Source organism: Lissotriton vulgaris, chromosome 4_1 (genome assembly GCF_964263255.1).
Source record: "Lissotriton vulgaris chromosome 4_1, aLisVul1.2, whole genome shotgun sequence".
Classification (NCBI taxonomy): Eukaryota; Metazoa; Chordata; class Amphibia; order Caudata; family Salamandridae; genus Lissotriton; species Lissotriton vulgaris.
In genome coordinates this window covers 491,002,654-491,074,742 of record NC_141691.1, presented here as the reverse complement: position 1 = coordinate 491,074,742, position 72,089 = coordinate 491,002,654, and positions in this window count along the sequence as shown.

Below are 72,089 nucleotides of genomic sequence, written 5' to 3'. Positions count from 1 at the left end.
GTAGTTCCCCCTTTGGTGTTCCCGTCCTAGCGCTATACCCTGTATCTGGGCTATCATTACCCTTTCCTTCAAATCTTTCTTCTTTTTCTCGGACGCCCTATCATTCTCATTCTTTTGGTGCTCGTAATACTGAGCCATCTGAAGGATAGCTGCGGGTTTGGAGGCCCCCCAACTACTCTCACTCGTCTGTAGTTTTTGGGAGACCTCCTGTGTTAGTCCCTTTACGTAATTTTGCACAAACAGGTGCTGTCCGGTTGCGGTGGTCATGTCTTGGCCACTGTAGTCGGAGAACACGGTCTCGAATCGGGAGAAGTATTCTGACACATCCTCCTGGGGTTTCTGTCGACAGGCCGTGACTATCGACCAGTCGACTTTTCTTTCCGGGACCAGGGTTTTTAACTTCTGGACCAGTTTGTCTGGGAGTTCCAGTATGTCCTTCACTGGTTTACTCCCCGGCTCTCGCTGTCTATCTAGTTTACCGAGTTGGTCCCAGGTATGTCCAAACAGATCCGTGTGGTCGACTTTCCGGATTTGCTTCCACACATCAGCTGGCAGGCATAACCCAAAGAACAAGTCAATATCTGCTAAAGTCATTATTGTCGAACCCAAGGCTGTGCCTAATTCGGTATAGAATGCCGTCGGGTTCTTTCTTAAGTCGGGCAAGGTTTGCTTGAAGGTTAGGATGTCTTGTCGGTCCCATGGTTGGTAAACCCAATTGTACACAACCCTACCCTTTGCATTTTCACTATTAACATCATCGCTCGTTCCCTGGCCCCGTGGCGGGATCCAGTAAGGAGCCGCTTCTCTGATAGGCATCATAGTATTGGCTACCTCTGCCGAGGTTGTTTCAGGGGCCGTAACCTTGGTTTCTGGTTTCCGTTCCGCGAGGTGGCGGAAGACCTCAAGCATTTGCATGAAGAGCTCCGTCGCCTCACGTTCAGTCCCATCTCCAACATCAATCTTTCTATACAGTGTTGTGAGTTTAGCGGGACCCTTACTCTGATACCTATCTTCATACGCGTTCAGGGTGTGGTAGCTGAACCGCAAAATGAAATGCCGTCTATGGCTGTCGGCATGTGAATTATATACGCTCATTGTGTATTCTTCGCTCTCCCTTCGTTCTACCAATGTCTTTGCTATTTCATTGATCCCATCCCGCTCATCTTTGCTTAACCTACTTAACTTGGCGGATGATTGTTTGCTAGCCTCGGGGTCGTCTAACGAAGTTGTTAATGTGGCTGGTGCGGAGGCCGCGAGGGCCGGTGCACTAGCACTAGGGCCACTTTCACTCACACTCGGGGCTTGCAAGTTTTGTTGGCTGGGAGCATATGGAGGGGGCATGTAGATGATCGGTGGACCTAGCAATAGCTCATCGTTTGCCCGTTGTTTGGAGGGTAGTTCAGGGTAGAGCGCAGAGGGGGTCCTAACAGGACATTGGCCTGTTGACCCTGATTCTTGGTTTTGTGTAGCTTCTTTTCTTTATTTTATTTCTTCTTCTAGTTGTTTTGCGGCTAGGTGGGCTGCCTTTCGTAATTCTTTCCCTATTTTTGCTTCTTCTCTTTTCTTTCGTTGTTCCGTTTCTTTGCGCCACATGCCGATACTGTCGAGCATAGTGGGCGTGGTCTTATTCTTTTGGAGCGCTATTTCTAATGTTTTTATTTTATTTTCACTAAAGGACCCTATCAGTGGCCACTGACTTTCAGGGTTCTTTTTCGTGTATTTATGCCATAGTCTAGTGTAAGCTATAGCGACTAGTCCATACTTAGTGAACATGTCCTTATTAGGGGTGCCCTCCAGTGGAGCTGGATGGTTCATCTCTAATAAGCGGTCCGGGCTAAACAGGCTACCAACCAGTGGGGAGAAGATAGGCATGACGGTTTACACCGGGGACAAAAATCTGCACTACCTATCTTATCACGGCGGGCAAAGACTAGACAGAATATTTCTATTCTCCGTTGTTTGCCGGCGGTGAATACCTCAAACGAACCAATACCGAACAATCGGCCAATCAAACAATTCAGTGGGGAGAATAAGTGGGCACGAAAAGTTATCGCTACCCACTCTTTCTCTACCTGCAAAGAGAGACCTTGTTCTTCCTTGTTTGCAGACAAAGAATCTTCAGACAATAATCCACGAACGATAGTTCGGGAAACAGTGGGGGAGGAAAATAGGCACGACGGATTACAACAGGTACAAAAGTCCGCGTTACCTATCCTTCACTGTTTGCAAAGAGAGAGCCTGTTTGTTTTTCCCCGTTTGCAGACAGCGAATCTCCAGAGGTTTCAACAAAGCGTAATACTAGTATTATCCAAACAAAAACAATTTTTCTCAATTCGTCGTGCTTACACGACCTTACCCGGACCGCATGGACGGTTTCCTGTCCTCTGGATCCGGCGCCCGATCGTCCTCTCTCCTTCGTGATGTTCGCGGCACTCCTGATGGTTCCCAGTCAGGACCGTAGATCACTCGAGAGAGGTCTGTTCAGAACTAGTGAAGGTCGGATGATCGGCTGTCAGACGAGGGTCTATCGGACATGAGCTCTTCCCGATCGTTGCAGTCGTTCACTCTGTCATCGGGACCTCTCCCACTGGATCCACGTGTCGCTGATGGGCCCCACGCTTTGGGACGCCAATTTGTAGAAAAAGGTAGGGCTAGGACCTTTCTCAAGATTTGCCCGGCGCTAACCGCCCTTGTACCATTCAAATTACCAAGCAATGAGGCAGGCGCCGGAGACCAGAAGGCAGGAAACAGAAGTTTATTCCGACGGAGCAGAACACATCAGATCAGACAACAAGGTATCGTCTCGAGGTGCTCTAACAGCCTCTCGGAGGCCTGGCCTCTTATACACTGGTTTATGGCATGTGACATTCCGTTAATACAATCAGATCTTTGTATAGCACGAAAAAGTCATCCCCGTAATCCACGTGTTAATCCCACCCCCATATATCCTCACAATAGGGGTCCTCAATCTGCTGATAAGAGGAGGGGGTCATCACGCAGTGGAGTGTGTTGTCGAGTCTTAGGATGTGTGCGCCTGATCATGTCACAGGGGTGGGGAGGTCTGGATCAATAGAGGGACCTTTGAAGGAGAGCGACCTCATACAAAAAGAGCAGTAAATGATATCTCCCGGCTTAGGCAATGGCCTCGGACCTGTGTGGACAGTCGGACACGGGGTGAGGGGCCATCAATGGAGAGGTATTCATGCTGCGTGGACAATCCAGTGCAGGAGGGAGGTTTATCAACAGAGGGGCATTCATGGCAGGGGAGGAGGTGTTGGTCAGGCGCTGGCGTGACTCCCAAGGACAGGGTCATGCAGAAGGGTCGTGCTCAGAAGGAGGAGGGAGGGGGAGCCAGGGTGCGCGGAGGATGCCTGCTGGGTCAGAGGGGACGTGCTGGCGATTGATCGTGGACAGGGAGACCATGATGCTAAAAATGGCGATCGTGCACGTTGTACATGGGTGACAAGCTGGCGCAGATAATGTTCAGTTCACAAACTAAATTTCCACACCAGGGCATAGACAACCCAGAGACCTACCATAGGCCGAAGCATGTATTATGCCACCCATGAGAGGCTATGCAAAATGGAACTACATGCTAGCCATTGCAACCTGTGGAAGATGGTGCATGCACCTCTTACTTTAGATATGGGTGCTCTCAAAACCCATAAGTCAAACCTATAGTAGGCCTTATCAATCCTGAAGGCAGGGTGCTTGGTTCTAAGTGAATGGGTGCCCCTTCATGAGCAGGACACCCCTGTAGCCTACAGAGTCCATTCTCCCGGGTTGTCAGTGTATCAGCAGTTTACAACATATAGAGTGGCATAAAAACCCACCGCGTCATGGGCAACTCTAAAACGGCTGAAAGTAACCCTAATGTGTTTGGTATCAAACATTGTGGAATAATACCCCCACATCGGTAACAGGCGTGGGAGGTATGATTCCACTCCTCAGAACTTTGCTTTGTGAGGTCCCTGGTGTTCCAGGTACCAGCCTTCTAGTCCCAGGAAGCCCAAAATTGTTGCTGCCGACCAGAGACACATTTCTGCCCTCCTGCAGCAGAGCCAAGCTCAAGCAGGGGAATGCAGAACAATAGGCACCCTGTCACAGGGAGGTGTGACTACCTCCCAGGCAGGATTTAGTATATTAGGCCTGGGTGTGTGAGTTAGCCAGTGACCGAAAGTCCGCATGAGGGGCACATTTGGTGTCCCTGTGCATAGTTCAGTTCAAACCAGTCCTGGGAGCTGTTGGCTCATGCTTTGGCATGAAACTGGACAGGGGACATGAGAGTAAATTCCCCACTGTCCTGACCCTTTCCTGGGAGTGTCCTCTGAATCTGTCCAACCCTCTCCCATGGGTACATAAGGCTTTACCTGGCTGTAGGACCCTTGATTCAACTTGGACAAGATTCTGGGCCAGAAAGCACTGAACTTTGACTATCTGAACACTCTGGACACTCTGGACTTCATTTGGACCCAACTTCGTCTCCCTCTCAGTTTGAAGCATCGCCTGTGCCTGTGCCCCATACAGGCTTTGTGCAGGACCTGTGGAGCATCAAGGACAACTGAGGACACTTCCCTTGGAGTGAAGGAGTCACTCCCCTGCAACCTCAGGCACCACATCACAATTGAACGGTCTGCTGCTCCTGAGCTCCTATGTGGAGGCTGCAATGCAGTACCTCTGTGCGCTACCTACATTTGCATATGCTTGTTGGCGTTCCGAAACAAGTGCACTAGATACAAGTAGTCCCAACTGCTAGAAGCATTTCCACCAAAGAACTTCGGCCTCCCTGCATCGAGTGCTCTGTGGACTGCTGCTTTACGTAACTTCTCAAAGTCCCCTTGCAACTCCTGTGCCTCCAGCCTGAGGGTCCTTTCGAGGGTCAACACTGCTTTTCTTGGACTCTCCTGCTTCCGCCAGGCCTGACCTGACTTCCCTGTATTTGGTGAGTCTCCTGGACCTTGCTGGTCAGAACCATGACCTTTCTTGACCTTTCTCGTGGGTTGCTGCTGCTAAGGCTTGTTGGTGCTCCTGCCAGACACCAAACCCTCAGCACTCGACATCCTTTGTGGGGCAGCTCACATTTGGCTCCTGGTTGTCCTCAACATCTCCTGGTCCATGGGTCTGCAGAGTCCAGAACCCCCTCAATGCACCTGAAGCACCCAACATCGGTGGGCCTTCATCTATTGAGCCCCTGGTTACTCCTGAGTGGCCCAGATTCTGTCCCCTCTGCTTTCAGGTACTCTTCATCCAGAATCCACCTTTGGATTCCAAAAGACTCTTTTCTTCTTTCCCAGCAGTGGCTCTTCTTCAAAGTCCTCCATAGAGATCGACAGTGGTTTCCAACACCAGTTCAGACCTATGCACCGGGCTTCCTTGGGATAGGTAACTCTGGTACTACAGTATCCACAGATGGGCTGGCTTTCTAACCTCCTAACTTCTACTGGGTTTCTTCATGGTCCACTTAGAAGAGTCCTTAAACTTTAAAACTGCAACCACGTCCCTCCCATACGGCGCCCGTAGTCATGTTCCCACACAGCACCAGTCCTCCATGGGGTCCCTACTTACTCACCTTGGGTGGTTCCTCGGGGTCCCAGCGATTCTTCATGCTCTAGACACTGTCTTGACTTGAGTCGTGGTTCTTATACCACTATTTTACTATATGGTTTGGTCTCCCCATGGAGCCCACTTTGTTTTTGTGCTACTTACAATTGTTTATGTGCTATAGAATTGTGTGTGTTGTGTTTATCTACATGTAGCAGGTACAGTGAAGTATGTAGAGTGTGTTATAATATTAAATACATGTTTGTATAACTACTTTGGAGTTCTTCTTTCATTTAACCAATACAATAAGGTTGCATTCTGGTAAAACAAGCTGCTTAAAATTCCTTCAAGACTAAGCCTGAAGGCTGCTTTCCACATCTACCTCTTGGATAGCTCCAAGTGCAATTGTTCGCCACTGTGACCAAATATTTTTGTAGCAGCATATACCAGGCCAACTTCTCATAACCATGTTTTAAGGAGAGACTCCAAGCACTTTAGCATTGGTTAGCAGTGGTAACTTGTGCAGAGTCCTAAATGCCAACAAAAATGGGTTCAGAAAACAGGTGGATGTAGTCCAACACTCACCAACTGCAAACAGAATTTTCTTAACGGGTATTGAGTGGGCCAAGTGATCAATTCTGTTAATATATGTGTTAAATGTTGCTCAATGTCACCCACTTCATCCAATATACATGACATATTGTTGTAATTATGTCCCTCTAGAAGGGTAAAAACTTACAATAACCAAGGCTCAGAATAATTAAAATATTTGAAAGGTGTTTTGCCGAATAAGTCAAGGAAGCCAAATCTGAGGACATTGAATGGGCTAGTCCTCCCTCATTTTAAAAGATTGTCAAATCAAGGGTTGAGCCTCTTGTTTAAGCATGATCCTACAAGTATCTGTACCAAACATTTTCAGTAATTGCTATCTGAGATCAAAATAATTAGTTACAATGTTGTGTTTGAAATTATGCTGGCCACAGCCCCAGATTCAGGTTTCTGTTGGAGCTGAGAACATGTTTAAGCTGGTCAGCAAAAAATTAAAGGATCTTTATTAAATCCCTTACTAAACCTGATCAAGGTCTACATATGAAGGCCCTCATGTTGTTTTGATAGTTGGACTGTTGACTTGTGACCTCTACTGTTTTGGTGTGAGGCTCTGAAATGTAGTGCACCATGTAAAAAGGTGTCTGAGCTGCAATGTTCAGTAGTCACCCTTTAGAATAAAGTGGGCACTAGGGTGAAGGGCTCTCAACACATTATGTCAGATATATGTAACAAGTGCACACCTTAAGGTTCAGCCACTATGAACTTGATCTGACTCAGCCTGTATTTTAAACACATGAAGGCCTGTTGGCAGATGACACCCAGTCTAGGCTTCTTGTGGACTGATGCTAAGGCGTTATAATTCATTTGAATTCTAAAAGGAACATATTGCTTTTTGCTAAAGTGTCTGAGTAGCAGATTTTGCAGCATTACTTTACAAACAGTTACTTTTGGTTAAAGGGTATGAGCTGCAGATTTTACAGGATCACTTTATTTCGAAAATCACAGGGGGGTGGCGCCCACTGCCTCACACTCCAGCACACAGTTTGCCCCGATGCATCATAATAAATGCAGTGCATGATAACACTTTTCTTCCGTGTCAGGCTTTAGTTTTTCACCCTTGTTGGTGCAGCCCATGATGTGTATCTCTAGACACGTGTTCCAGGATAATTTTCCTTCTTCAGTAGAGAGCAACACTTTTTTGGGGGTGCTGGAGGCAAACTGAGTGCTGGAGTGTGAGGTAGTGTGCGCCCAACCCCACTTACTTCGAACATCTGTTAAAGTGTAACCCATGATTTGTATGTGATACAGAGGTCCATAACATCTAATATTACCTATTCTGAAGGGCCCATGCTCATATTTAGGCTTGCATTTACCTTAAATTCGTTATTTTATGTAGCTGTGAATGAGTTATGCTTTTCTGACTGGCCCAGGTAAGTGAAGTTTGCTCTTGAGTATCTAAGGCTGGGTGGGGATGTTTAAAGTTCTCCTAGCTGGCAGATCAAAGATTCTGTAGATAACATGCTCCAGGAGAGATGACCATTTGCTGATGGAGGAAGGGTGGAGTTTCACATGCTGATTGCTGCTTGTATTTTATTTTATTTAGGTCAGGGCAAGTTCCCAACCTAGACAAAGGAGAGAAGGGAGACTTGTGTTTCCAGTGCACCTCAAGGGGCCCTGTTAAGTCTTGATTGGGAAGGTGAATCCCTGGAGGGTAGAGAGGGTCACAGCAGAGCTGCTTTGAGCTTAATTTGGTGATTATTACTATTTCAACACACACCCTGAATGCTCTGTTGGGTTAGAACAGTCAGGATGCTAACCAATGTTAGTGTACATTATGTATGGAGGTTGGATAAAGCAATATTAGCAACACCAACAATCAATCAATCAACAAGGGATTTGTAGAGCACACTACTCTCCTGTGAGGGTCTAAAGGCATTGGGGGGATGTGGGGAATTTAGGCTGCTCCGTCTCATCCAAAGAGCTTGGTCTTGAGTCTCTTCCTGAATGCTTGCAGTGTAGGGGTTCGTCTGATGCTGAGGGGGAGTTTGTTCCAGGTCTTGACTGTGACGTAGAAGAAGGATCTACCTCCCACTCTGGTTCTGCGGATGCATGGGATTTTGGCCTGGGCTATGTGGGGGGAGGATGTTCCTCTTGGGGGTGTAGGAGGAGATTCTTTATTTGCGGTATTGGGGTCCAGTGTTGTGGAGTGCTTTGTAGGCATGTGTGAGCATCTTGAAAGTCACTTTTTTGACGGGGAGTCAGTGGAGGTCTTGTGGTGCTGGGTGATGTGGTTTTGTCGTGGTTGGCTGAAGACGAGTCTGGCTGCGGCGTTCTAGATGGTCTGGAGTTTTTGGAGTAGAGATTTGCTGATTTTGGAGTAGAGTACTTTCCAATAGTTCAGTCTGCTGGTTGTGAGTGTGTGGGTGAAGGTTTTTCTGGATTCGGGGGGGGATCCATTTGAAAGTATGCGGTCGGTGTTGAAGCACATGGAAGATAGGGTGTTGATGTGTCAGTTCCTGGTGAGGGAGAAGTCTAATATGATGCTGAGGTTGGGAGCGTGGTCTGTGGGAGGGTTACCGAGGGCGGCGGCCGCCAGGTGTTGTCCCATGCGGAGGGGGTGGATCCTAGCATGAGGCCTTCTTGAGGGGAGTTTGACTTCTGCGCGTTTCCAGTTGTCGAGGAAAATGCCTGTTTCGATGATGCAGCTGATTGTGTGTCACAGTACAGATGCTATGGTTTCGGCGGCCCTGTGGAAGATGTGTGGTGGGCAGGGGTCAGTGGGAGCTCCAGAGTGTATGCTCCTCATGGTGTTTGCGGTGTCTTCTGAGGTGACAGGGGTCCAGGTGGTGGCTTTGCTGGTGGCAGATGTTGTGTTGGTGCCTTGGTTCTGTTTGTCGAAGTTGTTGTTCAGAATCTTGATCGTGTGACGGAAGAAGGAGCCAAGTTTGTTGTAAAGGTCCTGGGAGGGGGAGAATTCAGTGTTTCGCTGGGGGGCTTGGTGAATTCTTGAATGATGTTGACGAGTTCCTTTGAGTTGCAGGAGTTGGAGAGGATTCTGTCCTGGATGAAGTTCCGCTTCGCGGATCTGATGATTTGGTTCTGTTCTGTCATGGAGCTCCTGTAGGCGGTTCATGCTTCTGAGTTTTTGCTTGTCCTCCATGCATTCTCGAGTCATTCATTCAAATAACTTTATTTCGAATCCACAAAGGAGTCATAAAAGTATACACTGTCATAAAAATCCACAATACATATTTACCTATTTAGGATTTACAATACATTAAAAATAACCTCAATCATATATGGACAGGACATAAAATGCTAAATTAATTTCATCAACAGGCCAACAGGAAAAACATATATGGGAATTTCCACTCACAGCTTATTTCAATATCGCTCTCTAATAGCAAAGGCCGATCTAATAAAACTAAGAACAGCATTACAAATGTTCGAAGTTGACAAGGGCAATAAATGTTCATAGCCCTCTTTGTAATAGAATGATCCAAAGGATAATAAGGCAGGTCTAATGAATGTATTTCTTGGGACCTTATAAAAAGCACAGAAAAGGATAAGGTGCAATGTACTTTGCGAAACCTTATCATTACAAGGGCAAGGAGGTAGTCTCTCACACCACCCCCCTTGCATTGGAAAGGCAAAAAGGAAGTGTAGAGTACTGAGGCGAAACCTTGTCCCACATTAGAACAGTAGGCATTTTTAATAATTAACTTAGCATCCTTGTTAATCATATCAGGCTTTTCAAACATATTACTTAACCCAATCTTGTAAAAGGTACCCCTAACATATAGGAGCCATGGGATCTCCCTATAGTGGTCAAGTTTAAGGCAATCTTGTAAAATATCCTTTGTCAGTTTCAATTCTTCGGATTGCCAGACTTTAGACCATAGCAGTAATGGAGCTACATGTATAATGTAATTCTCGAGTCCTCGGCACATGCGCTTGGATTCTGAGTGGTCTGTTGTGAACCAGGTAGCTTTCATGGTGCATAGTCTGTCGAAGTTCTGGAGGGGGTCGAACGTGTTTGCGTAGTCGGCGATCCAGCTGATAAGTTTGTTGGCTGAAGAGTTGGCGTCGGTCGTGGTGGGTGGAGGAGTGTGGCTGAGGGTGGAGTTGAGTTGTTCTTCTGTGATCTTGCTACAGTTTTTGCATTGGGGCGTGATGTTGTCTTATGTACGGTGGGTTTCAAGCAGGAGAAGTGGACGCAGTGATGGTCTATCCAGAGGGGCTGCATGGTTTGACTGAAGCCAATTTGGTTTCCTCCTGCGAAGATAGAGTTGAGGGTGTGTCCTGATTTTTGGGGGCAAGGTGACAAGCTGCTTCAGTCTGATGTTGGCAAGGTTGTCGAGGAGGGCGGTGGAGTTAGGGTCGCTGGGGTTATTGAGGTGGAAGTTCAGGTCTCCGAGCAGTGAGTAGTGTGTGAAGGCTACGGTGTGGGGCACAATGAGATCTGCAATGGTGTTGGTAAACAGGGCACGGTGTCCGGGAGGTCTGTAGGCAAGAGTTCTGCATAGCATTGTTCTGGGGTTGATCTGGATCTGGAAGCAGAGGTATTCCATGGGGGTAAGGCGATGGTAAGGCCACCTCCATGGTGGTTGGGGCCGTCCTTCCTTTGGATCTTGTACCTGTCATGGATGGTGGATGCAATGTCGGGTGCAGAGCTGGCATTGGTCCAGGTTTCTGTGAGGAAGGCAACGTCAGGGGAGAGGAGGTTCCAGATTTCAACTGCATGTCTGTATAGGAAGCATACATTGAGGAGGATGCAGCTTAGGGGTTTGTGTGTGCTGGCATCCGGTGGGCTGGTGGTAGCAGTAGGGGTCCGTAGGTGGGTAAGGGTGCGTCAGCAGGGTTGGCAGGAGAAATGGCCTTGGGTGGCATTCGGCATAGCCAGCTGGCAGTTGTTGTTTCTTCCGGGGTTCAGTGTGTGGAGGCTTGCTGAGTTGTAGCAGTGGGTGTTTTTGAGGACCAGGGTCCCTGGCACTGGTTGCTGTCGAGTCACAGATGGGCACAGAGGGGCTTGACCTTTGTGTGCCTTTAGGAAGGAAGAGCAGCTGGGAGGTGGGAGCTGGAACAAGCAGTGGGGAGGGGCCGTGGGGGCAGCAGCGGCGGGAAAAGGAGTGAAGAACGGCAAACAGTGAAGAACAGTGAAAATAGGCACAAACAAACAAATAAAAAAGAAGGCACAAAAAAGGCACAGACTTCAGAAACAAGGCACAAAAAAGGTGCAAACAGACAAAGGCAGATAGACAAAGGCAGAAGACTACAGAGGGGCTGGCAGAGTGGACCAGCAGAAGAACAAGGCTCTCCCACTGGACCACTTATTGATGAAGGGCAGGCAGGAGCCTGTGGGTGGAACCGGAGAGCTGCTTGGGGCAGCAGTACAATGACGGAGCTGAGTGAGGGGAGAGCAGTTTCTCTGACCAAGAAGTCAGAGATCTGCTCACCCTGTCGGGCAGCGGTCACGTTTCAGTAGGGGGAGGGAGAGCAACTGGTAGGCGGGAGCAGGAACATGCGGGGGAGGGGCCACAGTAGCAGCAGAAAGGGATTGAAAAATGGCAAACAGGAAAGTGAACAGTGAAAAAAGGCACAAATAGATAGTAAGGTACAAACTGCACAAATGAGAAACAAAAAAAAACAGACAGACAAAGGCAGACCGACAAAGGAAGACTACAGAGGGGCTGGTAGAGTGGACCAGCAGAAGAGCAAGGCTCTCCCACTGGACCTCCAGGGATGAAGCACAGGCAGGAGCCTGCGGGTCGAGAAGGGCCTCAAACATCTATATAGAACTGGAGAGGTACTGGGGGAAGTGGTGTAACGACGGAGCTGCATGGGTAGAGCAGTTTCCCTGACCAAGAGGTCAGAGGTCTTGCTCCCAACAAGACTATTCTCCACCTACCCTCCTATGCAGGGGGGTTGAATTAGGAGGTACTGATAATGTCAGGTGGCACTTCCTGTGTGGACCCACACTTTTGTGTGGTGCTCTCCATAGTGGAGAAGTTCATATAGATTGAATGCAGCTCCATTTGCTACTGCACATCTTTTTCTCCGTGGTGATTTTTTTTTCTTTGTGAGTAAATCCCATCTTGCATACCCCCACAAATATTGGGGTGATCAACTACCTTTCCCAGCCTGGGAGGGCAGTTACTGCAGCCCTTGGATACAATCTCAGATCATTTGCCAAACGGATCAAGATTTTTGAATGCCAACAAAACTCAATGTTTGTGGGCATTGTTAAAATTCCAAGAAAAAAATTGCCTTGGAACATCCATTTCTCATTCTTAGTGGGATTGAATACCGTGCACCTACTAGGAGAAATCCTAAATAATAAATGCATTAAGCCTGCCACACGATCCTTCGTGAATTCCTTCCAGGTGTGAAATAGGTGATTTTGGTCTTAAACTTATTTTGGCGACTGGATTTACCTTTCTGAATAGGGGCCTACATTTCCTGCCCACTTCTCAAGTAAAAAGAATGTGGAAAAGTAAAATATGTTACTTGATAAAAACTTATTTTCTGGAAGAGAATCAAAGCACGCATTAATATAATACTTTTTTATCAGATACTTCCACACCCTAAAAGCGATTACATAAATATGAATATTTACCAAACAAGTCAGAAAAAACATTTGATGTCTGTGTGCTAGATGTGACAGAAAGAGAACAGGACAAGCCAGTTGAGAAAAGCGATAATAAATTGCCATTATCATACGATCCATGTTGAAAGTTGTGCAGTGTCTGGCATTATATATATATATGAGTAAATCCTGTGTATTCGAATTTAGATGGCCCAAGCCTTTTCGGGCAAGTCACACCCAATTTACCAATGTGGTCGGAACTACAACATAGGTGTAGCCAATTGAACCAGACATGCATTAGGGCTAACAGGAAAACATTAGCTTCAGTCCTCATGTAAGTATAACCTAGAGGTGTAGGCAAAGCAAGTAGAATATTCAAGAATCATTATCATCCTTACTACTGTGATGACATAATGACTTTTGCAGTATTTTAGATCGATGCAGCATTGTGGGCTGATCACAGCAATAGTACTGACAACAATAAAGCAACTATCATGTTGTCTCAGTGAATGAGCAAGAGTGTTAAGGTCCCGCAGCGCCAGGAGAGAAGGACGCCAGGAGGCAGCTCCCGCTCCCGGAGGAGCATAGCACTACCGCCAGAGCACCGCACAGGGACTCCATTGCCCAGGAGCCCGTGCGTGTCCAGCTCGGAGCGAAGCCACACCCACCCGCCCTCCGGTGTTCAAAACACCTCGCCGGACCCGCTGACGCGGGTCCCGCAGCGAGGGTCCCGCAGCGCCAGGAGAGAAGGACGCCAGGAGGCAGCTCCCGCTCCCGGAGGAGCATAGCACTACCGCCAGAGCACCGCACGGGGACTCCATTGCCCAGGAGCCCGTGCGTGTCCAGCTCGGAGCGAAGCCACGCCCACCCGCCCTCCGGTGTTCAAAACACCTCGCCGGACCAGCTGGCGCGGGTCCCGCAGCGCCAGGAGAGAAGGACGCCAGGAGGCAGCTCCCGCTCCCGGAGGAGCATAGCACTACCGCCAGACCACCGCACGGCGACTCCATTGCCCAGGAGCCCGTGCGTGTCCAGCTCGGAGCGAAGCCACGCCCACCCGCCCTCCGGTGTTCAAAACACCTCGCCGGACCCGCTGGCGCGGGTCCCGCAGCGCCAGGAGAGAAGGATGCCAGGAGGCAGCTCCCGCTCCCGGAGGAGCATAGCACTACCGCCAGAGCACCGCACGGGGACTCCATTGCCCAGGAGCCCGTGCGTGTTTAGCTCGGAGCGAAGCCACGCCCACCCGCCCTCCGGTGTTCAAAACACCTCGCCGGACCCGCTGACGCGGGTCCCGCAGCGAGGGTCCCGCAGCGCCAGGAGAGAAGGACGCCAGGAGGCAGCTCCCGCTCCCGGAGGAGCATAGCACTACCGCCAGAGCACCGCACGGGGACTCCATTGCCCAGGAGCCCGTGCGTGTCCAGCTCGGAGCGAAGCCACGCCCACCCGCCCTCCGGTGTTCAAAACACCTCGCCGGACCAGCTGGCGCGGGTCCCGCAGCGCCAGGAGAGAAGGACGCCAGGAGGCAGCTCCCGCTCCCGGAGGAGCATAGCACTACCGCCAGACCACCGCACGGCGACTCCATTGCCCAGGAGCCCGTGCGTGTCCAGCTCGGAGTGAAGCCACGCCCACCCGCCCTCCGGTGTTCAAAACACCTCGCCGGACCCGCTGGCGCGGGTCCCGCAGCGCCAGGAGAGAAGGACGCCAGGAGGCAGCTCCCGCTCCCGGAGGAGCATAGCACTACCGCCAGAGCACCGCACGGGGACTCCATTGCCCAGGAGCCCGTGCGTGTCCAGCTCGGAGCGAAGCCACGCCCACCCGTCCTCCGGTGTTCAAAACACCTCGCCGGACCCGCTGGCGCGGGTCCCGCAGCGCCAGGAGAGAAGGACGCCACGAGGCAGCTCCCGCTCCCGGAGGAGTATAGCACTACCGCCAGACCACCGCACGGGGACTCCATTGCCCAGGAGCCCGTGCGTGTTTAGCTGGGAGCGAAGCCACGCCCACCCGCCCTCCGGTGTTCAAAACACCTCGCCGGACCCGCTGGCGCGGGTCCCGCAGCGCCAGGAGAGAAGGACGCCACGAGGCAGCTCCCGCTCCCGGAGGAGCATAGCACTACCGCCAGAGCACTGCACGGGGACTCCATTGCCCAGGAGCCCGAGCGTGTCCAGCTCTGAGCGAAGCCACGCCCACCCGCCCTCCGGTGTTCAAAACAACGTCAGGTTGATGCAGCACGGGACGCAGCGCGGGATCAACGCCGGACGAAGCCCGGACAAAGGGCGGGCAGTCTGTGGCAGTCAGGGGCTGTCAGAGGCTGGGCTGGGCCATGTCTCTTTTCATCCAGCCCTGGGCCCTGGTGGGTTGCGTGTCATCTCCTAAAGGCGTATCTCCTACCATGTCAACCCGTTCTGGTAAATTACTTAGGAGTGAGGGCGAAAGGGGAGGTGCTGTTGGGAGCCCAGTGATTGGAACTATGGACCGTTTCATAACCAGAGTGGCGGCGGTCATTGAAAAGGAGATCACCATGTCCGAACGCCGTCTCTTCGAGGTCTATCTCCCTTCTAGACGCTCCTCACTGGGGCTGTAGCCCAGGCCTTGTCACCGGCCCGTGAGCGGGTCCAATCTGTTCCCCCTGACGTCCCGGATGGCCCTGTAGATCTTCCCCAGATGGTAGAAATTGGGAAACATATAGATAGGTTGGAACATCTGGCTGCGCTTCTACCTAGTGGCGTAGTGGAAGAGGGTGGCGCAAGTACATCACATTCACCTGCACCCCCAAACATAGGCAAAACTCAAACATTATCACCAACTCCACCGGTTCCCAACAAAGTAAACCTAGCTGGGGCGCCATCTGTGTATGACTCGAGTGGGCAGAGTAAAAGGGCCAAAAATAAAAGGGCAGCCAGCTCTAGTAAGGGTAGGCTGGTGAGACAAGCCGCGCTTTACAAGCGACCGAGGAAGCCTCTTGGGCTCAGTGGGAAGGACGTAAAGGGGTCGGACCCAGTTGATAAGGGGGTGGTGGAGGGGCGTTCTGTGGACACACCCACGGGTAATAATAATTGTTCGTCCCCTAGTAGTAGTGCTGTTAATGTCTCCGCATTTATTGACCCCAAGATCATTGACAGCATTATGGAGAGGGTAAACAGTCTCTTGATGCCCCTGTTGACCCAGGTTAAGGGTTTGGGGGCTAGAATAGACAAACTAGAGCAATCTACCCTCGACGGCTTTTTCTCACTTAAATCTACAATTAAACAGCATAAAAGAGTGAGTGAGAACCAGGCCATGGGACTAAAGGGGAGTGTGCCCCCAGTAGCTTCCTTGCCACTACAAACGGATTCTAATCCTCCAACTAGGGCAAATAAGGTAGATACTAGCAAAGCGCAAGCACCAGTACCTGTAATTCCTCCCCCGCCAAAAGTAGGGCCCCAACACAAGGGAACGGTAACATCCTCTGAGGTTGCCAAAAGTACACCAAAACTAACACCCCAATTCCAGCCCCCGATAAGTAGAGGGGCGGTAAAGGTTAGCCAAACCTCTGGTACACAAGACAAAGGAAAGGGAGCAGCGACAGAGATGGTCGCCAAAACTGCCCCTCAACCTATAATCCCAGTTGCTACCACAGTGGCCCCCCGCAAATTTCCACGGCGGAGCCCCCCCATAAATCTCCCACCAGATTGTCACCCTTTTGTTGCCGTACTAGTAAACGTTCCCCCACTGAAGGAAGACCAGTTGGATGATCACCAGGCCCTCAAGAATAAGTGTATCCACTGGCTAAAGTTAAACAAGCCAATCCCGAGTGGTGTGGATGGGCTAATTCTAAGTGTTTGCAGAGTAGGGTGGGTAGGCCGAGGAAAAAAAACACAGGAGGGGAATTGTATAATAATAAACTTTCAAGATCCCAGAGTGGTGAGCTCCATCTGTGGCCCTATAAAAAACATGGATGCGGTATGGGTCAAAGTAGTGGATCTAACCATTTTTTACCCCAGGCCAATTGTTATGTCGCCCTGGGTGGGCCTTAGCACATTTGGCTTAGGCCAAAACTGGGACCCATGTTGGGTTGGGGGTCTTGGGTACAACGGGTTGAACCCCCTGTGGGGGCCAGGGAGATGTTGACTGGAGGGGGGTGATACGAGGGAAATAGCCGTTTCTGATATGGTAACTGGCAATAAAATAGGGTTAATGACAGCACCACCACCCCGAATAGCTTCACCGATAAGTACAGGCGACAGTGGGTTGGTAGACTCTCTGCCCATTGCTTTGGACTGTAATTTGCCTGTTCCCTCTGTGAGGCCTGCGGACAGTAGTGTTCTCGCGGCCAGCGACACATCAGCTGTGACGGACCGTGTTTTCAAGGTTTTCAGCTGGAATGTCGCAGGGATCGCGAGAAAGTTGGCCCTCCCAGACTGGAATGCCTTGGTTGATGAGCACGCTATTTGCATCTTTCAGGAGACCTGGAGTTTGGAGCCGGTACATAGGGTGGGATTCTCCTCCTACTTCGTGCCTGCACTAATCTCGGAATCAGGGAGGGGTCGCCCTTCGGGTGGTCTGCTCATATGGGTGGCAGCTTCCCTAGACTGTAGAATAGAGGAGTCTCAGACAGGCTGTCCAGACATTCAAAATATTATTCTAAGAGATTCCAGGGGCCGAACAATATTGAATATTTATAACGTGTACGCCAGAGGGACTAAGGGCGGGAGGAAGTCCACTGTAGTATCTCTTCTGGAGAGCCTTCTGAGCACAAATTCACACAAGATGTGTACCCTGGTCGCGGGAGACATGAACTGTACGTTCGAGCATTTGGGCTCGGATTTTGCCTTAGACCAGGATGAGGAGGACGCCAAGATAGGGATCCCAGCCCTGGAAATTCCACCCATAAGGAGATGGTCAGAGGTGGCGTTGCAGTTATACACCCTGAGTATCAAACTAAATCTAAGGGCAGTGAATGGGAGGACAAATTCAGATAGGGGGGGGGCTCATACTTATAATAGACCAGGACACACTTCTAGAATTGACTATATCTTATTAGATATATATCTGTGGAGCCAGGTGAGGGACATGGTTGTGGTCCCGACGGTCGAAAGCGATCACAACCCACTTTCCTTGACCATGGCCCAGTGGTGGAGTTTTTCTAAGAAGGGTCCCATTAACCCCACATTAGCTCTCCCTGACGAGTCGGTACTCTCACTCTGTGGAAGGCGTCTAAAATGGGCAAAATTGGTCCTCTCGGAGGAAAAAATTGGGGAAATATCAACCCTTTTAGATCACGCACTGTTAAACCTGGGGTCCCTCCCGGAAGGGGTGGGTAGGGATTGCGGGGTCTTTGTCTCCTTAACAGAGGCTCTAACAAATGTGTTTACCATCCCCCCGAGTAAGGTAGGGAAGAAAGGAGGTGTAAAGCAAGGTAACGTATGGTACACACAAATATGTAGGGTATACAAATCAAGACTTGTAGAGGCAGTGAAACTCAAATCCCACCCTGATATATTGGAAGCAAGGAAGGCTTATAATAGATCTCTTAAATTTGCTAAGAAGGAGTGGGAGGACCTACTTCTTGCCAGCAGAAGTAAAGACTCAAGGGGTTTTTGGAACCTTGTAGGCTCCCGGAACAGGCCCGACGAAGCTATGAGACCCTGTAATATCCCCCCACAAAGCTGGGTAAAACACTTTGGGGCTTTATACCTCCCGGCGGATGGGGCACTAAATGTCAGGGTGCTCCCCCCACTAGTATCTGAACCTCACGGCTACAATCTCTTTACAGCTCTAGAGATTGAAAAGGTAATTGGGTGGGTAGCCCCCCGGAAGGCAGCAGGCCCAGATGGCTTACCGGGGGATCTCATGCGGGCATATCCAGTGGCATGGGGAAGGGTTATTGCAGCACTCCTAAATGATATTATGAAGGGGGGGCCAGTGCCCGATTCCTGGAAAGGGGCGGTGGTGGTCCCAATTTATAAAAAAGGATGTAGAGAAATTCCGGGGAACTATGGGCCCATAAGTCTTATTGACTCCACCCAAAAGATAGCAGGCAAAGCTATACTTGGTAGGATTCTTCATTGGGTGGAGGAAAATAAAATACTATCAGACTTCCAGGCAGGGTTCCGGGCAGGAACAGGGATGATAGAGCAGGTGTTTTTGCTAGCACTCCTTGGCTGGAAGGTGGTGGAGCTAGGCAAGGGCAGTCTATACTTGGCTTTTATAGATCTGAGGACTGCCTTTGACCTAGTTCCTCTGGAGGAGTTATGGAGGGTGCTTTATGGGTTGGGACTGCCACCTTACATCTTGTCCCTCCTTATTAGCATTCATGCCCATACCTTTGCTCAGGTTCGCTGGGGGAGAAACGGAGAGTTAACTGAGAAAATCCCAGTGTCTAGGGGTGTGAGACAGGGATGCGTCCTAGCGCCCACCCTCTTTTCACTATACGTTAATGGGGTGGTGGAATATCTCCAGCAAGAACCAGCCAGCGCTCCTTGTCTCGGGGGAGTGCGGATTCCAACCCTACTTTTTGCGGACGATACGCTCTTGATTTCCAAGACTCCGCAAGGCCTTCAGAAGTTGCTAACCCGTTTCCAGAACTTTTGCGCTTCAAGGGGCTTGGTAATCAACGTGGATAAAACCAAGTTTTTAATTCTAAACCCTCCAAGGAAACTGGGCCGCCCACCTATTCTCAACTCTGTTCCCTTGGAGAAAGTATCCGAATTTGATTACCTTGGAATATGGATTACGGATAGCATGAACTGGTCACCTCACATTGCCAAGATGGTCTTGAACCACAAGAGAGTAGGAGGTGCCCTGCTGAGGGAATTCCGGGCATCACCGAGGAGGTCGCTTGCCCCAGCAATTGACATTTACAAGGCTAAGGGAGTAACATCAGCCTTGTATGGGGCAAGGGCTGTGGGGGCATTGCTGCCTAGATTCCCTGGCAACAGCAGAGAGCAAGCTTTTGAAATCTTTAATCGCCCTCCCTCCGAGCACTCCAACAGTGCCTGTGCTGTTGGGCACAGGCTGTAAGAGTATCAAAGACCAAGCCCGGCTTCGTCCGCTCCTTCTATGGGCACGTATCTGGAGGGGTGAAGAGCTAAAATCATATGCTGAAGGGTTGGCTGAGATAATGAGCCTGGGCGGTTGGGCGAAGATTAAGTGGTTGAGAGACATCAAAAAGCTTTTGGAGGAACTTGGGCTGGGGGACTGTTGGTCATCAAGAACGGCTCCACCAAAAGATGTTCCTGAAAAGATTATACTGGAACTGGTTGCGGATCAGCTAGTTATAAATTCTAGTCATTGTAAATCTACAGTTGCCTTTTTAACAATAAAAGATGTAGTAGTTTACGAACCTTACCTGGACCTAATTACCCTTTCAGCTGATCGAGCACTGTATTTCAAATTCGGAGTGGGCTCCCTTCTGAGGTTCCGTGACGATTTGAACCCGTGTTTTCAATATTGTCGGAAATACATAATTTTGGTATCAATGAACCGCAAATGATCCATTTAGCATATCCTGGTGTTTTCGCTATGCTACAAGCAAGAGTACTCCTGTTACAAACACATTTCCGATCTACCCATGGCATCCATCTTAGATCATGGCAGCCATTTTGTGTTTCTTGCCCTCACATACGCAATGACCTCTGATTACTTCATTTCGATTAAGGACACGTAGGCTTAGCCGGCGATTCACCTTTCCAGTGACACGTGCACCTTAGAACAGAACACGCTGTAGCTGCATGACTCGACAAAGGCTACCTCCTCTGCCCGAGGCCAGTCCTGCTATACTGGTTCTTGTGTTCGTTGGCCTGATCATGATTAGGCGGCCGAAGCCGGTAGCCTTGCCCATTTACAACCCACAAACATCCTTTATCCTGCTTTTCTATCTTCTGCACCTGGCTCTGCTCCTTCCCTTCTGGGCCTTTATTAGGGGGAGGTAACGAAATTTACGATGAGGCGGTCCGGGTCTTGAATGAAAAGTTGACATGAGATTATGATGGAAAAGTGGGAACCCCTCGTTCGTAATGTTTTGACATCAGATATTGTCGACGATTCCTTTGCAACGCCAAATATTTATTGTTTAGGACACAAAGGTTTGGGAATGTATTACATGTAAAGAATTTGCCTCAAGCTCAAATTTTAGTATATAAGGAGCAACCCTTTTTGTACAAATCGAACAGGCTCCTAGATTCTGCCCGTGTGTAGTTTCTGTGACTTCTGTGTCCCTGCAGTAATAAACCTTTGGTCTTTGACGCCACCATCGAGAAGCCCGTGTTTCTGTTTATTTGTGCACCGAGACAGGTGGAACTCCGGGGTCTTCGGGTGTTATCCCTGACACCTCTGACGGAACCAAAAAGTCCAGAACTCCAATTGGCGCCCAACTGGGGCGACGTCATTCGGTACCGGTCCAAAAGCCTGAAGAGTTCGAGAAGCTTCGTGTGAAGATTCCTGAGGGAGGCGCCCCACTTCATCGATCCCGGCATATCGCAAAAGTGGCCCGACGTTCTCTTCCACGAGGGTTCCCGTTCAGGACGGCTGCAGTGGTCCGTTGCCTTGACCGTCGCCCTGTCTTGGACCCGAGGTGCAGTCCTTAGTACGGCGAAACGTGACGGGTTTCTCCTTGGTGACGTCTTCAGTGCCTCAGTTAAGTATTTAGTGGTTGCTAGTTGGTTACTTCGTAAGGGTTGCTAAAATCCTTTTAGTTCTTGGTTTGGTTTGGTTTCGTAAGATTATCACTGGTTGTTCTGGTTACGATAATCTATTGGTTTAGTTTGGGTATCGATACATTTGTTCGCTTTTGGTAGGCCTAAGTTCTTGGTTCGAGTGCACATTCCTGTTTGTGTTTGTTTGTTCTGTGTTCCGGATTATAAAATGGTAAGTCGGAAAAATTGTATGTTTTCGTGCTTTGGTTGCAACAGTGATTCCCGGTTGGAGGACTCATGTCTGGTTCCTCCGATCGGAACTCCCCTATATGATCTTTATTGTAAGTTTGGAGTGGGTCCTATATCTTATAATGAGGTGTGGGTCCGATACACTGAAAAAGATGGTGTCCTTAGTTGGCCACTACATGGTAGTTTTGAACCTGAAGTTCTTGACAATTTAGAAGTAAAATTGTTTAAGAAGAAAGCCCTGCCGGCATTGTTTGATTCTTTCCGTTACTGGCGAAAAGAATCTAAACAGAGAGAAATTAAAAGGTTGAAAAAAGAACAGAAAGAGCAAGAGTAATTTAGAACAAGCGGCTAAGCAGCTGCAAGATAACGAGTCTGAGAAAGCAATGGAGATAGCTACTAGAGAGCGTAACTTAGCGATAGATAAGTGCTATCCTGCCTTGCCATCGAGTACAACTAAGATAGTAGAGGACCCCGAAAACGATCCTCTGTTGTCTTACTTGTTACGGTCACCCCCACCGTATGCACAGGGTGCTACGGCTCCACCTGTACCGAATGTTCAATTGCCGGTTGCTGGACAACATGGTATTCCTGCTCCTGCCCCTCAGAATCAAGCTCCTGTACCTCCTGTGGTTAATGTAAATGTTCCTACAGCACCCCCTCTTCCTGGGTTGCCGACTTCTTTACCTATACCTATATTGCTTACACCTACTGCTTCACAAGCTACCTTACTTGATACTCCTACTGTCCCTGTACTATCTGTTCCAACTACTACTGTGTTTTCTACATCTGCTAGTATTATGACTCCGCTTTCTGTTCGTCGAAGAATCACTGATTCTGTCTCTAACATTCTGTCTCCTTTCTATAAATCTTTAATTAAGACTCCTACTTCTGAGTCTGTGCAGAGACATAGTCAGCTCCCAAGTACTGAGGAACGGGGAATATTAGATTCCACGGCTCTCCGATGGATTTCGAAGAGTAGGAGATATAGTACAAGAGATGTACTAGATACATTTATGCAGTGGAACGAACCAACACAACGATATGTATTCGACGAGATGTGCTCTCTTTTACGTGAGGAACTAGAAGAAGATGACTCTGAATCGAATTTAGAAGACTTAATTAAGGTTCAGAAAGAGTTTGCTGCAGGTATGATAGTAGGTCAAAATATAAAAGAAGCGATGGAACTGATTTTAAGTTATAGGAATGATCCATCACTTCGTTCACCGAGGGACTTAGAGAAAAGTAGTACGAAGCAGAATCGCCAATATCCAATGAGAGAGGTTCCTCCAATTTGGCGCGAAGCTGTGCAAGCTAATGCAAACCTTGGTATTGCAGCCGCTCCGGCACAATTCCAGAGAGTGTGGATACACATTCCGTGGAAGCGAGCCGAAGTATTGGCAGTGAAACAGGCCTTGCCAGATCCGCGTAAAAATCCTGCCGGATATTATAAGGAGTTAGCACAAACAGTTGAGGCTTGTGTAATGAATCTAGCAGACATTGACATGTTATTTGGGAATGTAGTTCCGCAACCAATTTGGGCTAAAATTCGTAAAGAGAATCACCCAGTTGCTCTAGGTGGTGATTGGGCGGCTATCATTGCAGCAGATGGTCAGCAAATAGGTGGTTCCAAACCCGAACCTCTAATTGCTAATCTTCCAGGTAGGATAATCGACTTAATGAAGACTCTGATGCCAGCATTGCGTGTTAACTGGGACAAGTTGTCCGCATGCAGGCAAAAGAAAGACGAAAGTGTCTCCCACTTTTTCACGAGGTTCGAAGAGACTTTTGTAGATCACAGTGGTCAGGATATGAGCACAGAAGGAGGACAGAGATTGTTTGTCGATAAATTTGTACACAATTTGCTACCCGAGCTATGCAATAAATTAAAAGATTCCGAGAGTGCGTGGGCTGTCTCTACAACTGCGCAAATACTTGCAACTGCACAGTATTATGAAAATAGGGATAAAGAGGAGAAAGAGAAATCAGATAAGAAAACGAAAGACTTAAAAACTAAAGTTCTTCTGCAACAAGCATATCCGCCTCGCATGAATCAGACCAATACACAGCAAGGGTCGTATCAAAGGACAGATTATGGTTCTCAGAGACCACAATACCAGTGGAATCAGTGTGCGTATTATAAGAAAGAGGGTCATTATAAGAATGAGTGTCCAGTCTTAGCGCAAAATAACGCAGCAGCAGCTCAGAGAGGTCGTGGTGGTTTTGTGCTAAATTCTAGAGGTCGAGGACGAGGTGCTATGCCTCCACAAACAAATGATCGCCCTTCCAATCACTTTGATCAGCGAAATGGACAGTCTGCTCAACAGAATAGGTCGCAACAGTATCATGTTGAAGACTATTGTGAAAATGATGAGGGATTTCAACAAAATGAGTACTAGGACAGCCATGGACAGAGAGAGGGAGTAGTATCAGTTCCAGTGGATCAGAGTGGGCCTTATGTCGCAGTAGCAACATCAGGTGTAGTCGAACCGTTTCTGTTGGATACTGGTGCCGCAAAAAGTTCTATCATTCATGCGAAACTCCCTGGCGCACCTTTGTCCGGCTTAACAAATGTTTCTGTAGGTTTTTCAGGCGCCCCTGTTTACAACGCTGTATCTGGTCCTTTGTCTATTTCTGTTGGACTGTGTCAATTGAAAGCACCCCTGATTTTGACGACAGGTTGTAATGAAAATCTGCTTGGTTTAGACTTGTTAAAACGCCTACATGCGACATTGTACTGTTCTCCGGAAGGAGTACAGCTTACGTTGGGTAAACGAATCACCTCTCCAATGTACTTGTCAATGGATGCACTTCTGCCAGAGCTGCGTTCACTCCCTGATACTCTTTGGGCGACTGGTCCTAACGATGTAGGCCTTTTAGAAATACCACCATATGTAGTCACTTTGAAGGCAAATGTCAAATTTCCACGAATTCCTCAATACAGAATCTCTAGTGAAGGCGAACGTGCACTTTTATTGATCGTGCAAGATTTGATTAAGAAAGGGGTGGTTGAAGAAACTAGAGGAAATGTCTGTAATAGTCCTGTATTGCCAATTTTGAAACGTACTGATCCTTCAAAGCCTCCAGTATATAGATTTGTTATCGATCTCAGAGAGGTTAATAAAATTGTGGTTCCGCAGTTTCCTGTAGTTCCAGACATTACTGCATTGTTAACATTGATTCCTGAAACAGCTACATGGTTTTCAGTCATCGACTTGAAGAATGCCTTTTTCAGCATTCCGATAGCCGAGGAAAGCAGAGATATTTTCGGCTTCTGTCTAGGAGGTCGAAGCTTCAGGTTTAAACGCGCTCCACAAGGCTATTGTGAGAGCCCATCCATTTACAGTCAGGCATTAAAAAGTCAGTTAGATTCCTTTGTACTTCCTCCAGGTTCTGCTCTAGTGCAGTATGTAGATGACCTTCTAGTGGCTGCCGATGACAAGGAAACTTGCAAAGCAGCTACGATTTCGTTATTGCATCATTTGTCTAATTTGAATCACAAGGTGTCACCTTCGAAAATGCAATACTGCTGCCAAGAAGTGACCTACCTAGGTCATCTCTTGTCAAAGGAGGGAAGGAAGTTGACCCCAGAGAGAATAAAAGCAATTACGCAGATGAGTGTTCCTCGCACACAGAGAGAAGTACGTGCCTTTCTAGGTATTACCTCTTACTGTAGGCAGTGGATCCCAAATTTTTCTCTTTTAGCAAAACCGTTGGTAGCTTTGACTGGGAAAAATGTTCCGAGTCTGGTGCCATGGTCTGCTGAATGTCAGGAGAGTTTTTCTGAGTTACGAAATGCACTATGTTCAGCTCCTGTATTGGGTACACCCGATTACAACAAGCCATTCACGCTCTATGTTCACGAGAGAGAAGGTTGCGCGTTAAGTGTTCTGACACAGAGATTCGGTGATAAACAACGCCCGTGTGCGTAATTTTCATCAACATTAGATCCGGTAGCTAGAGCGTTACCTAGTTGTTTGAGAGCTACAGCGGCAGCTGCGGCTTCCATTCGACAATCTGCTGGTTTGGTGATGAATAACATGCTAGTGGTCATGGTTCCTCATGCTGTGGATACACTCATGAACAGAACCAAGACGCAACACCTTACCAATGCTAGATTATCTGGCTACGAGCTGACACTGCTAGCGAGTCATATTCAGATCAAAAGATGCAATGTATTGAATCCAGCAACACTGTTGCCAGCTAATCAAGAGTCGAGTGATTCCGAGCCCCATGATTGCTGTTTCAGAACCGAAGAGGAGACAAAAGGACGAATTGATTTAAAAGACACCCCATTGTCAGATCCAGATGGCACGTTGTATGTTGATGGGTCATGCTTTAAATTGGAAAATGGTGATGTGACTGCTGCCTATGCAGTAACGACTTTGAGTACGATTGTGGAGACTGCAAGAGTGAGTCAGAATTTTGCCCAAGCTGCAGAATTAATCGCTCTAACGAGAGCGTGTGTTTTAGCTAAGGGAAAGAGAGTGAATGTGTTCACAGATAGTCAGTACGCGTTCGGCATGGCCCATAATTTTGGCCGTTTGTGGAAAGAAAGAGGTTTCATTACGTCCCATGGGACTAAGATTCAACATGGTCAGCTAGTTAACGACTTGTTGGAATCTCTAACCTTGCCGACTGAAGTTGCGATTGTGAAATGCAGTGCGCATAAAGCAATCACGGATGATGTTGGTCGTGGGAATGCTTTTGCTGACGAGACCGCTAAACAGACAGCTAGAAATATGATGAGTAGAATGTATGTGGCTATGTCTGCGAGATGGATTTCTGAGTCTGGAATGTGTGAGGATACAGTGGAAAGTGTGAAAGAGATCCAGAAAGAGGCGACTGAGGAGGAAAAGCGTGCATGGAAAGAAAGTACGGGCAAGTTGGACTCGAGTGGGTGTTGGATTGACTTGTCGGAACAACAGCGTTGGATGTTGCCTGATGCGTATGTGCTTGCAGTGGTGACAATGGCACATGGAGTAGCGCATATAACTTCTAAAGGAATCTGTAAGATGTTGGCTCCAGTCTGGAAGAATGATGGGATTAGTAAATGTGCAGAGAGAGTGGTGAAAAATTGTATGGTATGCCTGATGCATAATCCTGGCAAGGGAATCCCTACTCCTGCTGGTCACTTCGCTCCTCCCTCTTGCCCCTTTGAAGTGTTTCAGTTAGACTTCATTCACATGGATCGGTGCAATAACTTAAAGTACGTCCTGGTGGTAGTTTGTGCTTTCTCCAGATGGATCGAAGCATATCCACTAAAGGACAATACTGCCCTATCAACTGCCAAAATTCTTCTCAAAGAATATTTCCCTAGGTACGGAATGCCACGGATTGTATGGTCAGATAACGGAAGTGAGTTTGTAGGGAAATTTATGCAGAGTGTGTGTGCCGGTTTAGGAATAAAGCAAAAGTTTCACAGTGCAAACCATCCCCAGTCTGCTGGTTTGGTTGAGGGTTGCAATGGCACCCTCAAACTAAAACTCGCTAAAATACAGGCATCCACGGGTTTATCCTGGCCAGACGCACTACCCTTGGCTTTGTTATCCACGAGAGCGACTGTACATTCTAGAGTAGGGCTTAGTCCGTATGAAATTGTCTTTGGCCGTCCCGCTAATATTTGGGGAGTGCCAAGGCCAAAGAAATTTCGTTCTCTGGAATATCCAATGTTGATTGATTACCTTTACGACTTGACTGCTAAATTGAGTCTTATTCATCAACAGGTTTTCGATGCATTGCCAAAGCCACCGGAGAGTCCAGGTCATCCGCTGAAACCAGGTGACCACGTTGTGGTGCGGAACTTCGCCAGGACGAAGAACCTTCAGCCCAGATTTGTTGGCCCCTATCAAGTACTACTAGCAACGAGAACTGCTGTTCGTGTGGCCGGACGCAAGCACTGGATCCATGCGACACACGTCAAACGTGTGCCCCTGCCACTTCCTTATGACAACTGGATTAAGAAGGGAATTGGTGCCTCTGAGTTCGAGCGAACACCCAAGTTTGTCCCTTTCAGCGATGCCGAAATAATAACTGACACTTCGAACTCTGACTCTCCTCCTGAAACTACTTCTTTGACTCCTGAACACTTGCCCTCTGCATCAGAAGGAACTTTGCCATCTGCGAACTTGAACATTGCAACCTCTGCTGATAACACACTGTTTCCTGATCAAACAGTTCCTGCAAAACTAAGATACAATTTACGATCTCGCAATATGTACAAATAAAGCAGGAAACTGCCTATTTTACACATTTGAAATTTTAACACTTTGCCTTCAGCCAGGAAGTTTGCTATTGTTTTATTTTTTTTAAAAAAAATTGCCTTGCCGTCTGGGTAGCCGTAGGGTCGTGGCTGTGTGCCTAGTTGAATCTGCGGGGGTCAGACACAAGGTCGATCTTTCTGTTGGTTCTGGGAACTCCCAGGGCTGATAGAGGCATTTTCATCTACGTACACATCATCAGTGGTCGCGAGCGGATTGTAGAAGATGGAGCTTCCTGCGCTGCAACGAGAAAATGTGATTTATGTTCGCAGAAACAGACTTTACAGAATTCTTCATAGCAAATGTTTTCTGATGCAATGTGCTATTACATTTTTAATTGTTTTAATAACGTTGGTGGGTGGAATCGTTTTTGGTATAAATTTAATTTTTGTGCCAGTAACTACAGTACCTCCCCTTGGTCCTGCCACCTCTACTGTTCCTTCTATACACTCTTTTCACTCGTTTCCTGAACATGAGCAAGCTCGACGCTCAGAATTTATCAATAACACTTTCGTACAACTCTTGCACCAACACCAACTGGTGGTCAACACTACAGACTGCTGGGTGTGTGGCTTGATACCCCACACTATGGATAAAGGTATTCCCTATCTGGTTTTGCCTTTTAGCTATAATGGATCATTTCAGGCCCTTCAGACCATTTTTGCCTATGCCCTTGAAACCTATCCTCCGCGTCCACCGCGTTCCACTAAATATAACTCTGCCAACAAAGCTTTAGTCCAGGGACTTATTGACATGATCAAGGACGTCAATAATACTCCATCTTACCCTAGAGACGAATTGCGAGTATACTTGAGTTGGAACTCTACAGAGTATCGCCTTAGTTTGGGAGAAAGCAAGCAAAAAAGCTCCACTCCAATCTGGGTCGTGCCTCACCGAGGTCAGGTCTGTTTGCAAGGTAATGGGAGAAATCCGAGAGCTCAGCTAGGGAGGAGTGAGTGCGTTGAGACTTACGTGTTTCCGTCTAACTCTTCCCCTGCTTTTCTTACTGCTAGGGGTACCTACTTCATCTGTCAAGACAGAGCGTATACATGGTTGCCTGCTTACTTTTCAGGTTCATGTTATATTGCTCGATTGTTGCCTCCAACATACACTGCTTCTTCTGATTATCACAAGACCAGAGTAGCAAGAGGTGTTTTCAGCAAGGAAGATACCGCTGGTCAGGAAGCTGGAGACTTCTTCAAAGGTTTCCTTCCGTTCTGGGGGCCTATGGCCAATAGTAGAAACATACGTCAGCTAACACGGGTAGTTGAATCTACTATTACCGAAAGTGCTGGTGCCCTTAGCAACTTGACAGCTGAGCTTCAGGCGGATAGACTCATGACGTTGCAGAACCGTATGGTTCTAGACGTAATACTTGCAGATCGAGGTGGGGTATGCAGAATGATCCAATCGAGCTGCTGTGTCTTTATTCCCAATAATGCTCCAACAGTCTATGAGGCGATCTCTAAGCTACACAAGATTTCCGACTCTATACATGTAGACAAGGGAAACTGGTCCTTCATGGAGTGGTTGTGGACTCTGATATCAGCGTGGGGATGGAAGGTTCTGATGGCCATTGGTGTGATCTTAGTATTCCTATTCTCATGCTGCCTGATTATCCAGTGTGGTCCTGCTTTGTGTAGTCTCTGTGCTGCAACCTGTTTTAGAAAACCACCTGCGTTTGGAGAAAAGGCACGAGAAAGGATGATGATACAACAGCATGTCACTGACCTGATGAGCATAGAGTTAGACTCTGACATAGACTGAGTAATTGCCTATGTAAGGGCAAAAGGAGGGTCTGAGGTTCCGTGACGATTTGAACCCGTGTTTTCAATATTGTCGGAAATACATAATTTTGGTATCAATGAACCGCAAATGATCCATTTAGCATATCCTGGTGTTTTCGCTATGCTACGAGCAAGAGTACTCCTGTTACAAACACATTTCCGATCTACCCATGGCATCCATCTTAGATCATGGCAGCCATTTTGTGTTTCTTGCCCTCACATACGCAATGACCTCTGATTACTTCATTTCGATTAAGGACACGTAGGCTTAGCCGGCGATTCACCTTTCCAGTGACACGTGCACCTTAGAACAGAACACGCTGTAGCTGCATGACTCGACAAAGGCTACCTCCTCTGCCCGAGGCCAGTCCTGCTATACTGGTTCTTGTGTTCGTTGGCCTGATCATGATTAGGCGGCCGAAGCCGGTAGCCTTGCCCATTTACAACCCACAAACATCCTTTATCCTGCTTTTCTATCTTCTGCACCTGGCTCTGCTCCTTTCCTTCTGGGCCTTTATTAGGGGGAGGTAACGAAATTTACGATGAGGCGGTCCGGGTCTTGAATGAAAAGTTGACATGAGATTATGATGGAAAAGTGGGAACCCCTCGTTCGTAATGTTTTGACATCAGATATTGTCGACGATTCCTTTGCAACGCCAAATATTTATTGTTTAGGACACAAAGGTTTGGGAATGTATTACATGTAAAGAATTTGCCTCAAGCTCAAATTTTAGTATATAAGGAGCAACCCTTTTTGTACAAATCGAACAGGCTCCTAGATTCTGCCCGTGTGTAGTTTCTGTGACTTCTGTGTCCCTGCAGTAATAAACCTTTGGTCTTTGACGCCACCATCGAGAAGCCCGTGTTTCTGTTTATTTGTGCACCGAGACAGGTGGAACTCCGGGGTCTTCGGGTGTTATCCCTGACACCTCTGGACGGAACCAAAAAGTCCAGAACTCCACTTCCAGTTGGGGCCCTGGTGTCAAAGTGGAAATCAGGTGCCCACATGTCACCCTTTTGTGCCCGTTGTACCACTAGGACAGATTATATACCGCATATCCTGTTCAAATGTCCAGACTATGCTAAACCCAGGAGTTTTTGGCTCAAACCCCTTTCTTGCAGTATGGGTACGCGTAGTTATCTGGTAGCCCTTCGCATCCTAATGACGGACACTTCCCCCCCCCATTGTTTGTGGTGTAGCCAAATTTTTAAAGCATTTCTGGTTGATTCGTTGCAAGAGATTGTCAATAGCGGTTTAATTCGTTTTTAGCTAATTTATTCTGGCATCATATGGCTTTTTATCTTTCTTAAATGTACATTCAATATTGCTTCTTAAAAATGTTTTTCCTAGTTTTGTAAATGCTGTATTCTGTGTACGCTTTCAAGATATCTTGCATATCGAATAAAAGCTTCAACCAACCATAAAGTATGTAAAACACGGAATAACAGGAAAAAGGTAGCAGGCATAAAGGGTCTGTAAAACAAGAACACTGGTAAGAAGAAGGGTTGATAGCTTACGTGAACAAATACCAGAATCATCGCTTGAATCATTTCTGTGTTTTCAATAAACAGTTTGCAGGCAAAAAGTCAGGGCCAGATGCCTAAACTGGAAAGCACTCCTATTGATCTTAAACATTTTTTTTTATTACCAGGACCAGTAGAAACACCTTTAGATAAATGTCAAAGATCTAGCCCACACAGAGAACAAACTGTGTTAGTGAAGCTAGCAGAGTTGGAAGGTCAGATCTAAGCAGCAAATCTTTGGTAGAGGTAAATAATGAGAAGACCGTCTTCCTGAGAGACTCCACAGGTGCAGAGACGTGCATATTAACACTCCTGCTAAGTACACTAGTAAACATTAGAGATGCCAGGGAACATGAGCATAGCAACCTAGCAGCTCTGAGCAGATGCCAGACGACACTTCCAGGTGGCAGACATTATCTCATACTGACTGAAACAACATTTACAAGTATTTTCAGTAAAGCAACTTCATGCGTAGGCTGCTTTCTCCACCACAGCCCAGTAAAAGAGGTCTCTGTGAAAAAAAGATGTACCTTTCAGGTGCTATAAAAACAGTAGCTTAGGTCGAGCTTCTGGTGCCCAAGGCTATCCCTCAGATTGCCGCCTATGGTCGTTAACGGGGGGAGGGGGTTTTCTGGGGAGAAAGGACGGTGAGCAGCGCAGGTGGATTGGCAGGGTTTAAGTTACAATGCCACTCTCTACTCCAATGCAGGAGAAAGAAAAGGTCAGAGCAGAGGTGCTGTGTGCCCAACACTAACCTATCCCAGCTCCCAGAGAACACGCGCTGCCAAGGTGCACACACTCAACTGAGTAACAACTCTTTTGCTCGAGTGGCCTGAAACCTCACACTTTAATATAAATGCAATTAAGGGAGACAAAAGCACACAGCTATTTATCTATTCACAGGTACTTCAGAGAGGCATGCTTTTGACATTGTTAGGTCCCTTTATGTAAGTGCATGAACTGTAAGAATGTCAGATGTGTTGGTTTGTCCCAGTTTTTACACACAATTTGAATAGCACTATTGTATTTATTTTAAGGCACTACACATCCCAATGTAGGGTGACAAACCGATTTACATAACATACAGATTGACAATAAATGCAAGTGTGTAAATCAGTGTATAAGATATGTTGCATGAGTCAGCGAAGGTTAAAAGGTGTAGCAGTCACATATCCTGCATGGCTCACTGTGCATTATTGAAAGGCTTACTATTTATGAACTGCAAGTAACTAAATGATCTGTGTTCAAAGCAGTAACCCACTCACCTAGCTACATTAAAAAAAAAAAATCTGTCACCTGCATATTACATGCTTTGTTGGCACATTAACTTTCTATACTACTTTGAGTCAGATCTGGGACTACACAAAATCGCTCTAAGAAATACTTTAACCTCCTGGGCTATCTCACCAATTATTATTCTCTGATATTTACTAGGCACCTCCACAGCACATGTCTTAACCCCACAAAAATATTAGAAAACTGAGACTTTGTAACCAATTAGGCATAACAGATCTACCAACATGCTCCTCCATGTTGGCAAGTTTTTTGTGGCAGGTTGTTAAAAAATGTGTAAAATTAGTTGAGGCCCAGATTTTACATCGGGATTGTGCCACTTTTTTAGCACAAACCCAAACGCAAAATCTAATTTGTTAAATTTCATAATGCGCTTAAATGCACTCATGATTTGTGATGTCACTTACTGTGATGCCACCCGGTTCCAACGGCGAAGGGTAGGTGCATACAGCGAAGCCCAGGCATTACCAACCTTATGGTGAAAGAACTCCCTGGAGCTTTACCCGCTGGACACTGTCATTGTCTGATTGTTTTTAACTTTAGGTACTAACAATCACAACTAGAAGAAGGGTAATAAAATATTGTTTCCCCTTCAACCAGAAATGTGGTAGCCATACAAGCACATAGACACCACATTCAAGTAGCGTAGACAGTCTGACAAGATTAGATATTTGCTAATAGTCAACTAGGTCCTGAAGAATCGCTAAGCAAATTTGACAGTAGCGAGAAACATGTTGACCGGACTATATAATTTCTAGACGATAGCTGGAAACATTAATTTCCACCACTCTCCTCTAGAATATATTGTTTTTAACCAAAGCAGTGGCCCTTATGAATAAAGTATTCCCGGTACCACTAGCTTTATTTTAATTTCCCACACTACATCACGTCTACCCTTAAGTTCTGGCCCCACACCCGCACTTCATCCATACGGCTGTTGGAAAAAGATCTCCGCCAAAGAGCCCCTCTAAGAGGTGTCGCCCGTTGGGTATTGCACCGCCGACCCAACGAGGAACAGGCCCAAATGATGAAGCATGACACCTGAAAGGGTGTGTGAGGGCATTAAATACAACAAAATGGATTCCCAGGGTTACCGCCTGGTTACCCTGCCATAATTCACCTGCATCCCAGACTGTAGCATTTCCTTCTCTCCCTCAGGAACAACACAATAACTTTTGTTTGTATGCCACGTGTGGTGTCATGCATTGTGACATCACAGGCTATGATGGCACACCCCATGATGTCACCTGCATACTGACTAACTAGGTTAGTCCCCTGCCTACCCCACGTGCTGGAGCTGCAAGAATTAAATGCACACTAAACAAACTCTCAAGAGAAATGCTACTGGAAGTTTATTTGAGGTGTGTTCACTTTATTAAAATCAGCATCCTACAAAACGAATTTCACATCCTGAATATTTAGGGCCTCATTAGGATGGCGGGCGGACTTTCCCCGCCCGCCATCCTCGTGGTAATAGGGACCACCCGCCTTAAGGGCAGGGGTCCCGTCGCCAGAATTAGGATGCACCACCACTGTGGCGGGCGCATCCCGCATTCCTACCATTGTGGAGGGCGGTGTACTCAGCACCGCCCGCCACAATGGCAGGAAAGCATGCAGTGCACTTCCATGCACAGCATGGCAAGCACAGCGCGGTGCCTGCTATGCTGTGCATGGAACTGCTGGGGGGTACCATAGGTACCCCCCATGTGCACCCCCCACCCCCCTGGAGTCCCTGGGGGCCCGCAACAGGCCCCCGCAGGGATTTTCTGCATGCATCCACAATTGGCCGTCCTAATATGGCTGGCGGTGTCTGATAGACACCGCCACCATATTATTCCAAGGTGACCGGGGTGGAAAAGCGGCGGACGGAGGTCCCCCCGCCATACCAATATGGCGGAGGGAAAACAAGTGTGGATGTCGGGCAGATTGCCCCCCCCCCCCTCCCGCGGTGGCTACCGCCAGCCTAGCGGGGGCAATCCGCCCGACATCGTAATGGGCCGCTTAGTTCTGTGCCTGTGGTATAAATTGACTTTCCGTGGAAATGGAGAGTGTATTGTCATTATTGTCATACCTACATGTTCCCATGCACAAATACACTGCACAGGACAATCATATCTCTGAAATAAAGGAGTAAAAAAGTCTAAGGGGGACTGTAATGGTGGGGATGTTTGAATGGCCTTTTAAAATAATGACGTTTCTCTCTGCTTTGAAAGGGAGAGGAAGAAAAAAAGAAACTATGACCGTTCTGTGTCTGGGTATTTTCTTTTTATTTAGCACATGTCAGAGAGTTAATTTTAGACTTCTAAGCATCATATTCACAACCACTGTCATCATCAATGGGGAACAGATATTTTCATTGTACGAGGCCTGTTTGCTGGACATCACAGGTGCTTTTGGGAAAGCTGCCAGTTACTGACGAAGCGCTTACTTTGGAATCTAAAGCGGAATCTGCATTTACCACTCAGTAGATTCAAGAACTATAGAAGTTCTAGTCACAGTGTTATGAAATGTGCACAGAGTCTTTCACATAAACCCTTCCTGAGTCAGATCACAACACATAACACAATAAATCTGGACTTGACAAGCTTTCTATGCTCATCATTTAATATGTTTCTCCATTATTTTTCTAAAACATTGCTAAGTAGCATAACAAAATACAAATTTAATTCATTTTCACTTACCTTGATTAGGCGGGGGAGGGGCGTGCTTCTAACTCGGTGAATGAGGTGGAGACCAGGAACAAGTCCCCTCTTCTGACTGAAATAAGCCACGGTGTCCCTGAAACAATGATCAATGACTGAAACTAATAATGGGAAAGAGTACGAAGAACAGCTGATAGTTCTAACCAAATTGAGGAATATTAATTTCCAATAGAGATAAACCTCCCTTATGCAAAAGGAATCCCAAGGTAGCATCCTCCTCCCCAGGGAGCTGGCATCCATCCTGGCTACCAATAGCACTTCTAGATGGAGAGGAAACCCTCTGTCCAAGGAAGCAGGAGTCATCTAGCATTGCAGCTGACAGACATCAAGATCACTGGTTTGAGGTCCTATGTTGGTAACTCCAAATGAGAGTGGAGATGCTCCAATGGGGAGTGAAGACGCAGGGCAGCCCAAGGGACAGTGAAAATGGATAACGCCAGGTGCCACAGTGGAGCACAAGACTGTCTACAGCAAATTTGAAATGTTAAAGTTTGCGCGAGACTCCCCCACTTAGGCGTGTGGTGGTGACATGCCTGAAAGTGCGCCGCATGCGCATCACTGCTGGAGTGCGGGGGCTTGCTAAAAATGATTCTAAGGGCCGTCATTGTGAGCGCTTTAGCGCGCTACAAGATTGACGGCCCTGGGACTCACATTCACATGCGCTGCGTGCCGCACCACCACAATGGTAGGTGGTGCGGCATGCATTTGAAAGGAGGTGAGCTTGCACTTATGCATATGTGTGGGGTGGTGCTACACAGCGCCAACCGTCGGCCGCCGCACGTGAGGGTTGGCCTGGTGGTCTGTCATCACTGTAATGTCCTCCCAATAAATCCAGGGCTGATCACGGGTGGGGGGCCACATGTGCCTCGCCGACCCCAACGGCTGGCCGCCCCCAGAATAGTGCAGCTTGGGGTGAACCGCCCGCACCACATCCCTCCCCCCAGCTACTTCACTGTATAAAAATAGTATCCATAAGTTCCCCGTTCAAAAATGTTAAATAGGAATTTGGACAATGTTAGGTTATGCTGTTATGTTCTGTTCTGTTATCTTATGCTATGCTATGTTATGTGGGAATGCCCTCTCATGATATCACTGGTGCTACATGTTTGAAAGCACCATCAGTATGCAGAAGGTAGTACAGTGAGCAGGACCCTTGACCTGGATGGCAACAGCAGTAACACCATGAATAGCTGGAAGAAGAAGCTGCCTAATGCCCCTGATCGACCAAGGTTTCTGCCTTTGTATGACCCCCCGGTCAAAAGGGACTTTCCAGGGCCAGCGATACTGGCCTCATTATGCCCCCTGAGGACCAGTTAGGAGAAGACATGGTCTCTACTATCCCCACTGTTGCCCTATAGCTCAGCCTGGGTAGGACACTATTGAGTTTGACAATGGCACAGCAGAGGAAAAGGCTGGCACAACGACCCTGTGTTGGACCCAGCCCTTTGGCAGGTTCACCCCTAGACTTTTTGCTTTTTCCTAGCCTGTTTCTGTGACCTGGTGTTGGTGATTTTAGGCCTCTGTGTACTTTTTCACTGTGGTACAGTGTAAAGTGCGTGAGCTCTCTGTGTATGTGTGGTGAGTGACCTGCCCTCCCATAGGAATGCATGGGGAATATGTGTGACCATGGTAGTTCCTGATGTGTGGGGAGTGCAAGGTCGAGTTTGGTATGTGCGAACTCGTGAGATTGAATGCTGCGCAATGGTATATGCTGCATGATTGTGTCTAGTGTAGAAGTGCCACTTCTAGAAGTTGGCATATTTGTGTAATTTGTGTCTGGCGTGTGATTGGCTGAGGCTGGCTGGTAAGCCTGGCTCCAAGATTCCTTAGGGTCTGCCCCGGTGGAGAATGGAGCGTTTAGCATGCTGATGTGAGGGGAGGAGTGAGCCTGGGCCTGCTTGTGGATTAACCGTCTGGTTTGAGGGTCCTGAATGAGGCTGGGTTTTTCCCACACAATGCTGGCTCCACCCCCTGGGGTGCGTCTGATGTCCCTAGCCTGGCCAGTGAAAGGAATTCCCTATAAACAGTTCTAGCGGGTTCTCTCGCTGCCTGCACCCTGCTAGACAAAGGAATTTACAGTATAAACGGGGGCTGTGTCCCCTTACAATTTGTTCTTGTTTCTGACTTGAATCCTGCCAGGAGCGTGCTGCTGCTTGGGCTCAGGAGAAGGCTTGCCTCCTTTGAGCCCTGCCCAGCCCCTGGATACCTGAGGGACTTGGAGACTAATGGACTTTCCCTAGGGACCTTTGCCTGTGGTCCCCTGCCTGCAGACTCCTGGGAACTTTTCCTTGCTTTTGCCAGGGCTTATCATAACCTAAAGCGCCTAGAAGCGCTGTTTTTCCTGTCCTAGCGCTGGGAGCTTCATATGCCTTTGTAGCGCTTGGGAGCACTTTACTTTTAACTTTCTGGCAGAGTGCTGTGGTTATCCCGTGTAGGGACGCGCTCCTGCCCTCTGTGTGCCCCAGGTGCCTTTGCCCACCCGGTGCCCTAATTGCCTATTTTTTTATATTTCGGGTGCTACCCAGTGTATGGCGCCCTAGCGAGAGCCTACCTCGCTTCTGCCTCTTATTTTGGATTTTGAGGGTACCCACCCCTCGGTACTGTCCTACGTACCCGCGAGGCTCCTGTGAGGAGAAAGGAGCCCCGCCTACCGCCTCTGCAGATGAGCCCCATCGAAGAACAGCCCAGTGAGTAGAAAGGGCCAAGTGGTGGCTGTGCCAGGGCAGGCGCAGAGTCAGAGCGGCACCGTGTGCTTAGTGGGCCGCTCCAACGATGGAGCATTATTGTTAAGAGCCAGAGAGGCTTCGGGGCATTGTTTGTTTTGAGCCCTGCAAGGCTCCAACGGCGGGCCATTTTGTGTTTAGAGCCCCGGAGGCTCTAGGGGGCACGTTGTCGTTTTAGGGCCAGAGAGGCTTCCCGCCCACATGGTTGTTTAGGGTCCAGAGAGGCTCTTGAGGGCCACATTCTTTTCTACAAGCCCAGCGAGGCTCTCATTTGACTTGGGGCATCTTGTGATTCTTTTAAGAGCCAGAGCGCTCCCATGGGCATAATTGTTTAAGAGCCTGTGTCGCTCCAACGTGTGCAGTTCAGAGCCTGTGGCGCTCCAACAGAGGGCGCAGTTTTATTATAGGGGCTAGTGACAGCCCCTGTCGCAGTTTGATTCCCAGCTGCCCAGCAATTAGTGGGCAGCTGCACCGTTTAGGTCTTGGGATGTTCCCCGGTGCCCAGCAAGTAGTGGGCACCTGCAACGTTTAGGTTTTGCGCAAGTGGCGCACCCCTGACTAGCGCTGCATGGCAGCGCGCCCTGACATTCTGGACACAGGGCTCTTCAGTCCCTTTATTAGATGGGGGCTTGTATCTGATTTTATTTAGGCGCAATGTGATTATCTATGTGATGGTAATTGCCTAATGTGATTTTGCGCAATGTGATGTGGTGCTAGGAAATATAATGCATTTAATATGATTACGCACCTTGATCTTACACCTCTGAATGTTTTTAGGCATCATGTGTTTTTGCGCTATTGAGTTATGTTCTGGCACCTCTGAATGTTTTTATGCATCATGTGTCTTCATTGATTTTACACCTCTGAATGTGTTGGTTTATGCATCACGTGTTTTTCCTTCCTTACACCTCTGAATGTTTTAGGCATCATTTGTTTTCTCCGGTACCTCTGAATGTGTTTTGATGCATCATGTGCCTTGTTCTTACACCGCTGAATGTATGTTTTATGCATCATGTGTTTTTCTTCCCTACACCTCTGAATGTTGTGATGCATCATGTGTTATGTGTTCTTGCCTATACCCCTAGATGTATTTTATTGTTAGGTGGTGGTGTTTTGCCTAGTATAGTTATACTAGAGAGGTTATGTCTCCATGCGTGATCTAGGCCTATGGTTATTAGTATTGCGTAGTGTGTACTTACCTTTACCAGTAGTTACTGGTTGTGATCTATAACTGTTATTTTGTGCTATACTTATACTAAGTTCTAGAAGTGCTATTTCTAAAAGTGTTGATTCTGACAGTGGCCCATGTGGCCCTGTCCTGTAAATAATCCCTTGTGAATATTGCCCATGCCAGTTGGCACAATGTACATGTGTGATTCTATCTGATGTGTTTTGACAATACAGAAGTTATTTTTATATATGCTCAGATCAATGGGAGAGAGAGGACTAGATATGCTAGACCGTATCCCCTGATTTATATGTAAATATCAATAAGGACTAGCTAGAGAAAGAATTTAGAAGACTCAGGTAAGTACGTTAATGTGTGGGGAAAAGCATTGTTTTCCTTATAAAGCCCTCACCCACCGACCTAGTCGGTGGCATGCTTCATCATCGGGCCCACCACAGTGGCACCGAATGTGCCCCGGGTTTGCTTCAATGCCAGGAGACTGCGGAGCTGGTATGTTGCTGAGTGTGCAGTGAAAAGGGTGAGAAGGTGAAAGATTAAAAGCTATACAGGAGGCCCCAGCACCCGAGGGTTACTTACTTTTAATAAACTGGGCCTCTGTTAGCGAATAAAAGGCAGGTAGACGTAATTTTGGAGTATGGATTATGACCCCCAACGTCTAGTGTGGTCTCCATGTTTCAGCCAGTGCCTTTGTTTAAGCTGGCTTTCCTCAGGACCATTTATTTAAGTGAGAAGGTGCAAATTAAATTAACTTATAATTAAGTGTTTGTGTAGTTCTTTGACTATGTGTAGCGCACGCTAAGGCGCTATAACTGTTAGAGGGGGATTCCCTCAAGCTTGACTACAAATAACACATAGGACAAAGACAAGACGTACATGGTAGAGTCATATTAATATATTATTTTGTTATATTTCAAAAAAATGCCGGCATATAAGGTGGTGAACGACCTATAATGGGCTTATGGTGATTTCATGCGCCCCACCCTTTAGCGCACGCGCGAATCGCGCTCTACTCTTTAACGCATGGGCAGAACAGGGTAACAATGACATGCGATTAGCGCGCACCCCTCCCTCTCTTTCTACCGCATACAGGTGAAACCAATCAACAGAATACATAAAACCGAGACCAGCGGCCCCTTTCCTCATAATGGGCGCCGCGGAAGGACGAATAGGTCCAAGGAGGAACCAGATCGAAAAACTCGTGAGTAATAACTACAGCTACGACTAGGGTAAGCTACCAATCTTTTTCCCTACAGGTTGGACACCTTCTGACGAACTCTCATTCCTACAGGGTCTCTTTCTCTGCCAGGTGACCCTTGAAGCTTTTTACAAGACAAAACAGAGTGAGGACCTAGCATTTTACTTACCTGTACCTCACCTTGTAAATACGCTTTTTAGCCCACCACCAAACACCTACGGTTCTATTTAGAATCCTCACCCATCTCATGCAATTGGCATGAAATCACCAATACTCCAAAATTACGTCTACCTGCCTTTTATTCGCTAACAGAGGCCCAGTTTATTAAAAGTAAGTAACCCTCGGGTGCTGGGACCTCCTGTATAGCTTTTAATCTTTCACCTTCTCACCCTTTTCACTGCACACTCAGCAACATACCAGCTCTGCAGTCTCCTGGCGTTGAAGCACACCCGGGGCACATTCGGTGCCACTGTGGTGGGCCTGATGATGAAGCATGCCACCGACTAGGTCGGTGGGTGAGGGCTTTATAAGGAAAACAATGCTTTTCCCCACACATTAACGTACTTACCTGAGTCTTCTAAATTCTTTCTCTAGCTAGTCCTTATTGATATTTACGTTACTTTTATATAACCTTGTGTGGAGTTCCTTTTGTGGTGTGTCTAGGATGTTGTTGCTGTTGTGTGCTGGCGCAAATGCTTTGCACATTGCCTCCGGGATAGGCCTGTCTGCTCGTGCCAAGCTACCAAGGGGGTGAGCAGGGGTTATCTTGGCGTGTGACTCCCTTGCCCTGACTAGAATGGTGGCTTCTGACTAGCTTTGGCGTCAGCCTTAGCCAACCAGAAATAGCCAGTTCTAACATTGTTGGACAGCGGTGAGGATTAGGACTTGTGTTTGCGCAGTGCCACAGCGACAGCTGGCTACATTACAAAACTCTGCATTCTAGATAGTCACATGTTTGGGATTATTGTTTTTGATTTTGTTTTTACTCAAGAGTGTCATTTTCAGATGGTGTTCCTGCACTTTATGTTTAGTGGCAGATGAGAGAGAATGACAGGGCGGGACGCCAGTAGAGGGGGAGGTTCCCATAGATTAGGAATCCCTTGCTGGGTCCAGTGCCCAATCCCTGTTCCTGTCCCTGTGTGGGTAGATGGAAGAGAGGCAGTGAGGAGGATATATGGCTATTGCGGGAGGGTGGTTATCCCCTGAGTGTAGTGTGTGTGTCTGGATTCCCCAGTATGGTAGGATCCAGCGGTGGCAGCTAAAATGTGTCCAGTGCGTGAAGTCCCATTCCCAGTTCCCAGAGTATGGTGCCTGGTGCTCAGTAAGAGGGGTACAGGTAGGTTGAGAGTCAGGGTCAGTGAGGAACTGTCCCACCCGTCTGGAGGGGGAGTGTGTGGATGAGTGGTGTGTTGAACTAGAGGAGTTGGTGTGAGTTTTTTCTTTTTGTAATAAAAGGAGCTTGCACGGGAGGTGTACCTCTGGTGGTGTGCAGGAGGTCCTGCAGAGGCACTGGACAAGAAGGTGGATGTCTGGCGGTGCATGCTAGATGTCTTGCAGAGGCATTAGGGAGTGATTCTAAAAGTAGTGGCTTGTGTATCTGATGATCCTGTGTAGGGGAAGAGGTTCATGTGTAGCCCAGCTAGGTCCCAGTAGTATGATAGGGGTGTAGGGGCTCAGGTCCTGTCTCAGTGGAGGCGGAGTGAGTGTTGGACGGTGTGTCCCACGTTGGCCCGAAACCCTATCTCAGGGCCTGGAGGGTTCCCTAAGGGAGAGCCAGGTCAGGGGCCTAGGCTGTACTTACAGGTCATTTGAAGAGGATCTTCCTGTGTCTTGAGGACGGGGAGTGTCTGTAATCAGAACTCCGGAGGTCCTGGTGTTGGGCAGTACCGCTCCTAAGTGGAGGGTGCCGAAGTCCTGCCTGGCTGAGCATTTGACCGTCTAGAGTGCTTGACCATTTGTGGGCCTCTGGAGGTTGTTCCCCAAGGAAGGGGGAAGCCAGGTTCAGGTTCAGGCTGACCTGGAGGGAAGGGCATCTGTACTCAGTGTCCTGACCGGTTTTGGCTTCTAGGGGTACCGCTCCAAGGTGGGAGGGTGCAGAACTCTGGAAGCGGGTGCAGAGGGACTGTGTACTTCTGACCCAGGTGCAACCTGAGGGTTTAGATCCTAGGTTGGGAGATTAGGAAGCTGCCAGGTCAAGAGGAATCTCTACCAAAGTGGATCAGCTGAAGAGACTGAGGGGGCTGCCCTTTCTGTGTGATCTGGGGCTCACCTGCAGTTTGTTGTTTCCACTAAGGTAGAGGAAAGGGGACTTTGCTGTGTGCTGTGTTCCCCCCCCTGCTTGAAAGGGGACTTTGCTGCATGCTGTGTCCCCCCAACTGTTTGAAGAGGAACTGTGCTGTGTGCTTTGTACCTCAGAAGTGAAATAGTTTTCAGGTGGTAGACCAGTGATGGAGTAAGGTCCTGATCTGGTAGGAGAATTGTGTTCTGGTGAGTGCCTTCCTGTGAGGGTGCGGAAACCCAGAAGTAGAGGTAGGGTAGGGCAATCTTGCACGTGACCTCTGTTCAGCCTGAGGTTATGGTCCCTAGGTTGAAGGATCAGTGGTATTTGTAGCTACACTGAGAGGGAGAGTGGAAAATGGCTATTGTGTGCCAGGGGTTACTGCCCCCCACTCTGTGGATTGAACAGGACCTGTGATTTGGATGGCAAGGGCCTGGTCCTGGCCTTGGACCGCTAGAGAGTACCAGTGGGGTATCCTAGTTGGGTGAGAGAGTTCTTGTTTGGAGGAAACCATGTGGGTTCAGAGTGGCGAAAAACCAGAGGGTGTCCCTGCCATGCTGGTCCGTGTCCGTGTTTTGTCGCCCAAAGCAGGGAAGCCCATCAGTGGAGTGATTGGTCTACCCTGCGTTTTGGCTGGAAGGGGGTTGTGTTGGACCCGGCTCTTTGGCAGGTTCACCCCGAGACTTTTTGCTTTTTCCTAGCCTGTTTCTGTAACCTGGTGTTGGTGATTTTAGGCCTCTGTGCACTTTTTCACTGTGGTACAGTGTAAAGTGCGTGAGCTCTCTGTGTATGTGTGGTGAGTGACCTGCCCTCCCATAGGAATGCATGGGGAATATGTGTGACCATGGTAGTTCCTGATGTGTGGGGAGTGCAAGGTCGAGTTTGGTATGTGCGAACTCGTGAGATTGAATGCTGCGCAATGGTATATGCTGCATGATTGTGTCTAGTGTAGAAGTGCCACTTCTAGAAGTTGGCATATTTGTGTAATTTGTGTCTGGTGTGTGATTGGCTGAGGCTGGCTAGTAAGCCTGGCTCCAAGAGTCTGGGAGGGTCTGCCCCGGTGGAGAATGGAGTGTTTAGCATGCTGATGTGAGGGGAGGAGTGAGCCTGGGCCTGCTTGTGGATTAACCGTCTGGTTTGAGGGTCCTGAATGAGGCTGGATTTTCCCCACACAATGCTGGCTCCACCCCCTGGGGTGCGTCTGATGTCCCTAGCCTGGCCAGTGAAAGGAATTCCCTATAACCAGTTCTAGCTGGTTCTCACATCGCCTGCACCCTGCTAGACAAAGGAATTTACAGTGTAAAAAGGGGCTGTGTCCCCTTACAATTTGTTCTTGTTTTTTACTTGAATCGTGCCAGGGGCGTGCTGCTGCTTGGGCTCAGGGGAAGGCTTGCCTCCCTGAGCCCTGCCCAGCCCCTGGATACCTGAGGGACTTGGAGACTAATGGACTTTCCCTAGGGACCTTTGCCTGTGGTCCCCTGCCTGCAGACTCCAGGGTACTTTTCCTTGCTTTTGCCAAGGCTTATTATAGCCTAAAGCGCCTGGAAGCGCTGTTTTTCCTGTCCTAGCGCTGGGAGCGCTGCATATGCCTTTGTAGCGCTTGGGAGCGCTTTACTTTTAACTTTCTGGCAGAGCACTGTGGTTTCCCGTGTAGGGAAGCGCTCCTGCCCTCTGTGTGCCCCGGGTGCCGGTGCCCACCCGGCGCCTTAATTGCCAATATTTTTATATTTCGGGTACTACCCAGTGTATGGCGCCCTAGCGAGAGCCTACCTCGCTTCTGCCTCTTATTTTGGATTTTGAGGGTGCCCACCCCTCGGTACTGTCCTGAGAAATCACTGCCGACTGGCCCGGGACACCCGCGTGACATCATTCCTGGGCCGCGCTGTGATTGGCTGCCGGCCTGGGACCTGACGCGGAAGGAAGTGAGCAGCGGAGATGGCGGCGGTAGCAGGGCTCCCATGTGAGAAGAGAGCCCTGCCGATGCAGTGAGGCCCCGGGTCCCAGGACGGGGCCCGGGGGGAGAGCGAGTGCAGCGACGTACCCGCGCGGCTCCTGTGAGGAGAAAGGAGCCCGCCTGCCGCCTCTGCAGAGGAACCCCGCCGAAGAACAGCCCGGTGAGTAGAAAGGGCTGGGGGGGCTCCGTGAGGCCAAGTGGTGGCTGTGCCAGGGCAGGCGCAGAGTCAGAGCGGCCCCGTGTGCTTAGTGGGCCGCTCCAACGATGGAGCATTATTGTTAAGAGCCAGAGAGGCTCCGGGGCATTGTTTGTTTTGAGCCCTGCAAGGCTCCAACGGCGGGCCATTTTGTGTTTAGAGCCCCGGAGGCTCTAGGGGGCATGTTGTCGTTTTTGGGCCAGAGAGGCTCCCCACCCACATGGTTGTTTAGGGTCCAGAGAGGCTCTTGAGGGCCACATTCTTTTCTACAAGCCCTGCAAGGCTCTCTTTTGACTTGGGGCATCTTGTGATTCTTTTAAGAGCCGAGTGCTCCCATGGGCATAATTGGTAAGTTAAGAGCCTGTGTGGCTCCAAAGTGCGCAGTTCAGAGCCTGTGGGGCTCCAACAGAGGGCGCAGATTTATTATAGGGGCTAGTGACAGCCCCTGTCGCAGTTTGATTCCCAGCTGCCCAGCAATTAGTGGGCAGCTGCACCGTTTAGGTCTTGGGATGTTCCCAGGTGCCCAGCAAGTAGTGGGCACCTGCAACGTTTAGGTTTTGCGCCAGTGGCGCACCCATGACTGGCACTGCATGGCAGCGGGCCCTGACATTCTGGACACAGGGCTCTTTAGTCCCTTTATTAGATGGGGGCTGGTATGTGATTTTATTTAGGCGCAATGTGATTATCTATGTGATGGTAATTGCCTAATGTGATTTTGCGCAATGTGATGTGGTGCTAGGAAATGTTTTGCATTTAATATGATTACGCACCTTGAGCTTACACCACTGAATGTTTTTAGGCATCATGTGTTTTTGCGCTATTGAGTTATGTTCTGGCACCTCTGAATGTTTTTATGCATCATGTGTCTTCCTTGATTTTACACCTCTGAATGTTTTTATGCATCATGTGTCTTCCTTGATTTTACACCTCTGAATGTGTTGGTTTATGCATCACGTGTTTTTCCTTTCTTACACCTCTGAATGTTTTTGGCATCATGTGTTTTCTCCGGTACCTCTGAATGTGTTTTGATGCATAATGTGCCTTGTTCTTACACCGCTGAATGTATGTTTTATGCATCATGTGTTTTCCTTCCCTACACCTCTGAATGTTGTGATTCATCATGTGTTATGTGTTTTTGCCTATACCCCTAGATGTATTTTATTGTTAGGTGGTGGTGTTTTGCCTAGTATAGTTATACTAGAGAGGTTATGTCTCCATGCGTGATCTAGGCCTATGGTTATTAGTATTGCGTAGTGTGTACCTACCTTTACCAGTAGTTACTGAGTGTGATCTATAACTGTTATTTTGTGCTATACTTCTTCTAAGTTCTAGAAGTGCTATTTCTAAAAGTGTTGATTCTGACAGTGGCCCATGTGGCCCTGTCCTGTAAATAATCCCTTGTGAATATTGCCCGTGCCAGTTGGCACAATGTACATGTGCGATTCTATCTGATGTGTTTTGACAATACAGAAGTTATTTTTATATAACCTTGTGTGGAGTTCCTTTTGTGGTGTGCCTAGGATGTTGCTGTTGTGTGCTGGCGCAAATGCTTTACATATTGCCTCCGGGATAGGCCTGTCTGCTCGTGCCAAGCTACCAAGGGGGTGAGCAGGGGTTATCTTGGCGTGTGACTCCCTTGCCCTGACTAGAATGGTGGTTTCTGCCTAACTTTGGCGTCTGCCTTAGCCAACCAGAAATAGCCAGTTCTAACACCAAGTTAAACCAGATGCCAGCAAGGTGCATCCCTTTGGAGACCAGGAGTCCTGCTGAAAATGTTCCTGGGGGGCAGGGCTCGCCACCAGGCATAAAATGAACCCAAGGTCACTGAAATTGGCAAATTGATTCCCAGTTATGCAACCTTAACACCTTCGGTGCTCCTGACGAGCTCAGCTCGTCAAGAGGCACAGTGGCGCTGTGCTCATGACGAGCTGAGCTCGTCATGACCGCTGCGGCGCTCCCACGTGGGGTTCATTCCCCTGCTCTGTTGAGCGTTCTAAAGAAACGGGCATGGTCATGACGAGCTCAGCTCGTCATGAACACAGCACCACCGTGCAGCGTGACGAGCCGAGCTCATCACAAGCACCTCGGCGCCGCGCATGGAATCCCACACCTGGGGGAAATTAGCCCTGCGGTGAAGGGGTTAAAGGATCTGACCTTTGATCCCAGCTCAAGAAACAGAGCGTGTGTGGTTCTGCTGCAATTTCTAATTATACTCCTATGGTAGACCAGTGCCTTGGAGTATGGATCATTCTTTATATTTAAAAATGCCCAAGGAGGGGGACGGCCTGGGGCCCCCTCCTCGGAATCCTAATGAGTCTGGCAACCTCATCCTCTAGGCCATTGCAAGGTTAGATGGGGTCAACAAAGAAAAATTGACTGCTGCACTCCAACTGTAGTTTAAATGTTCTCTATAGTGAAACCAAAAGTATGAATCTTGTAGGTGCACCGGGTGTTCACCTCCTGAATCCTGAGGTGCTTTTAACCAATTGTCTCAAGAATCTTACATCGAGTAAGAATAACCCGGGGTTATTCTTACTCGATGTAAGGTTAGACGGGGCCCATGACCTCATCCCTGTGTCCCCAAAGACAGGGTCCTAGGACTCCATCACTGGGACCCCAAAGACCGAGGAGGGGCTGCAGTCTGCAGCATCCCTACCAACCGTATGGATCGTGGGCATTAGAGAGAAAGAGTGCTGACTCCTGGATTGGTAATGCATTAAGTCAGCCAAGAGGAGAGCTGGCAGGGCAGTGCAACAGTGGGCTCCTCACTCTGCCCCTCATGTTAAGGGGCTGCAGGTACCCCAGGTGCGACCAGGGCACTGCCCTAAAAAAGAAAAACTGAAAGGAAAGAGACTTGACTTGAGGCTGTGCACCCAAACATAGCAGCTGTAGTTGCTCCATGGGTATTCACGCCCCCAGCAAAGAGTGCCCCAGAATGACCTGCAAGACCTTTTGTTTGCACTTCTCTTTCTTACATGTGGTGCCCCAAGGAGGCTCAGGGGCATCATTGACAATTGTGCAAAGTGTTGTATGCAGTGCAGGGAGTACAGAAAGAATTAAATAAAACACTTACCCTATGTCTCCTAGGTCACTAGATGCATGACCTGGGAAGCCTTTTTCAATGTTTTTTAAAGCACTCGCTGGGCTTGAGGTTTTGTTCTATAGCTCTTGCATGCAGGGAATCTTAGTGCTGAGTCTTCTTGTTGAATTTATTGTGGCCTAAAGTGGTAAAAAAAAGACTTAGACACATTTCATGTTGGTCTACGATACTTCATTCAAAAGTGCTTTATTGACAATGATAGTTGAAAAGTGCAATGTTTTCTATTTCTAATAAGTGCATTTCAATGCTGTTGGTTTTAATGTTGAATTCCAGCATGTGGTCATCCCATGACAGAGCCAACAGTTTTGCATTATTTAAAATTATAACAGCCCTTAAATAGTGATGGTGTGTCTGGCATAGGTGCTGTGTGGGTACTGTGATTTTGGGGTCTCAACACAATAGGGGTCAAATCTGATTTCAGAATCTCATCAAAGGCAATTCTATCTTCCCGGAGTCTATATTTGTAAATAAAGCATAGTATGTAGTAGTGTGAGTTAAAAACATAACAATGGGTCTGTCCACACATTGTGAGTAAAAATAGGGCAATCTCTCAATCCCATAAATTCACAATAGTACAAGATTGCTGATGCAAGAATGTTCAGGAGTGTGAAATGTTCGTTCTTCTTGTTTATTTACGAAAGATTGCCCAGCCAACATGTGTTTTGTCAGGGGGATACACAAGGATGCACAATAAAACAAATCACATACTGCATCCCAAGGGGAATGATTACATTGTGGAAGGCGACCGGTGACACAGGGAGTAAAGCACCCTTAGTGACCAAACAGTGTGTACAAGATTCATGAGATCCAATTGTATCGTATGCATACCATAGTGACAATTAGCGTGGCACTGGTGAGCATCATTATTAATCATGAGTAGGAGGCGCAGCTGTGGTTCATGGGGCCTTATATATGAAGGCCTTGCGCCGCCGGTGCGTCACTTTTTCCCATGTTAAAAGTGACGCACCGGTGGCGCAAGGCCTTCATAAATAAGGCCCATGGTGTCTAAACAGTACATAATCCCGGCGAGTGTGAAGAACAAGGTGAGGGGGTAAGAAAGAGCCTGAAATGGGAGGGAGGAGCGAAGGAGAATAAAGATGACAGAAGAAAAGGAAAGTAAGAATGTGCTGCGCAAGCGGAGACAAACCATAAAGTAGGGAAAGTGAGCGAGAGAGGAGGGGAGAAGGAGAGGCAAGGGGCGAAAAACGGAAGAGTGAATAGCCCGCAGTGGGCAGGACTGAGTGGGGTCTAAGAGAACATGGCAGGCCATTAGAGTTCCTACCTTGATGGCAAACTGAAGCCTCCGTGTAGGATCTAAAAATATGGCAGGAGGAAGGGTAGTGAGCATTAATATAATGCTTAAGGCATTGCAGGGTGAATGCGTGCAAAGCAGGTAAGGAAGCTGAGGGAGAGGTGGCTCACCATTCTGCCTGTAATATTTCCATCCCGGCTGGATAGGGAAAATTCAATGGTAAACTAGAGCGACAAACAACGTCCGTGATAGTGATTCAAGGCGGTGGTGATAAGGAACTGCAACTTCGGCGCACAGAAGCCACCTGGATAATGAGGTTAAAAGCAGTGGAGCCATGGCTCAACATGGACCACAAGATGCAATACTTCCAGGGTGACTAAAAAGTGGCATACCCAGTGTTGGATTTTCACATCCACCTTGACACAACGATACAGAGGTGGGATTGCCATTGGCATCTGGGGGTACCACTACATCTGGAGTTGCCAAATAACTATCGCACATGTTATTGGAAGATATTTCCAGCATGAATACGGCGTCTGTGTGTCTGGGTTGCATTCACCTGCTACTTAACCTGTATTTGTTATGTACTTTTGGATGTACTTTTGCCTTGTGAACTACTGAGAAAGGATTTATTGGGTTGTCTGATGTGTGGGCACATATATGTATTATCACAACATTCTTTAAACACTGAGATAGACATGGTATGTTTCATTGACTGAGGAGGCCACCAACTCACGTGACTGTGTCCTGCTACTAACATATTTGTGAATTGAATGCTGTCCACTGTGCACATGTAGTTTGTACCTGTGCCATTCTCGCCTGCTACACAACTAGTAGCTCTTTGCTGCATTTGACAATAATAATTGTTGTTGCCACTAGACGGCATGATTTGTTTTTGCTTCACCATTATGCGTACATCAATTACTGTGTTTCAACCTATTTCACCTATACACAAGTCAACATGTAACTTATCTGTTGCACACCCACTCCTTTCAATCTCCTTGCTGCATCTACGCCTCTCTTTCTTTCCCCACACCTTGCAGCTATCTCAATCTTTCTGTCATAGCATTGGCCTTTCGCTTCACGACATGGAGCTGAGCTCTGACCTCGCACTTGTGATTTTCTTCTCCACCCCCCTACTCATGGAGGGCACTGGGGTTGCAAGAAATTATTTCGCCAAGATTACCTCTACCTGTGCCACATGCACTTATGAGATTGCTTCCTCGCGTTAGAGTAGTGACATGACCCACTTCCGGTTATGAGAAAGTCGGCGGTTAGCATTTCATGCATTCCACCTCCGCTCGCTACTTAAGAACGTTCAATGTGACCCTATCACTTCTGGTATACCCGCGGTCGTCTTTCCCAGCAGCGGACCCACTGCATCAATTCTTTTCCCACAGGTGAGCTTTACTCAACACGGGCACACTGATTCTGTGGACTACCTATTTCCGCACGCATCTGCTCATGACCTCATAGTGTCATTACAGCTCCTTCTGTCGGTACCCCATCCTGGGCCCTGCACCCGAGCTTTGCACGTCCCAATACAGATGTAGCAACAGGAGGTCTTCTCCCGCTTCTCCTGAAACAGCTTTAGTGGTCCGTTCGGATAACTACTTCCCTGCCATTTCCTGGGAAAAAGAAAAACAGGGAACAGATTTTCCCTTCCTTCTTCCCGTACAGTCCAGTCATTATTACTTTTCTCTTCACTTACAGTCAGCCATACTCGGCTGCAGCCTTGAATCACTATCAAGGACGTTGTCTGTCACTCAAGTTTACCTTTGATTTTTCCCTATCCAGCAGAGACGGAAGTATAACCGGCAAAGAGGTGAGCCACCTCTCCCTCAGCTTCCATGCCTGCTTTGTGCGCATTCACCCTGACACTCTTTAAGCATTATTTTAATGCTCACTACCCTTTCTCCTGCCATCTCTTTAGATCCTACACAGAGGCTTCAGTTTGGCATCAATGTAGAAACTCTCATGGCCTGCCATTTTCTCTTAGAAGCCCACTCAGTCCTGCCCACTGTGGGCTATCCACTCTTCCGTTTTGGGCCCCTGCCTCTCCTTCTCCCCTCCTTCCTCCCCTCCTCTCTCGCTCACTTTCCCTACTTTATGGTTCTTCTCCACTTGCGCAGCACAGTCTTACTTTCCTTTTCTTGTCATCTTTATTCTCCTTCACTCCTCCCTCCCATTTCCGGCTATTTCTGCCCCCTCACCTTGTTCATTGCACTTGTCCCGATTGCGTACTGATTAAACACCATGAACTGCAGCTGCGCCTATGACTCACGGTTAATAATGACACTCATCAGTGCCACGTTAATTGTCACTATGGTATGCACATGATACAATTGGATCCCATGGATCTTGTACACACTGTTTGGTCACTCAGGATGTTTTACTCACAGTGTCACCGGTCGCCTTCCACAATGTAATCATCCCCCTTGGGATGCAGTATTTGATTTGTTATATTGTGCATCCTTGCAGCCCGCAAGAAATCTAGGAGTATCCCCCCGACGAAACACTTGTTGGCTAGGCAATCATTCGTAAATAAACAAGAAGAACATTTAACATGCCTGAACATTCTTGCATCAGTAATTTTGTACTATTTTGAGTTTCGGAACCACCTTTGTGAACTTATGAGATAGAGAGATTACTCAATTTTTGCTCTCAATGTGTGCACATACCCATTGTTTTTTCATTTACCTTATGGTTGTTGTTTAGGGTTTTGGGATAGTCCTAAGTCTGTAGCACCATCATATTCTGAATCAGCTACACATTAACACATACTAGGCAGAGGCGCCACCGCATTCCGAACACTCCCAAAACCCGTCCTGTTGCAAGGTATCAAGGCCAGTGTTAGGGGCAGCCCCAGTGTACGTACATACCGCAAAGCGTTACCCTGTGAGGGATACGGTCCATGTACCAGGACCACCATGAATAGAGATAATATAGCAGAAGAGCTCTTCCAGAATTTAGCGAAAGGCGACACAGTGGCCGCATCCATCAAGACTAGGAATCCCTAACGCAGTGAGAGACTCAGAGAGAAGTTCATCAAACTAGAAAGACTCAAGAAAAATAAGAATAGTAAATGGTAAGACAGCATCACCTTAAAACAATACCTAAGACTAGACAGAATTCCCAGGGGCTTACAAGCTCAAATCTTCCCCACATATGATTAGCTGGATGACGATATACTTAAGCACTGGGAAGAAGCATCAACATCAAACTCCAAAACGTTGATAGGCATTCTCATAGAGAACGCAGACCGCAAAGTGACGGCCCTGCAACTAGAAATCACCAAACTAGAAGGGAAAACAGACCACAAACTATTTCCATCTCCTGAAGCTCGACATCATTCAGTACCCCGCCATCCAATGATAGTGAGTCAGATAACGCACCGAATACCTCCTCAGCCAATAGACCTGGCAACTCTTTTTTATGGGAGGTCCAACGCAACAAAAAGGGCAACAGACAACAGCCCAATCATGCAGATCACACAAGAAAACTCGGAGAGTGACAAAAGCGGAGACCCAATTGTTGTATCCCTGTCACAGATCATTCCTAGAATGATCATAGGTCACTTAGAGTGTTTAAGATGTCATGTAGAATGTGAGCAAGGAGGAGCTTCAGTTGAGACTACCTGCTTGCTGTGTATGTTCAAGCTGTCTTATCTCTGCAATAAAACTACTTGCAACTTTCTCATGTGTGGACTCACTGGAGTGATTACCACATAATTACTGGCGACGATCGGGAGAACAAAACCACCGTTTGCAGAAGATTTCAAGACAGCGCTCACTATTGGAAAATTTAATTCAAGTCTTAACTTGCAAAGAACTTGCTCATCTACATCTCTTACGCGGTAAAATCCTTACCACGCTAAACGATTTTTCAGCAACGTTTGTTCTAAATTCCTTCAATCTAAAACCTACGAACAACAAGAACAGCAACAACAACGTCTCTGAAAAGCCACTGCCGATGGGAATTTCAGAGGACGAAGCGCATAACGAGGCTACAACTGTGAATGAACTTTGAAGCGCATAACGAACCTACAACTGTGAGTGAAAATTAACTTTTCCATATTTTTTCATCTTTTCAGCCGCATTTCGCGCATCTCACCGTTGTATGGTGCATTTTTTAAATGTCAGCACGTTCTTGCGCACCTGCCACAGTACTGAATCTTCGTGTGTCTTAGCAACACACTAAAGACTCCATCGCGCTGTCAACAATCCCGCGTCTGTGGGCATCTCTCCGGCGGACGAACGAAGTGCATCCTGGGTAGTACCCTTTCACCCTACTGACGTCTGACGTCAGCAACGTGCCGCCATTTTGGAAATTTCCTCGTCTCTGTTTACAAAGATCCCTTCACGGAGCGTCTCTTCAAAACTAAACAGTTTGACCAGCGCAATCATTTGGAAATTACTTTTTGCAGGTATCGACTACTTTTACCAACATTCAACAAGGTAATAATTTAAAAAAAATAAATAAAAAAAAAAATAATAATAAATAACATTTTCGACAATTTTAAATTTCACCTGCAATAATTACAATGTCCAACATTGCTGCCCCACCTCATTTTTTACAATCTGCTGGCGATCCTAGCATTGAGTGGGATCTATGGTACCCAATGTTCTTAGCTTATGTCGATGTACTGGAAAAGGATGGGTGTTCAGCAAAGCGCAAGTTAGCACTCCTTAGACACTGCCTTGGTGGAGCAGGGATCAAAGAATTTGATAATCTCCCGCCCATTGATGATGCTGGAGATATTGATGTGTTTGAAAAAGCCTCTAGACAAATGAAAATCCGTTTTGGCAGGAAAATAAATACAGTTATGGAACGTTTTAAGTTTTATTCCCGCGTCCAGAAACTGGATGAATCGATTGAAGACTATGTTTCTGCCTTACGTTCGTTAGCTTGTTCTTGTGCATTTGAGACTATTTCCTATGAACAAGTTCTACGAGATCAAATAATGATGCGTACTAAAAGCAAGAAAATTCAGGAACGTCTTTGGTTATGCACTGAATCTTCCTTAAGTTCTGTCATTAACATTGCGAAGGGAATTGAACAATCCGAATTGTTTGTCTCAGAAATCAGAGGTCAAGCTTCCAAATCTCAAGTTCCTGAAACTGAAGTTTCTTTAGTGAAGAGCCAAAACACGTCTTCTAATTTTAATAAGTTACCTCCTAGAAAAGACAATGAAAAGAAAGTTCCTGAAAATAAGTTTGTTGTTGAAAACAAGTTTTCCTACAGGAAAAATGTTTATTGTTATAGATGTGGTAGCCCTAATCACTTGGGAAATTATAAAGGGTGTCCAGCTTGGGATAGAGTTTGTGTGAAATGTAAAAGGAAAGGACATTTTGCCAATCTTTGTCGTTCTTCCCAAAGGGTCAATTACATTTCACAGGAAGAAGAGGAAGTTTTACAAAGCTTCAATTGTATTCTATCTGTAGATGATTCTGAACAGAAAGAATTTCCCTCTTACACCATTTTAGTGGATAACCAGCCTATTCTCCTAATGATGGATTCTTGTTCATGGTATTCCATCATTGGTTTGAATCTTTTCAGAAACCTTTGGGGTGACAGAGAGCTCCTTACCTCTGACATTTCTCCAGGTGGTTACACTGGAAAAAAAATAAACATAGAAGGTTTCTTTTGTGCTGATTTTCAGGTTGCTGATAGATTCGCAAAGGGGAAAGTTTATGTTGCCACCAAAGGTGTCGCTATCTTTAGTTGGCCACATCAACGTCTACTTGGTATCAAACTTGATCCAAATGCCAACCCCCCTGTTTACTTGGGCGAACCTTATGTTTTAAGCATTTGTGATGTGGAAGACAATTCCCTATTTGTAGAGTACACTAAGAAAATGTTCCCTGATGTTTTCAAGGACACCTTAGGTAAATTTGTTGATTTCCAACACAAGATTATCCTGAATGATAATGCCATTCCAGTCAGGCATAAGGTCAGGAATGTTCCATTGGCCTATCGTGAGAAGCTAAAGGACATTTTGAGCGATCTTGTATCTAAACAAATTATTGAGCCCATAGAATCCTCACCTTGGGTTTCTCCCATTGTTTTATCGCTCAAAAGTTCTGGGGAACTCCGTCTGTGTGTGGATCTCCGCAGTTTAAACAAGGAGATTTGGGTAGATAAACATCCTCTCCCTAACATCCATGAATTAATTTCTTCCCTCACAGGTGCTACTGTTTTTTCTACCATCGATTTGGCTAGCGCCTATCATCAGGTTGAGCTGCACGGAGACTCCAAAAGACTTACAGCTTTTGTGACTCCTGAAGGCATGTTCCAGTACTTGCGAATGCCTTTTGGACTCGCTAGTGCTGCTTCAGTGTTCCAACGCCTAATGAAAGATGTTCTTCTTGATTGCAAAGGAGCCATCGCGTTCCAAGATGACATCCTGATTTTTGGCGCAGATGTCAATGAACATGATCAAAATTTACATTGTGTGTTGTCTAATGTACAAAAAAAAGGCCTTACCTTAAAGTTTAACAAATGCAAATTTAGGCAACCCAAGGTTGAATATTTGGGACACGAAATTTCTAAAGACGGCATAAAACCTAAACTTAATCATGTAAAAAGTATTACTCATGCTCCCATTCCTTCCTCAAAGGAACAACTGTTGTCTTTCCTAGGTCTCACCGAATTTTATGGGAAATTTGTAAAAGACTACTCTACTATTGTGCACCCCTTGCGGTCTTTGCTTAAAAAACAGGCCAAATTTGTTTGGGGTACAGAACAACAAACCTCTTTTGATTCTTTAAAGAACAAAATTGTTAATGCTCCCTTTCTTAAACCCTTCTCTGTCCACAAAAGCTGCATTGTTTGTGTAGATGCCAGTAACGTAGGGCTTGGTGCCGTACTTATGCAAAAAGACCGTTTTGGTGAATATGTTGTGTCCTATGCTTCTCGTACTTTACGGGACGCCGAGTTTAATTATTCTACTATAGAGAAGGAGCTTCTTGCTTGCACTTGGGCTACCCAACATTTTCGACAATTCCTCTGGGGCACGAAGTTTATTTTGAGGACCGACCATAAGCCTCTTGTCAACATGTTGTCTGCTGGTGGTGGTCGAACTCTCACTGCTCGCCTGGCTCGTCTTGCTGCCAAGTTGCAAGAGTACCGGTGTGAAGTTGTTTACGTCCCTGGTCGACTAAATGTACATGCTGACTGTATGTCACGTCTCCCTGTTGGTGATTCTTCTGACATGTTTCCTTCTGACGAATGTGATGTCGCTTTCTCTCTTAGTGATGTTAATCTAATTTGTGGCAAGGATGTAGGAAATTCTATTACCGAGAGTGTTTGGTCTGATGCTATGTGTCATGATGAAGTTCTTGCTAAGGTCAAAACCTTCTTGTGTTCTGGTTGGCCTGAAGAGAGGAAGTTGTGCGGTGATTTAGCCTCCTTTTTCAAAGTTAAAGATGAATTATCTGTAATTGATGATATGGTTTACAGAGATGATAAAATTGTTCCTCCCCTCAACGTCCGAGAGTCCATTTGCAGGTTAGCTCACGAAGGTCACATGGGGATGTCCACGACTAAAAGGAGAATTCGAGAGTACTATTGGTGGCCCAGTATGGACGCTATGGTTGACAGATGGGTAAGAAACTGTGCTCCTTGCTCTTTGAGCGACAAATCTGTCAAACCTATTTCTTCTGGGTTTTCTCCTGTCGAATTTGTGTGTGGGCCTTGGAGGAAGTTAGGAATTGACATCATCGGTCCTTTCAATTACCAGTCAGGGAAGGATATGTTTGCCGTGGTCCTTGTTGATTACTTTTCCAAGTGGCCCGAGTTAAAAATTGTCGAAAAAGTCAATTCTGAATTTGTTGTTGAATTCTTAAACGAAGTTTTTTGTAGTGAGGGCCTTCCTGAAGAAATTGTCTCTGACAATGGACCTCAATTTTTAAGCGAAGTTTTTTCTACTTTTCTAGGGACTTGTGGTATTCTCCACAAAAGGGTTTCAAATTATTCTCCACAATCCAATGGCCAGGTGGAACGTTTTAACAGAGTCATTAAGGAGTCCTGCCAGTTGGCTTTACGGAGTGGACTGAAGTGGAAAAAAGCTCTGCAGGCCACTTTATTTACCTATCGTATGTCCCCCAACTCTGTTACGGGTCTGTCCCCCTTTGAAATGTTGCGTTGCAGGAAACCCGGTACCAAGATGTTTCCGTGGTGGTTGAAGACGAAAGATTCTGGGTATTTAGAACTGGATATGAGTAGTATTAGAGACCGTATTAGTAAATACCAAGACAAAATGATTCAAAACTCTTCCCCCAAATTCAGTTCCCCCAAAATTTCTGTTGGTGATTTGGTCAGGGTGAAATTTGGAGGTATCATTCCTAAAGGCATATCTAGGTGGTCTTCGCCTGTCAAAGTCACAGAGGTTTTTAGCAAAGCTGTCAGGGTTGAGGGTGGTAAGATCTGGAACTTCAGGCGCATTTCAGCTTGCAGATCTAATGTCTTTAACGAGAAGCATGTCCTTTTGGATCCTGTTGCCTCTGATTCTAGTTTCCATGGTTCTCATGAAGCTTTTGATCATCTGCATTCTCCTCAAGTATCTCTGCCTAACAACATTCCTTTTCAGGTTATTCCGTCTAATTCTCATCATGATGTTTCTCAAAGTACTGTACCTCACGATGTGGCTCCTCAAAATGTTTCTCAAAGTACTGTACCTCACGATGTTGCTTCTCAAAAGGTTGCTTCTCAGGCGTGCTCTTCCTTGCCTGTCAGTTTACGCAGTAGTTCTCGCGTAAGACATGTTCCTGTAAAGCTTAAGGATTATATTTGCTCCTAATGTGTTTTCTTTTCTTCTTCTTTTCTTTTCTTTTCTTGTAAGAGTTCATCATTTTTTTTTTTTTTTTGGTGTTTTTTTTGTTTTTTGTTTTTTCGGTGGGAGGTGTGTTGTATCCCTGTCACAGATCATTCCTAGAATGATCATAGGTCACTTAGAGTGTTTAAGATGTCATGTAGAATGTGAGCAAGGAGGAGCTTCAGTTGAGACTACCTGCTTGCTGTGTATGTTCAAGCTGTCTTATCTCTGCAATAAAACTACTTGCAACTTTCTCATGTGTGGACTCACTGGAGTGATTACCACACCAATGACATCAGAATGAACCTCAGATCAGGGGACAAGACGAAATAATATCAGTACAGCAATCAGGGGTGGAGGCGATTCATCTTTCATCCCAGACACTCACCAATGACATGGTCTCACTGTTGAAGAGGGGTATGAGATACTGCCCAGTAGAAAGAGGGGATGTATGCAAAGTAAAGATTGATTTGTTCAAATACTGCAGGAATTTGAAATTGATTTTTTTTGTGAATAACCCAAATGGAAATAAAAGCATTACAACATCCCCACGTGCGATATGTAAGATATACTGAGTATTCAGGATGTGTATGATAACCAGTTTTGGTTATCAATCACTGAACACGAACAGAAACCAGATGTTATGAATGAACTCCTACGAGATTTTAATATTGACCCTGATTTGTCATTAGCTAGTTGTCCTAAGACCACATCCAGGTGGTCTCCTGTCCTCCAGGGGGGCAACATTATAGATTTCTTCCATAAATTGTTACTGAAAGACATTGACAAATTTGACCAGAACACCAGACCAGATAGGGCACAGACCACAGACAATTGTTCGCGAGGGAAATGACAGGCGATGACTCTCCTGGCCACAGATAAAATCCATAATCATCAGGGAGGCATACAAAGGTGGCAACATCGTGGTTATGGACAGGCATAACTGCAATAGGGAAATCCTAACACAACTCACAGACACCAACTGCTACGAGGCACTTGCCATGAAATGAACGCCATAGGGCAACTCACCACCTAAATCAATAGACAGCTCAGGTGTTGGCACTTGGAAGGGCTGTTCAGTGGGGAGGAACATCTGTATCCTAAAGTACACAGACCCACTTTTCCTGTCCTATACAGCCTTCCTAAAGTTCATAAACATCTTCCCTTTCCCCCATGGCAAACCCATTTTGTCCTGCATAGGGGGACCTACAGAAAGACTGGTGGAGTACGTGGACATGTTTCTCCAACCAATATTACAAAATCTTCCCTCATACATTAGGGACACTAAGCACATCTTGAGCTTACTTTCGGATTGCACCCGGCAGGAAGACATCTTCCTAGCCACATTGGATGTGGTCTCCCTTCACACCAACATTAACCCAAGTTTGGCATACAAGCTATGGACTGGCACCTCAGGAAAAGACCAGCCACCCAATGGCAGCACACGAGAATGCTTCTGTCCATGACCGAGCTTCTTCTTAACAATAACTGCTTCCTATTTGAGGGCCAGTGGTATAGGCAAATCCAAGGGGTGGTGATGGGCTCTAAATTCTCCCCATCATTTGCCAACCTCTTCAAGGGTTTCTTTGAGAAGAGCATATCTGGAACCAGAGTGGTAACTTATTCAATCAACTCATATTGTACTGAGGACGCTACATTGATGACTACCTTCTCCTGTGGTCAGGAACTGAAATGGAATTGCAGGAGTTTTATGCATATTTGAATGCAAACACATTAGGGGTTGCCTTCACAAATCATCACAACATAACCCAGGTGTTTTTTTAGATATGGAACTATACATCAGCAACGGAAACCGGCATACCAAGCTACACTGCAAAGCCACAGCCTGCAATGCAGTTTTGCATGTATCCAGTTCACATCCCCCCTCAAATCAAAGCCATTACCAATGGTAAATTCACCAGAGCCAGGAGAAACTGCAGTGAGGAGGACGAGTTTCTCTCCTTCATGGCATCTATGAAAACCAGGTTCAGGAGCAGAGGCTACCATCCCTCTTCCCTAGCCAAAGCTGAACGACATATCCTCAGAGTACCTAGAGGAGACACCTTAAAGGACAAGAAAAACAAGAGACCTACCGCCCAACAAGTGAGACTAGTCACTAACCACAACACATTGACACAGAAGTTAACAATGAGCATGCAGAAACACTGGGCCATACTCAGAGCTGACAAATCTGTGTAAGATTTTACCACGCCGTGACTCCAGAACACATTCAGAAGGGGCAGGACACTTAAATCCATTCTAAGTCCCACTGCTCCAGCACCCACCAGGGACACCGATTGGCTCACCTCACACACACTAGGTTTCCACAAATGTGGTAGTTGTGGGACATGCTGATGGGCCAATATCAACACCAAGATATTCCATGGTCTGGATGGGCGGGAATACAAGATCAGACGAAATATTAACTGTATGCCCAAATATATGGCATACATGATTGTATGCAAATGTAACAAGCAGTAGGTGGGCTGCACCATAAGAATGTTGAAAGAACCCATAAGTGAGCATACTGAGACAATGGGATGAGAGAAACCCTATGGCGGTACATGCCATAAAGTGCAAGGCCCAATGTCCCAATAAACATTGTTCATTCTTTGGTATAGAACAAATCCCACCCAATCACAGGGGTGGTGATAGGGAATTGTGACTTCGGCGCACAGAAGCCACCTGGATAATGAGGTTAAAAGCAGTGAAGCCATGGCTCAACACAGACCACGAGATGCAATACTTCCTGGGCGACTAAAAATTGGCATACCCAGTGTTTTCACATCCACCTTGACACACCAATACAGAGGTGGGATTGCCATTGGCATCTGGGGGTACCACCACATTGGGAGTTGCCAACTAACTATTGCACATGTTATTGGGAGGTATTTCCACCATGAATACGGGATCTGTATATCTTGCTGCATTCACCTGCTACCCAACCTGTATTTGTTATGTACTTTTGGATGTACTTTTGCCTTGTGAACTACTAAGAAAGGATTTGTTGGGTTGTCTGATGTGTGGACACATATATGTATTATCACAACATTCTTTAAACATCAAGATAGGCATGATATGTTTCATTGACTGAGGAGGTCACCAACTCACTTGACTGTGTTATGCTACTATCATATTTGTGAATTGTATGCTGCCCACTGTGCACATGTAATTTGTATCTGTGCCCTTCTCGCCTGCTACACGATTAGTTGCTCTTTGCTGCACTGGGATTGCAAGAAATTATTTCACCAGGATTACCCCTACCTGAGCTTTGCACATACCGATACAGATGTAGAAATGGGAGACCTTCTCCCGCTCCTCCTGAAACAACTTTACTGGTACGTTCCGATACCTACTTTCCTGCCATTTCCTGGGAAAAAGAAAAACAGGGAACAGATTTTCCCTGCCCTTCTTTGCGTACAGTCCAGTCATTATTACTTTTCTTTTCACTTAGTCAGCCATACTCGGCCGCAGCCTTGAATCACTATCAAGGACGTTGTCTGTCACTCGAGTTTACCATTGAATTTTCCCTATCCAGCCGGAACAGAAGTATAATCTGCAGAGAGGTGAGCCACCTCTCCCTCAGCTTCCTTACCTGCTTTGCGCGCATTCACCCTGGCACTCCTTAAGCATTATATTATTGCTCAGTACCCTTCCTCCTGCCATCTCTTTCGATCCTACACAGGGGCATTTTGTTGTTTCTTGTCCTCTCCCTCTGTCCGTTGGACTTCATCCTGCCCAGCCTCAGACATTGCTCCTCGGCTGGACTGCCTTATCTCTGTCTCCTTCCCCAGGCCCCTGTCTTTCCGATCACCTATCTCATCTCCCCCCCCCCTCACCACCACCTTGGAAGTCTTATTCCTCAGTTAACTCTGTAGATAAGTAATATACAATCGTTTTTAGCCAAATTGTTGTGAAAATGGAATCCTGAGTAAATTTACTATTTGTATAGTTACAACTCTAACCACTAGTATATGTAGTAGTTCATTGTACTTAATATCACTATTCTGTGATTTTGAGCTTTCCCGTTTGCATCTCTCCCCTGAGTGATACTACAACATATACATTTCCTTTTTTGCTATCTGTATCTCTTCCGTATGGTACTCTTCCACTCCCTGACTCCCTCTGTTCTCCCTGACCCTTGCCTTTTGTGGATCCTGTCTTTTTCTGGATTGCTAATTTACCCTGGCATTGAATGTGTTATCTTTCTGTAATTAATGTGATTTTTTTGTTTGCCCTCTTTTGACCTACCAGTCGGACCACCTCCTTGCCCCCTTCCCTTGTTGCCCTTTGACTAAGCACAACTTCTCCCCCTGTTTGGGAAATATCCAATATTCACACTCTGGAGTCTCAGTGACCCCTCTGAGAGAGCCCGCAGTGTCAAGGGAGCCACATACAGTTGAGGTACGGTATGGCACCCCTTGCCAAAGCACTCCCTCTCCCCTTGTTGGGGAAGGATCCAGTAGGTAGGCCTTGAAGTCTCAGAGACCCCTCTGAGAGAGTCTACTGTGTAAAGGGAGCCTCATGCAGCGGAGATGTGGGAATGATACCACTTCCCGTGGGTTCACAGTTTAACGGACCTTGGACGCTGCTTTTACTCATCTACCGGTTTGTGCCCCCTTCACCCTCACCCTCCCCCTCCTCCTTCATGCTCTGTCTCTGACCCTGCCCCACCGCTTTTCCTCTTTTATTCTTTGTCTACTTCCTCTGCTCATATCCCCTCTCCCTTGAATCTCTCCCCTTGCCTGCTACGCCGCTTAGCTCCCTTTCCCTTGTGCCCTTTGACTAAGCACTCCTTCTCCCCTTGTTGGGGAAAGATCCAATATTTATACTCTGGAATTTCAGTGATACTTCTGAGAGAGTCCACAGCACCAAGGGAGCCACTCACAGTTGAGGTATGGTGTGACGCCCCTTGCCAAAGCACTCCCTCTCCCCTTTTTGGGGAAGGATCCAGTAGGTAGGCCTTGGAGTCTCAGAGACCCCTCTGAGAGAGTCCACTGCGTAATGGGAGACTCTCGCAACGGAGATGGTGGAATGATACCACTTCCCCTGAGATCACAGCTTACTGGACTTTGTACGCAGCTATTGCTCTTCTACCGGTTTGTGCACCAGTCACCCTCCCCTTCCTCTTTCATGCTGTGTCTCTCACCCTCCCCCTCCTCTTTCCCGCCTTCATTCGCTGTCTACTTCTCTCCTACCCCCTCTCCCCTGAATCTCTCCCCATGCATGCTTTTTCCCTCATGTGTGTGTCTTTATTGTTTGTCTCGACCCAACATGTAACTATGCAGCTATGCTCTAAAACTTTGTAACCTTTGTAACAATGTAAACTGCAACTATGGTCTGATACTCATGTAAAGCGCTCTGATACCTCTGGGTCTAGCCAGTGCTATATAAAATCTTTCAAATAAATTAATAAATAAACAGGCTTAAGTTTGCCATCAAGGTAGGAACTCTATTGGCCTGCCATTTTCTCTTAGAACCCCACTCAGTCCTGCCCACTGTGGGTTATCCATTCTTCCATTTTGCTCCCCTACCTCTCCTTCTCCCCTCCTCTCTCGCTCACTTTCCCTACTTTATGGTTCTTCTCCACTTGTGCAACACATTCTTACTTCCCTTTTCTTCTGTCATCTTTATTCTCCTTCACTCCTCCCTCAGATTTTCGGCTCTTTCTTCCCCCCTCACCGTGTTAATTACACTTGTCACGATTACGTACTGTTTAGACAGCATGAACCACAGCTGTGCCTACGACTCAGGATTAATAATGATGCTCACCAGAGCAACATTAATTGTCACCATGGTGTGCACATGATACAATTGGATCCCATGGATCTTTTACACACTGTTCTTCATTCAGGGTGCTTTACTCACTGTGTCACCGGTCGCCTTCCACAATGTAATCATCCTCCTTGGGATGCAGTATTTGATTTGTTTTATTGTGCATCCTTGAAGCCCTGAAGAAGTCTAGGGGTATCCCCCTGATGAAAAACGTGTTGGCTAGGCAATCGTTCGTAAATAAACAAGAAGGACATTTAACACGCCTGAACATTCTTGCATCAGTTAATTTGTACTATTTTGAGTTTCATAAAAAACTTTGTGAACTTATGAGATAGAGAGATTGCTCTTTTTTTACTCTCAATTTGTGCATGGACCCATTGTTACTTCAATTACCCTGTGGTTGTTGTTTGGGGTTCAGCATTAGCCCTAAGTCTGTAGCACCATCATATTCTGAATAAGTAACAGACTAACGCATACTAGGTAGAGCCGCACACTCCCAAAACCCGTCCTGTTGTGAGTTTGAAACATGTACATTTCTGTTATTTCAAAGAAAAAGCACTGACTGGTCAATCGCGTTTTAGAATTTGCTATTGTGTGTCAGTCATTACTTGCCCACACCACCTCCTCTGAGTAGGCTTTGACTGCTTTTCTTTGCTACACTGAGAGACTTACATCCTGCACAGCTACAAATCGAATTTCTTACAGACAGATTCTTTGCTGTTAAAACATGGTATATTTAAGCCTTGAGAAAATTAGCCAATCTGTTCACTGGAAGGATATCACGTTTTTGAAAAAGGTAGTGGAATACCGCAGTCTTTTCTTAACCCAAGTGTTAACTGTTTCGGGTCCTCAATACTAATGATTTTATCCCTCACTCTCTTCTCTTTGTTTACCACGACAAAAGTTAACCTATCTAACTATCTCCTTCATATGTTTGTTGTTAATATCTTGTAGCATTAGTAATTTATTATTCTCGGAACAGAGATTGCATTTCCGAGCTGAATTTATCTGTTTAATTTAGAGATATTTCCTCCTCTGTAACGTGTTTTTCTGATAATTTGATTAAGGTCGCCTCCTCTACTCTAGTCAATAATGTGATGATGGTATTTTTTCATTTCCAGCTTTCTGTAGCGTCCCAAGAAATTCATACTCCCATAGAATTGTTTTGAAAGAGCCCCATACTAAGGCTACCCAAACAGTCTCTTCCTTTATTCGTTTATCGTTTTTTTATATAACAAGCATTGGCAAAAGGCAACAGCCAGACAGATTGGCTTGAAAAGTAAAGCAGCTAGAGAGGTTTGCAAAGACAGACAGACAGATAGAACAGAGCACTGAAAGCAAACTAGAAAGCCATAAAAGCAGGACATAAAGACTAAATTGTTTTACAAGTGAAACTGTAGAACCATTCATACCAGTAAGACACCCAGCATGGCAGTTATAAACGTACTTCATTGCCTGCATACGAAAAGAAATGACAACTTTAGGAAGAACAGTGTCAAATGGACACAACTGGGTATGCTGTGAAACACCAGCATTTAGATAAACAAAAGCCACTCCAAAAGGAATTTACAGCACCAATGGCATGAGAGAGGAACTGGTAACCCTGGAATGTTTCCTATCCTCAACAAGGAAGGGCTGGTAGAAAACATCTTTCTATCACATCAGACTTTAAAGACAAAGGTAACACCAATGTAATATAGTGAAAACAAAAACACTAGTACTGAAGATAACTATCTTGTGTGTGGAAATGATCCTGTGAAAGAGCAAAATGTGGTCACTCAAAGTGAAGTTATCCAGAGTCGGAGGAGGGCTGACCCCCTACTCCATGTTTTTTGCAGTAGTTGGCAGAAGAAAAATGTGAATGACACAACAACAGGTCAGTGGAATGTTGACAGTTGGCTGAAAGCCCCTTTAACAAACTATATCATACTTATATTTCTTTTTAAATCAGTATGGCTCTTCTAATTCGTTGTCAAATTCTGCTTGCTCCAATGCATGACCTTTGACTATCCAGCAGGAGAGTGGTTTATGATTTCCAATAGTAGAATCAGAATATATTTTATTGTTTAGTTAGTTAAAACCATAGCAATATACCAATAGTACTAAACAGATAACACAATTAAAATATACATTAAAATATACATATTACACATTTTGGGTTGCAGCAGTGCCATAAATACACAGTTAGGCTATACAGGGTAAAAAGTTATTGGGTGCATAAGATACTGGAAAAAAAGACGTTGAACATAGTCTCTAAAGTGCCATTGTGCTTCAACACTAACCTTCCTTTAATATTTTCTCGTATTTGATAAAAAAACTTTACTAAGTGACAGTTAAGCTGTCGGTCATTTGGATCAAGACACTTTAGTATTGCAGTTCTACAGATACGAATACCTCTTGCGTTAAATATATTTTTCAGCAATTGGCGACGGTATAGACTTAGCACTGGGCAGATACATATTAAATGAATAAAGGCCTGTATTGGAGATCCACAAAGGCTACATGCCTTTGGGCCTGATACCTCCAGCTTGGTTGGTCTGCGTTAGACAGCAGCATTCCAAATCCCACTGCTAGCAGCATAGTCTTTAAGTGAGAAGAGAGAGACAGACCAAAGTATGTTGCTGGTTGCAGTTTTGTGTGTGATTGCAGGAACATCATTTGCATGGGCTTGCCTGCTTAGCTTGGCTTTGTCTTCCCTTAATGAATGCTGCCTTGCCGCCTTCTTTAATATTTGTTGGAAAGAAGAGAATGGTAGGTTCTGCTGCCAAAGATCCAAAGTGTTGGTAAGCTTTAAAGATGATTGTAGATACTTGGTGAAGGCGGACTGGGGATTGTCTTGTAGTGCCTTCCACAGTGCATTATTGATCTGTTTTTGTTGGTTACTCCAGATTTGATACCAGGTTTTTATTGTAAGGTATTTTCTGTGTAGATACTGCTTTTGCAGCCCAACTTCTAGGCAGACCTGTGCTGGTGAGGAGTTGCGGGATAGGGAGAATACTGTTTTGTATGCCAGTGTGTGAAGGCTATCTAAGATCGCCGCATCTTTCCTATGCTGGATTTCACTTGTATAGGCTACAGTTGGTAGAAGTTTGGCTTTAATTACTGCTAAAAGTGGAGTAAACAATGGGCCATTTAGACTCTTTGATATTGAACAGAATGCAAATATTAGGCCATTTCCCATTTCAGTAAGGTCTCATTCTGCTTCTGAAAGGTTAAAAGATTGTCCAAGTATACATCTAATTATTGGTAACTGCTAACCACTTCTAGTTTTGTGTAGCTCATTTTGAATGATGACTGTTTGTGGATGCGCATGCTTATAATCGTGGCTTTAGTTTTGTGGTTTCTATTTCTAACAAGTTTACCTTGGTGAAGTTCCCCAGTTCGTTGATCACCCTTTACAGGCCGATTCTTATGAGACTTAGGAGCACTATGTCATCAGCATAAGATAGATGCGTAATAGGCAGTGTGCCCAAGAGTGGAGGATGTGAGTTGGTCTCGTCTGGCCTTGGCGATAGGTCGGCCATGAAAAGGTTGAACAAGTGTGGCGCTAGGACGCAGCCTTGTTTTAGTCCCTCGCTTGTGTAGATTTTCCTGGTAAACCTATTTCCATTAGCTATTTTAAAGTGCATTCACGTGTCGGTGAATACTTGCATTATAGGTCTTATTATTGCTTCCGGAAGGTCCCACTGCTTCAACGTGTGCCATAAGATACCTCTATTGACTCAGTCAAATGCCGCCTTAAAACCTATGAAACATAAATACAGATTTTTTCGCTGCTGTAAGCTCTTGTATGAGTAATATAAAGAGAGGTACCCCTTGAGTCAGCCAAGGGAATTGGGGTTGTTAAAACAAGGAAAGAAGAGGATTCCCTTGAAGCAAAGCTAAGTGGAGGTTTAGAATACTAAACCTTACAGTATCAAAGGTGCATACAACAAAAACATGTGAAAGTTAAAAATTCATTTATTTTGAATAAATTAAAACACACAATAGGGCAAACACATCTAGATCCCTAAGAATAAAACACAATAAAACAATTCACTCAATAATGACCCGCACTATTGGGAACGGACAGAATGGGTACAACATAAAAATTGTTGGTTACAAGTTGTACATTCCTGCTCCGTGGTTAAGTAACCGCCTCCTTGCCCCCTTCCCTTGTTGCCCTTTGACTAAGCACAACTTCTCCCCCTGTTTGGGAAATATCCAATATTCACACTCTGGAGTCTCAGTGACCCCTCTGAGAGAGCCCGCAGTGTCAAGGGAGCCACATACAGTTGAGGTACTGTATGGCACCCCTTGCCAAAGCACTCCCTCTCCCCTTGTTGGGGAAGGATCCAGTAGGTAGGCCTTGAAGTCTCAGAGACCCCTCTGAGAGAGTCTACTGTGTAAAGGGAGCCTCATGCAGCGGAGATGTGGGAATGATACCACTTCCCGTGGGTTCACAGTTTACCGGACCTTGGACGCTGCTTTTACTCATCTACCGGTTTGTGCCCCCTTCACCCTCACCCTCCCCCTCCTCCTTCATGCTCTGTCTCTGACCCTGCCCCACCGCTTTTCCTCTTTTATTCTTTGTCTACTTCCTCTGCTCATATCCCCTCTCCCTTGAATCTCTCCCCTTGCCTGCTACGCCGCTTAGCTCCCTTTCCCTTGTGCCCTTTGACTAAGCACTCCTTCTCCCCTTGTTGGGGAAAGATCCAATATTTATACTCTGGAATTTCAGTGATACTTCTGAGAGAGTCCACAGCACCAAGGGAGCCACTCACAGTTGAGGTATGGTGTGACGCCCCTTGCCAAAGCACTCCCTCTCCCCTTTTTGGGGAAGGATCCAGTAGGTAGGCCTTGGAGTCTCAGAGACCTCTCTGAGAGAGTCCACTGCGTAATGGGAGACTCTCGCAACGGAGATGGTGGAATGATACCACTTCCCCTGAGATCACAGCTTACTGGACTTTGTACGCAGCTATTGCTCTTCTACCGGTTTGTGCACCAGTCACCCTCCCCTTCCTCTTTCATGCTGTGTCTCTCACCCTCCCCCTCCTCTTTCCCGCCTTCATTCGCTGTCTACTTCCCCCTCTCCTACCCCCTCTCCCCTGAATCTCTCCCCATGCATGCTTTTTCCCTCATGTGTGTGTCTTTATTGTTTGTCTCGACCCAACATGTAACTATGCAGCTATGCTCTAAAACTTTGTAACCTTTGTAACAATGTAAACTGCAACTATGGTCTGATACTCATGTAAAGCGCTCTGATACCTCTGGGTCTAGCCAGTGCTATATAAAATCTTTCAAATAAATTAATAAATAAACAGGCTTAAGTTTGCCATCAAGGTAGGAACTCTATTGGCCTGCCATTTTCTCTTAGAACCCCACTCAGTCCTGCCCACTGTGGGTTATCCATTCTTCCATTTTGCTCCCCTACCTCTCCTTCTCCCCTCCTCTCTCGCTCACTTTCCCTACTTTATGGTTCTTCTCCACTTGTGCAACACATTCTTACTTCCCTTTTCTTCTGTCATCTTTATTCTCCTTCACTCCTCCCTCAGATTTTCGGCTCTTTCTTCCCCCCTCACCGTGTTAATTACACTTGTCACGATTACGTACTGTTTAGACAGCATGAACCACAGCTGTGCCTACGACTCAGGATTAATAATGATGCTCACCAGAGCCACATTAATTGTCACCATGGTGTGCACATGATACAATTGGATCCCATGGATCTTTTACACACTGTTCTTCATTCAGGGTGCTTTACTCACTGTGTCACCGGTCGCCTTCCACAATGTAATCATCCTCCTTGGGATGCAGTATTTGATTTGTTTTATTGTGCATCCTTGAAGCCCTGAAGAAGTCTAGGGGTATCCCCCTGATGAAAAACGTGTTGGCTAGGCAATCGTTCGTAAATAAACAAGAAGGACATTTAACACGCCTGAACATTCTTGCATCAGTTAATTTGTACTATTTTGAGTTTCATAAAAAACTTTGTGAACTTATGAGATAGAGAGATTGCTCTTTTTTTACTCTCAATTTGTGCATGGACCCATTGTTACTTCAATTACCCTGTGGTTGTTGTTTGGGGTTCAGCATTAGCCCTAAGTCTGTAGCACCATCATATTCTGAATCAGTAACAGACTAACGCATACTAGGTAGAGCCGCACACTCCCAAAACCCGTCCTGTTGTGAGTTTGAAACATGTACATTTCTGTTATTTCAAAGAAAAAGCACTGACTGGTCAATCGCGTTTTAGAATTTGCTATTGTGTGTCAGTCATTACTTGCCCACACCACCTCCTCTGAGTAGGCTTTGACTGCTTTTCTTTGCTACACTGAGAGACTTACATCCTGCACAGCTACAAATCGAATTTCTTACAGACAGATTCTTTGCTGTTAAAACATGGTATATTTAAGCCTTGAGAAAATTAGCCAATCTGTTCACTGGAAGGATATCACGTTTTTGAAAAAGGTAGTGGAATACCGCAGTCTTTTCTTAACCCAAGTGTTAACTGTTTCGGGTCCTCAATACTAATGATTTTATCCCTCACTCTCTTCTCTTTGTTTACCACGACAAAAGTTAACCTATCTAACTATCTCCTTCATATATTTGTTGTTAATATCTTGTAGCATTAGTAATTTATTATTCTCGGAACAGAGATTGCATTTCCGAGCTGAATTTATCTGTTTAATTTAGAGATATTTCCTCCTCTGTAACGTGTTTTTCTGATAATTTGATTAAGGTCGCCTCCTCTACTCTAGTCAATAATGTGATGATGGTATTTTTTCATTTCCAGCTTTCTGTAGCGTCCCAAGAAATTCATACTCCCATAGAATTGTTTTGAAAGAGCCCCATACTAAGGCTACCCAAACAGTCTCTTCCTTTATTCGTTTATCGTTTTTTTATATAACAAGCATTGGCAAAAGGCAACAGCCAGACAGATTGGCTTGAAAAGTAAAGCAGCTAGAGAGGTTTGCAAAGACAGACAGACAGATAGAACAGAGCACTGAAAGCAAACTAGAAAGCCATAAAAGCAGGACATAAAGACTAAATTGTTTTACAAGTGAAACTGTAGAACCATTCATACCAGTAAGACACCCAGCATGGCAGTTATAAACGTACTTCATTGCCTGCATACGAAAAGAAATGACAACTTTAGGAAGAACAGTGTCAAATGGACACAACTGGGTATGCTGTGAAACACCAGCATTTAGATAAACAAAAGCCACTCCAAAAGGAATTTACAGCACCAATGGCATGAGAGAGGAACTGGTAACCCTGGAATGTTCCCTATCCTCAACAAGGAAGGGCTGGTAGAAAACATCTTTCTATCACATCAGACTTTAAAGACAAAGGTAACACCAATGTAATATAGTAAAAACAAAAACACTAGTACTGAAGATAACTATCTTGTGTGTGGAAATGATCCTGTGAAAGAGCAAAATGTGGTCACTCAAAGTGAAGTTATCCAGAGTCGGAGGAGGGCTGACCCCCTACTCCATGTTTTTTGCAGTAGTTGGCAGAAGAAAAATGTGAATGACACAACAACAGGTCAGTGGAATGTTGACAGTTGGCTGAAAGCCCCTTTAACAAACTATATCATACTTATATTTCTTTTTAAATCAGTATGGCTCTTCTAATTCGTTGTCAAATTCTGCTTGCTCCAATGCATGACCTTTGACTATCCAGCAGGAGAGTGGTTTATGATTTCCAATAGTAGAATCAGAATACATTTTATTGTTTAGTTAGTTAAAACCATAGCAATATACCAATAGTACTAAACAGATAACACAATTAAAATATACATTAAAATATATATATTACACATTTTGGGTTGCAGCAGTGCCATAAATACACAGTTAGGCTATACAGGGTAAAAAGTTATTGGGTGCATAAGATACTGGAAAAAAAGACGTTGAACATAGTCTCTAAAGTGCCATGGTGCTTCAACACTAACCTTCCTTTAATATTTTCTCGTATTTGATAAAAAAACTTTACTAAGTGACAGTTAAGCTGTCGGTCATTTGGATCAAGACACTTTAGTATTGCAGTTCTACAGATACGAATACCTCTTGCGTTAAATATATTTTTCAGCAATTGGCGACGGTATAGACTTAGCACTGGGCAGATACATATTAAATGAATAAAGGCCTGTATTGGAGATCCACAAAGGCTACATGCCTTTGGGCCTGATACCTCCAGCTTGGTTGGTCTGCGTTAGACAGCAGCATTCCAAATCCCACTGCTAGCAGCATAGTCTTTAAGTGAGAAGAGAGAGACAGACCAAAGTATGTTGCTGGTTGCAGTTTTGTGTGTGATTGCAGGAACATCATTTGCATGGGCTTGCCTGCTTAGCTTGGCTTTGTCTTCCCTTAATGAATGCTGCCTTGCCGCCTTCTTTAATATTTGTTGGAAAGAAGAGAATGGTAGGTTCTGCTGCCAAAGATCCAAAGTGTTGGTAAGCTTTAAAGATGATTGTAGATACTTGGTGAAGGCGGACTGGGGATTGTCTTGTAGTGCCTTCCACAGTGCATTA